General features: G+C 40.7%; 1 protein-coding gene across 1 annotated transcript; it reads left to right on the top strand.

Annotated features, from left to right (window-relative positions):
- The first annotated feature begins 1,671 nt into the window (after nt 1–1,671).
- Nucleotides 1,672–37,813, top strand: glrbb (glycine receptor, beta b). The gene is made up of 10 exons (XM_015950839.3): nt 1,672–2,076; nt 5,307–5,445; nt 10,734–10,840; nt 13,123–13,190; nt 25,063–25,289; nt 26,389–26,471; nt 26,781–26,921; nt 29,503–29,655; nt 32,883–33,175; nt 36,753–37,813. The coding sequence occupies exons 2-10, from the start codon at nt 5,324–5,326 to the stop codon at nt 37,044–37,046; spliced, it is 1,488 nt and encodes a 495-aa protein (XP_015806325.1). The 5' UTR covers nt 1,672–2,076; nt 5,307–5,323; the 3' UTR covers nt 37,047–37,813.
- The last annotated feature ends 23,135 nt before the right edge of the window (nt 37,814–60,948 follow it).

The following is a 60,948-nucleotide window of genomic DNA, read 5'->3' as shown; positions in this document are numbered from 1 at the left end:
CGTTTTTAATAAAAGACTTTAATTTCATCTTACCTACTCGTCGAGTCAGATTCCTGCATGTCTTGGGTTAAGCACGTACCACGAGACATGACATCTGCATGGAACTATGGACCAGACTTTTGTCCATAGGGTGTTGGAAGGGGCATGGGGATTTTTTAAACTTGACCATGTGCTGTGTCAAATGTGTTGAGTTTTTGTGGCAGGAAAATATCTGCTGTTTGTGGATGAGGTGGTTCTGTTAGCTTCTTCATACGACCAACAACTTAATGGTGGGAAGCAGCTTAGATGAGTATCAATACCTTCAAATCCAAGGCTATGGTTTTCTACTGGAAAAGGGTGGATTACCTGCTGGGCTCTGACTTGCTTAATAAGTGGAGGCTAAACTAGAAAGTGAAGATTTAAGTTACTGGTTAGTCTTTGTTCTAACCCACACTTTTGTCTTGAGCTTTGAGTACTGACCAAAATTACAAAATCAAGATGTAAGTTGGAATATTTTTTTCTCAGAATGGTTGGGCTCAGCCTTGACTGTGAATAGAAAAGAAGCCAGTTGAGGTGGTTTGAACATTTAGTAGGAATTTCTCCTGGAAGGCAGTTGGGGGAGGGTCTTTCGGACATGTCCTTCCTGCAGGAGGACCCCGAGGTTTATCCAGGACAAACAGGATGGGTCATTTTCATGGTCTTGATGCTTTTATTCAATACAACGCACACATGAGAATGTAACTAAGTAGTTTCCAGTGAAGCGACTTGAAAAATAGACCTTGTGTCTTAGTGGGACTTACCTGTAAAAATAAATGTTATTACAGAATGTATTAACACCTTTGGGTACAAATTTTAGTCCGACTTTGCTCAAATAAAGAAAACAAAGTCACAGCTGTGTTGGATTGTTCTATTTTATGCTATAACCCTTCCACTGTCCTAATGGGTGACCCTGCGAGGAAAGTTGACCATTGAGCAGGGTTGATGGTTTATCCCTTGAGGTCCACGTGGCAGGGGTGATGTGGAGCCTACTCCTCACCCCTGCCAAATGGACCTCAAGAGATAAACCATCAACCCTGCTCAATGGTCAACTTTCCTCACGGGGTCACAACCATTAGGACAGTGGGAGGTTTAATCTGATTTGGTTTGACATGGACTAATTGTCTTTACTGGTTATAAATGAACATCAAACCATGCTTGCATCAACATACCAGGTGAAACTGTTAGAAAACATACATGTTAAGTAGATCATTTACATTGTTTATTTCATGATGCAACAAAACACAAAACAAAACAAAAAACAAGAAGTTCCCTTGTATGCCTCACACACACCTAATTAAGATAAAATGTTACAAAGCAACAACAGAGAAGGCTGCTTCCTGTTTAAATTCAGAATTACTGCAACAGTCCTTATATGTTGCCTCCTTGTCTTTCTGTGAGCCTCTCTAGTGAATTATTTTAACCCCAAATCAGATGTTTGACTTGCACACCAATAACCTCTATTCTACTTTGGGATTTTCATGGAGATCTGATAGAGCTCAAATTATCCTGCATCCCTGGTTCTATTCAGTGGCTCTTTGTTATCCCCAGCATGAATAGAGACACTGCCATGAATGTTGATGCTTTAACTCTCATCACGTGCATGGCAGCATATCCTTTTTTTTTTTTTTTGGCGTCATGCCGTCTCAGCGGAGACCGTGGGTGCGCGCGAGGCGGGGAGCGGCTGTCCGTGGTGCTGATTGGAGTGATGCTCTCCTCTCCTGCTCCACGCTCTCTGCCGCTACTGCGCATGTTACATGACAGGTACACGCAAGCCTCCATCTTGGGCATCCCTAGCTCAGGCGAAAGGGCAGCGGCCATATACACACACTGATTTAAAAATAACAACAAGCAGGCGCGAAAACAACAACTAAATTGGCAAATTGCCGAGATGTAACTTTCTCCTCAAAGCCACCCATCACATCGCTTCACAGGAAGTGAGAGAAGAGAATGGAAATGAAAGACAGCGACTGGACTGGACGCATCTGATAACGATTTTTATTTTTGCACACTCAGCTGTTGTGGATCCAGCTTTGTGAGGAGCAGTGGTAACCCCAGACGGTGAGTAGACCTGCCTCGTGCTAAAGGGTTTTATCTTTATTTTTATTCGTTTTGCATGTTAATGGCATGAAGTGGGATCGCGTGCGTGCGCTCACATGTATCGGCAGCCTCTCCCTGCATCCCTCCGTCATGGTGGTTACCGTTTGCAGCTCTCACGATGCCCGTGAGGCTCCGGGCGAGTGTCAGCCTCTGTTACTTACTTTTCTCTTGTTGGAGAGAGACTCGAAGCGACGTGCAGCCACAGGTTGTGAGAGCTCTGGTTTGTGTCTTCATTTGTTTTGCATTTGTTGCATAATGTGCTCTGCACGTGATGAACAGCACAGGCAGGTGGTTAAGCATTCAGGTAAGAGTAGCAATTGATGCACTGAAGTATGGATCAGGGAAATTCTGTGATGCCATCTTATAAAAAGTAGACATTTTAAAACTAATTACCGTATCTGTTGTTAGGTATTCTGTTGCATTGGTGGTTAAAAATATGACTTATCTTATTATTCAACAATTTCCATTTTTCCCCTGAAAAAACTGTGTTTGTGAACTATGGAAGCTTAGGCCTTAAATCTGCACACCAGAGCTGGACATTGACCTAACTGCTTGGGGCAGGCCATATAAAGCAGTTTGAGTCACTATGACAACGTCTGCACTTTTAACATTGCCAGTAGTAAAACGCAGCAAGGACAATGCTCTTCCATCAGTGGTGCAATGCTGACCAAGCCAGAGCCAAGGTTTTGTTAGGGTCTCATCTCAGTTCACATATTGGTTTGCTGGTGTGTTTTTTAATTTTTATAAATATATCAGGTTGTTAAAGCACGTATAGACTAGTTTGATGATTATATACATATACAACTGCATAAAAATATCGCAAAAATGTGCTGAAATAAAATAAAAACATACATTAAAACCTGAAACAGCCCTTAGAGCACCAATATTAATTATTCCGCTTTCCATATTTCACAATTCACACAATCATCATGAAATTGGGTTGATGAAAGGTTCTCAAAACAAACTCACTTTTGTGTGTCCACTGACTCAAAGATTCTCCTTGAAGTGCGTGTAAGGAAGTCACTTTGCTAATGTTTAGTTTGTTGTAGTTCTTGTTTTTACAGCACAGGAAAAAAAGCTGTGGTTTTGATCCATCTTGGATGATATTTGGATAGACATGAGCTGTTTCAGGGACTGTTGGACTTGTCACACCGTCATTTATTGCAAATTATGACAGCTGATTATGACTCTCACATAGCGATAAAAGCCAGTAAAATGTTATTTGAAATTTACTGGTGTGGTCTGTGAGTTTTCCAATTCAACCAAAATCTCCCTCGCTGAATCCCAATTTAGCAAGAAAAAACAACAAAACAGTATTTTCACTAGTTTATCATTGTAGTAATATATATTTTTTTAAAGATAGAACTGCAAGCAAACTAAATAAGAAATTATCTTGTTTCATTATTTATGGAATATGAGCAACACACAAGCTAAATCCCAAACCCCAGATCCTGCTAGGTTCAGATGGTTTCCTGCTTAGACACTACTGATTTAAATGACTGTGTCATTAACAGGTTTCTGCAGAACCTGATGCCACACTGAGAAGGTAATTCAATCTTTCACATCAGGTGTGCTGGAACAGAGACTCCAGAGGTCCCTGGTTGGTGACCTCGAGGTTCAAGATATGATTTGTCATCTAATCAGAAGTCATTAATCAGCTCTGACTACACTGCCCCTTGATCAGTGAGAACATGTTTGTGGTCATTTTAGGATTTCATGAATGCATTAGGTTGTTTAATGTGATTGCAGAGTAGTGTCTTTTTTTCAGCCAGAAAAAAACAAGAATTGATTTTGAAGCAGCTGAAGTTGTCTTTTTGAAAACGACGCATACACACACACTTACGTACGCATGCACACAGTCCCACAAGAGATGGTTTGTGAGGAGTCACTTGGAGTTGCCAAGACGAATGTTGACTGTGTTCCAGTTTTTTCCATCTAATATTTTATAAGATGTGTGCTGCCAAGTAAAAAACCTGCTCTGATTTTGTGCAAGTTTATCTAATCGATACAGCAGTATTGTCTTAGCTTAGGCTCAACATTGAGACAAAATGCATTAAATTACGGTAAGCCTTGAACAAAAATTACCCAGAAGAAAAGTGATCAAAGTGCAATCTAGGAGTTGAAAGGGCCAAGACTGTGAGGAGGAGAGCAGTTGTCTCAGTCTAGACACAAAGCTGCCTCTATAATATACAGCTCTGCTGGTAGTGTGTGTGTCCAGGTGGAAGGGAGCTCTCCTAGCTCTACTGTCTGTCTCCGATGTCCCTATGCAATAAAAGTGCACCACATGGGGAACACACGCACTGGTTGCTGCAAGATGAATGGCCCCAACAAAAAAAAAAAAAAAAAGAAAAAAGAAAAAGAATGGTCTGTGTCTGTGTGCTTTTGTAAATGCATATTATTATTTCCATCAATGCACTTCCAATTTTACTACCACTTGGGCCAGCTCCCCCAGGGGAATCCTAAGACGTTCACTGGCTAGCCGAGAAAAATAATCTCTCCAGCGTGTCCTAAGTCTTCTTTTGGGTTGCCTTTTGGTTGGATGTGCCTGAAAAACCTCACCAGGGAGGCATCCAGGAGGCAGTGTAAAAGATGCCCGAGCCACCTCAACTGGCTCCTATCCATGTGGAGGATCAATGGATCTACTCCGAGCCCCTCCCAGATGATTGAGCATCTCACCTTATCTCTAAGGGAGAGCCCAGACACCCTGAGAAAACTCATTTTGTTAGCTTGTATCCGGGATCTCGTTCTTTTGGTCATTAGACAAAGCTCGTGACCATAGGTGAGGGTAGGAATGTAGACTGACCAATAAATTGAGAGCTTCACCTTCTGGCTCAGCTTTGACTGCACTTAACTGTTAACAATTATTCCACAAAAATTATAAATCTCACAATTTTTTATAGATTTAATGACAATAAAATAAATCTGATGATCCAAACAGAAAACATCCTTATCAACATTTTTCTCTCTAGGTTCTGGAAGCAGACTCAAATTGTTTCAAGTAATATTTATTTATTGAAGGCAGCCTCTGAGGGTGATATGTAACTGAAAAGTTCTAATATTATTAATGTCCAGATGCATTACTGAACACATTCACACTTGAACATGCTCTGTTGTATTTTAATGATTTTTAAATGTTTTGACACACATACAAACTTAAATAATCCTGTCGTTCATTGTTCTCTCTTTTCCAGGTTCCAGTCCCACCAGAATGGATAAGAAGAAGTTTGCCATATTTCTTCTGCTCCTGTGTCTGTACCTAGAAGGAGGATCTGCAAAAGAAAAAGGAACAAAGAAGGGAAAGAAAAAAGGGAAGCAGGTTTACTGTCCATCGTAAGTACAGAGCAAACAGTGTCATATTGTATGTTGCACACTTATACATTTAGAGTTATCAAAAACCAGACTTGCCCCACTGCAAAACTAAAAAGTAGCATCCATCTGTTCCAATCTTACCTCATTGCAGACATTTTGAAAAACATCCTGATATTTTCTTTGCAGTGGGAGGTCAGGCTGGGCTGTAGGGGAAGAATTACTAGAGGGAAGGGAAGATAGGAAGACCCTGAGTGTAAAACGTTTCCATCACCAAGATATGCAGCAAAAACACTTTAGCACAGGACATCAGGTCAAACAAGCATAGAGTAGTTTCTGTTTTATTTCCCTTGTCAAATGTTGGAAGTGTTTTCCTGCTTTTATTGTTCTCAAAATAACAACTTGATGTGTCCAGTATGGTTATAGATTACAATATCTACATAAAGTTTTGAAATATTCAGTTTTTTCTTGTTTTTTACAAACACACTTGCAAAATGTATGTGGAGTGGATTATGTGAAAATGAATAGCTTAAAGGCTGCATCACATGAGACATTGTTCCACCATGTCGCTGAATGCATTCTCTTCACAAGTTTTCACAAGAAGCTCAGCAAGATAATTTTTGGCATAGGGGACATATTCATACGATCATCATTAATTGACATTGACAGTGAGGCTGTCCGATGTTATCGACTTAATTTAGCTTTAAAGGGACTTTACGGACTTTTGAATTTTTATGCTCGCGATTGCCCCCTCAGGCCAAAAGTGTAACGTCAGCTTCAATAGTAGGCTCATGCACGAGGCGCGCATGCTTTACGTGCACACTCCTTAACGAAAATAACAGCAGAGACAGTCAGCACCCCCCCCCCCACCCCCCCACCCCCCGTGTGTGTGTGTGTGTGTGTGTGTGTGTGTGTGTGTGTGTGTGTGTGTGTGTGTGTGTGTGTGTGTGTGTATGTGTGTGTGTGGCCCGGAGGACAGAGGACAGGAGAACGCGCAGCTAATTAATTAAATAATTTGGTTCTGTACCTTTCTCTTCAGCACAGCTGACAAAGGTTTAAGAAGGGGCAGTCTCCCTGCATGCTAAGATCATTCCCTTCCCTTGCTTGAAGAATTGTTCCAAAATGAAATTTGAACCCACATCTTTTTTATCTGTGAATTCAATGCTGTTCGGCGAGTCTCAAATCAAAATTTGGGCATGTTACTGTAAAAAAAAATAGCATTAATGTAAAAATGAAACTATAAATAAACTATGTTCACATCCAGAATCGAACTCAGGTCTTCTGCATGGGAGTCAGACATCTTACAAGGTGAACTACACACCAGTAACATTCACAGCTTCTGTAACTTTTATATCCTTAATAACACCTGAAACTACGTCAAACCAAAGAACGGTTCAGAGCGAAAATGGCTATTTTGTTGCTAATTTGCAGGAAATATCTAGAAGAAAGTTCTACAGAAAGTAGCTAAGGGTCCTCAGAAATGTAGCTAGGTTTGTCACTAGGCGTTAGGAAAAGCGACAAAGTCGCTGAGTAGGTACTGCTGCTAAAGCTGCGGATAGCAAATGCTACGGGCGATGCCTGAGCGTGAACGCGCATGAAGCAGCCTGCTTGACCCGAGCAGTTTTCTCTTTTTCTGTGATTTTACAGAAAAACAGGCAGACACAGTAAAAATGCCAGGGCTCATTCTACAGGACAAGGGCATTGCAGGAGAATGTATGAAGAAGAAATTTATTATTTCTATACATGTTTTGGCTGTCAAACTTCCATAATGCCCCTTTAAAATTGTGAATTACCTGTACTGGTTTTTACTTGTTTAATGACAAAACTTTCACATACATTCACATATTATACAGACTTTTCAGCCAATTTTCTCGCTCGAAACATCAAAAATGACTGATCCAAGGTATAGTTTTGGTATATTTTTGTTTATTTGGCACAACTTGTGAAGAAGTATAATGTTCCCCTGTGTAGTGAGCATTTTTCAGGAGTATTTAAGAGTGAAAGTGCTGTTGGACATTAAATATGACACTTTTTCTATTGTGTAACTTAAACTGAAGTACTTTTTCATAATTTGCACAGATACTGTTTAAAGTTTATATATGATAGGGTATGTGTGATGTCACCTAATTCTTTATTTTAAAGGTGTAGTTCACTTGAAAAAATGTTTGTAAGTTATTATTTCTGATTACAATCAATCATGTAGGTTGAAAATGAAAATAGTCTCCTACACCTATCTCCTGCATTAGCTTCTGATATAAAATAGATGGTGAAACTCTAAGATTAGAAAAGCCTGACAGATACACGTCACACTGTCACAACATTCATGGACTCACCCACCTTGACCCACGACGGGGAAGGCTGTTGTTGGTTTAGCGTCCAGGAAACAGCAGAGAACGTCTCAGCTAGTGGAAGCTAACCGTTAGCATTAGTAACTCTCCCACAATGCAGAAGTCCTTCAGGCTTGAGTTATTTGTGGAGATAAAACATCCATGTTGTAAAGCAAACAGAGTCAGTGGTAGAGTCACATTGCTGTTAGCCAATCAGAGGAGAGGATTCCAAACGTCAGGAAATAAGACTCCAACTCCTGTCTGAAGCTCAGCTCTGATATGCCTCACTTCTAGATCCTGACACAGGCACACCAGTGCTTTTTTCCCCCAGAGCATGACTTACACTCCTACTAGAGACATCTGCAAATGATTTGATCACATGAGTAAACCGCATATTTACTGGGGGGTGGGCTCTGCATATGTTAGTGTCTGTTTATATCAGCATGACAAATTAAGAGTGAATCCATATCAGTCTCTCAGAAGTTGGTAAAAAGCCAGTGTCGAACATCCCTAATAGAAGGTATTAACATTTTAAATGAAAATTAATTTGATCGATTGAGTTTAACAATTTTCTTTCTGATTCTCAAATCTGAGATTGCTCCAAATGCAGTCTGCTGAAGACTCGTAAGATCTCCTCACTTCAAAATATCTGAACCATCTCTCCTTTACATTCAGATGAAGCGTGACTTTTAATAAATTATGTGTGTGATCCATACTATTTTCCAGGTTTTATTAACCTCTGAACAGATCATTCCACATGGATCAATAAGGTTCACCAGGAAGATATTGAGCAGTTGTGTCAAGAATGAAAGGAATAAGTTGCAGTCGGTTAAATGAAAGGAATGAGTACAGTCGATGTCTTCAAACAGGATAAACAATGCATGACATGCATTCCGCGGTTTTATTCACCAAAGAACACTTTTTCTTCCTTTAATGGTAACAACTTGCTCCACAGGGAAGCTCCTTGAAATGAGTAATAAGCTGTTTGATGTGGTCTGCGTATTGGCAACTGCACGCTGCATGCCATACTTCATGTTTAATACTGTGGATGTCTTTCTGGATCACGGAAACCATTTGGTTCCAGTTAAGCTCTTGGGCTTGAAATTTTAGAAAGGTTGGTTAAAACAAGGGGGAAGAAAAGGAAGATTTGTGGGTGGGAATTACATGTTTCACTTTGATCAGGAGAACTACGTATCCTACACACACTGCACATAGATCCTGTAGAACATGTTGCATCCTCCTGAATGCATATTAATATTTATATTATCGTAAAGTCATTTAGGAAGAATGGATTCTTCAGCAGGATAACTCATCACCACCCATGATGATGAAATTCTAATTTTCAGATGAAATTGTGTTTTTTAAGCAGTTAGACGTAAAAATACTAAATGGTTTATATCAAAACTAGACATATGATTAAAAACCTACTTTTCCTTGTGGTGATATTTACATAATACCTTTATTACACATTACTCATGCACACATACTATTAATCCTAAACAAATATCTTAGCACTCCCCTTAAGCTGGATGATTATTTAGTTTTCCTTAGATGTTCAGAGTTCTTTTTAACATTCAAGACTAGAAACTATGTTTAAAAATAAAATTGTTTGCATTTCTTTCTGTGTCCCTGTGTTTGCCCTATAAGATACACTCATAACTTGAAGAGGAAATACCTTGGTTTTACCTGAGGGCTGAGAACAGCTTAGCTCTTGAAGAGAACTTTACATAAATAACCATTAAATCAATGGTTAAAATTTTTAATTATGAATTAAACTTTTTCTTCTGTACGGTGCTTCTACATTTTTTCTGGAAACTGGAACTTATTAAAAATGGGCCTGGTCAGCTGGTCTTTCAACGCAATTGACAAAATTTTCTCAACGATGAGAACGAGAGAAGGGGCTCCTGGATGGCCCTCTGGGGCAGATCGAGTTGAAGAAGAAGAAGAAGAAAATATCATTTCTATAGCGCCTCTCAAGATAAAAATCACGAGGTGCTTCACAAAAACAAAAAACATAAAAATTGTAAAAATATAAAAAAGCATTTCGAAAATGTTTAAAAATATATTTAAAATGAGCAAGAATAAGCAATTGTGATTTAAAAGAAGAAATGTTAAGAAAGAGAGAGAGTGAATAGGAAAGAGGGAAATCAGTGGATCCTGAGGAAGGTGAAATAGGTGGGGAGAGCAGAATAAAGAGAGAGTGGTGAAGAAGGTCATATAAAAGCCAGCTTGAACAACTGAGTCTTCAGCTGCTTTTTGTAGGAGACCACTGAGTCCACTGATCTGCATATGTTAGTGTCTGTTTATATCATCAGCATGACAAATTAAGAGTGAATAAGAGTTGGGCATATCATGGACTCCTGGAAACATTGGAACCTGATATGCCTCTCTCAACTGTCTGTAGAGGATTCTGAAGACGGATGGATATTTGTGGTGTTGTCCCAGAGCACAGGGACACCAGGGAGACTGCAACAAGAAAAGCCCCTCCCCCCTGTGCAGTGTGTACAGGTGTCAGACGACACAAACCCCATCCTGAACATCTGATGACCTGTATAGTGTACACTGTGCAGAATTTTGTACTGAATTAATTGTAAATTGGGGTGTCTGGTCATTTTAAAAGTTTTTAAACAAGTTTGGATTTAACTTTAAAATAGAGTACTCATTTTTTTGCATGACTTTAGAACAGAAGAGAATAATTCTGAAGGCACAAACCTCAAAACATCTTCCTTCAGTCTCAGGGTTCATGGGATTATCTGGAAGCATCTCAGAATAGACGCACATGTCATTTCTGAACATTGTCTAACTCTCACTCTAACATTTGGTGGGTGGTCCAAATTGAAAAGCCCGTTGAGTCCCAAGTGGAAGTTCTCTCTGTTTACAGTTTAATTAAAGCATACACAAAGCAGGGTGCACCGTTCATCTGTGTTTTTCATCTGCCAGGAATTTGACCTGCTGAAGTTCCCTCCTTTGTCTTTTTGTTTGCAGACAGCTGTCATCTGAGGATCTGGCTCGAGTCCCTGCAAATTCAACCAGTAACATACTGAACAGGTTACTGATCAGCTATGATCCCAGAATACGGCCCAACTTCAAAGGTAAGTGTCTTCCTTTCTCTTCTTTGTCCACTTGTGTCTTGCTTTGATTTAGGTTTCTGCTGAGCTCTTAGCAAGCTAATTATAAATACGGACTTCTCCGAATAGAGTCAGATTTATCTGCACAATATAAACATAAAATGCACTTCCTGTTGTGAAAATGTAAGTCAGTTAAAGCTACAAGACTAACTGTTGTGGACATTTCTAGGCTAAAAACATAATTAAATGACTAATGATTTTACGAGGCCAATTTTTTTATACATAATATTTTTTAAACCCACTTCATAGTAAAAAAAAAAAAAAAAAAAAAAAAAAAAACTCTGCCCAAATCTAGGATTCAATAGCATTTCAATTAAATCTAAAATCAGTTTTTTTTAATCAGCCAACTAATTTGATGAATTTAATATTTTTGGTGATGCCAAAGACAGAAACATTACAAAAATAATGAAAATTTTAACTTAGAAACGCAGTAAATAATACAACTTACAAGGAGTTTTATGTTTAAGTGGTTGGGTCATGGTCTTGAAGGAAAATGTGTAAATTCTCAATTCACAATTTAGGCAATGTGTCTTAATTTAGTCTTAATTTCTCCACAATTTACCATCATTTTATTTTCAATTGTTTACTAATCCCTCCCAAACTTTACTTCTGTTTTTTGCTCTTTCTGATTGATGAAAACTGAAGGCTGAGAAGAGTTTCAGACAGGGTTTAGTAGGGATGTTTATTGGTGAAATTCTGACGATACGATATGTATTACAATTCAGGAGAGATGATACAATATATCACAATATATTGCAATACATTCAGTCAAATGATATTAGCGATTTTTTAGACTGAATTTATTGTAAAAATGTTTAAAAAAAACTGTCCAAACTGATACATAACATGTTAAACATGAGGTATCTGAACCATAATAGAGGGGTTTACATTTCAGCGGTGGAAACAAAACCCACTGCACACTGCTGCCAACTAGCGGTTGGCATTTGAATTGCACCAAAAGAAAAGAAAATACACAAATGTTTGCAAGAAAATTCTTCCAAAAATTATACACGGCTTTTGAATATTGATATATTGCAGGAAAAAATATCACAAGATATTGCGATACCGTTATTGTCATACATCCCTAGGGTTCAGACACCTTTGAGGTCTCAGAAACTCTTTTGAGAGGGAATCTGTCACACAAACGTTTTGTTCAAAATCTCAGCAGCAAAAAAGTAACACCTTGCTATTAACCAAGGAAATAATGATTTTTTGCAAAACTTTGAATTGTTTTTGGAATCTTTGCGGCGATTGTGTTTGCATTTTCATTTGAAGAGCAGACACCGATCCATCATGCTGCTGCCCTTCAAATGTTTCATGTCACAAAAAAACACATTAACATTAAAAACTAAAGAGAAACAAGAGTAAACTCATTTTAAATGAAGCTAAATTATATTTCTGTCAGTTTTGGTTAATTCTCCACTGAACAGGAAGAACTGAATATTATATCACACCAAAGGGAGTACACAGACACATCTATAAAAAAATATTAACAACGGTGAAAGTTGATCATTTTGTCACTCTGATCGATGGTTTTAACATTCATCAGGTGGTTCTGAAAATAGTTTCCATTCTCTGGGGCCTGGCTGCTGGATCTAAGGCCTGGGTCAGAGTGCCTGTGACGAGTCCAGCAGACAAACATCTGGTCCTGATTTCAGGGAGGGCTGAAAGCTCTGTGTTCATTAGCAATCATGTCACATTCTCCCATTTAATACCTAAACTCTGCCCTGTGCGTTGCTTTGCTGTCACTTATAAAATGGTGAGCAGTGCTTAAGAACTCCTCAGGGAATTACAGAACTGAAACTGATTCATTTACTTTATTTATTTGATGCAAATGAGCTATGAGCTGTGTGCAGCATCTACGTAGAATGCATTAATTTGAGGAATGACACAACAGAGTTTATTCAATGATGCCGGAGCATCCAATAAACACAAAATTAATTAAAATTAAACTAAGGAGTCTGATTTCCTCAAGAACTTTATATGTTTAAAAGTGAGGAGAGGTGTCAGCATTCTTCTTCTTCTTCTTTTCTTCTTCTTCTTCTTCTTCTTCTTCTTCTTCTTCTTCTTCTTCTTCTTCTTCTTCTTCTTCTTCTTCTTCTTCTTCTTCTTCTTCTTCTTTTCTTCTTCTTCTTCTTCTTCACTGGCACATTGCGACCAACACTGAAATTGCTTTAGCCTTGTTGAAAACCACCTGCAATGCAAAATTCAAAGCATTCAACCTTCTTTCCTTTACCTAAATGCAGGGATTCCTGTGGAGGACAGAGTGAATATTTTCATCAACAGCTTTGGCTCCATTCAAGAAACAACAATGGTGAGAATTTGGTTTGTTTGATCGTGCTGATTATTGATGTTTTTGTCAATCTGAATGAGGGGCTGAACATTGTTCTGGCTTTCAATCCTAAGAGTGAATGAATGAGTGTTTCCTTTAGGGTGTCAGAAGATTTAAAAATGATTCATAATGTGGACCCCTGCTTCCACGCCCCATTTATCTGAATGCTTAATTGCTGATAGAATATTGCAGCTTGAATGCTAACAACCAGTTTTAAATCAGCGACATTACAGAGCTGACTTTTGACCTTTCAGACAGCAACAAAGTGAGCTTTTCCAATTGTCAAAAGGCCTGATTGTTGCCCACATTTATTACTGTTATTTAAAGATGTTGATATAAATCCCATATGTATGCAATCACCAAGCTCCAGAACACGATACTTCTAATGCATACTGGCAACATCCACAGTTTGAATGGATTCAGGAACGGAGCCAGGAAACAAAGATGAAAAGACTGAGCAGATAGAGGTGATTAAACAGAAACAATACATGATGGTGTGGTGGGACTCAAGACAGTCAAGACAGCAAGACAAGGGGGCATAGGAAAAATATGTGAGAAGAAATGAGAAGGAAGATGTGTTAAGAAAAGGACAATAAAACACAAAGAGCCACGGTGAACTCCCAAATGTCTTCCCTCTTTCCCTCGAGTTCTGCAAAAACAGTTAATGTTAAGCTGTGAAACGATTCATGGAGGAGAAAGAACAGACAGATGGTCACTTCTTCACCTCAATTTATCTCTCTGTGTGGTGTCTGATCTCAGGAAACCCTCTTCCATCATTTACACCTTCCCCGGGCTAACACCCTGTACACATCCACAGTATTTAAAACATCCATTTTCACTTCATGTCATACATCTCTGTAGAAAATGACTAATTTGATGTTGTGAGATGAAATAAATTGCAGCCCTGGTTTTACAGCTTCCCAGCTTGAGTTTTTCTTGCTGATTACAACACGAAGTCGTGTTAAATCTCCCTGGAATCGAATGTTGCACTGGCAGCTTGATAGTTCGCCAGGAGGAAGATATATTTCCCTGTCTGGTTTTCAGAAAGGCAAAGGTGTGGGAATTGGCTTGTATCTCAGCCAGACGGAGGAGATCCAACAGTGGACGTGTGGGCTGTTGTTTCAGAACAAGGTCGAGTTGGACTTTTCTGAATGATCGCTAGTTTTCTGCTTCACAATTAAAAAGATTTCCACCAACAGTTAATGCAAATATTCTAATATGTATATACAATGAAACATCTGTTAGGAAATTTGGGTATCTTGATTTCTTTTTCTTTGACAGTTTCATTCTTTTATGATTCGACTGGCAAAAAGTTAAGCTGTCATTCTGTTTCTTGGACATTGTGTAATTTTTTCCATCTCATTCTATGTCCCATGCTGTATAGTCATAACTAATCCAGACTATTCAGGACATTTTAAATGTAATAATGATTATACATATTTCTGTTGCACAATTCTTGGCCAAATGAGCTGGCATGTTTGCATTTGACTAGTTAAGAAAGAATCAAACATCTACATAAATTTAGATTAGGATCACTGTGGGTTAGTTTTCTCCTCAGGGCGAGTCGTGATGTGATTGTATCTTTTGAGTTTAGAAAGAAGGGCAGAGCCTGAGTTTAATGCGTGACATGATCCAGTTTTACTATTTGCTTTTAAAAGGCATGAACTAACTGGATGTTTTTCAACTGATTAAAAATACATCAATGAAAAAATAACAAAACAGTAGATGGGCCACTTCTCAGTTTAGATTTTAGTCACACATTCAACTATTGGCTTAACAGTAAATATGACAATCCAATGACTTTCATTGACTTTAAGAAGATTTAATTATACTTTATCTTAAAAATCTCACTTTTTTTCCATAGGGGTGTAACGGAATTGAAGTGATGTAACTATCTAGAGTTGTATTTTAATACACTGTAAGTAGATCACTTTATTATAATCAGAAGAATAGGTTGTTTTTATCATCAGGGAGTTCATTTAAACACTCTGTATTGACTTTGAGACAAGAAAAGAGAGAGAGTTGGGATTGTTTGAGAATCTTTAATTTCTTAATTATAAATTCTTAAACAATCTACCAGGACTAACTCTGTGATGGATGAAAATGGATTTGGATGTTGTGTTGGTGCGTGTGTGTGTGTGTGTGTGTGTGGTTGGTTCAGACTCCTTAGGCTGACGTCATTGAATCTGGTCGTCTTTGTTATGACTAGATATCACGAGGCTTATAAAGTGATGACATGAGCCGCTATTTTGCCATGTACGTACCCAGTGGGGGGCCTCCCAGGTAGATCAGGAAATGCCAGGTCCAAGAACCTCGGATGTGTACTGGAGCTGTCGAAGCAGCGGTCGCAGCACGTCAAAGCCCGTCTGAAGGGTCGACCCCGGTACCAATCGGCAGCGTCAGCAGGTGCTCTTATTTTGAAAGGATGTCGTCTGGTTGTGAAACGACGAAAATCTCCAACTTCACAGTTCTTAGTTTAAAGAAGAAAACACATCTGGCCAGGCTGTGCTTTTCTTTAGGATGACGGTGAATAGAACTGAAGTCAAAATGGAACTGAGCTTAAAATGGCGTTGCCTTGTTTTATATCTCTGAATTGTTGATAAGTTTTAGTAAAGCGGATTGGATACTTTAAGTCAACAAGCCAGCTTCTCCTGCGGCAGCCGAAAGCTCTGATTGGTTGGAACAATGTGTCATGCGTTTCTATGGAGATGAGGATCAGTCTGTCTGTGCAATAGTCCTGTTTCCATTAAACACAAATCATGACATCTTTATTCCACAGATCATTCACTTGATTAATTATTGATCAACATATGTTTTGCTTAATTTTTTTAATCACAAATAAAGTACTTTGATTAAGTAAAAGTGTTCTTCTTCTCCTTCGGACTCTTCTCCTGGAATGGAAACAGTCTGAGGAACACCCGATCTTCGCGTTTTCAACACGGTTGTTACTGTGCACAGGGGCAGCTGTGTGGAGCTGAAAATAATGAACTTCGTAACCTTACATATCCCCCCTTTTCAAGGTCAATGTGGTCCTTCAAGAGACCACTTGGTCGTTGAACAAACCCAAGTTATGAAGAATCTTGACAACAGAACCGGATGTGATCCCAAGGGAACAGCCATCTGTGGTGAGGTACGAACCCCACACCGGAGAACAGTCTCGCATACTCCTCAGGGAGAACACAAGTCAGCAGGTTATTAATTATTCCCCATGGAAGCCACAAACGAAGCAACAGCAACTTTATATCCTCACGGGCAATAAAGCAAAGCAGGAGAAAATCTTGAACGTATCCACGAACAGGGTAGTATTCCAATTAAAAATCGATTGTTGTATCCGCAGGCAGGGTAATATTCCAAATAAAAATTGAACTATGAACAAGTACTTATCGTAATCCACAAAAAGGGAAGAGCAGCTGACAGTAATCCCAACGAATGAGGTGTCCCAGCAGCCATGCCGGAACCACAGTCGTCCAAGACCAACGAGCCGGAGAACCCCCCAGGAGTAGTCGATGCAGATGACGAGTCACGGATCCACCCCCAGGAAGCAGGATCCTCACAAGCTCAGCAGAGGAGAGAGCACAGTGTAGGCACTTCAATGTAGACACGACAAAAGTACATTTCATGTCATCAAAGAAATAAAAAATAATAAAAACCTAACTCTATGAGTGCCTTTTGTACTATGTGTTAGTTTTATATGTAATTACCCATTAAGTGAAGAAGTGGATGCAGCCCTGTCTGTGGTAGATGCAAAAAGGGATGATGTGAGAAGCAGAAAAATGAAAGAACCCTAACTGGTAGTGAAACCTCACTGGAAATACACACTGTCAGGACAGGGCCAAAATTGGTTATAGCCCCGTAGGATAAATCAAAGAATTGATAATCACAAACATAATATTCACTGTTAAAATCAACTGGTCAAAGGTACTATAAAAAAAAAGACAGAAATGTAAATCAGTACTAAAATGTAAATCAGTGGTTAGTAATCATGTTCATGTTAATGTACCCCTAAGGAATTGTGATTAGTAAAGATTAAAAAAAACAAAATTTTGGACAACAGTACTATGTGGCCTAACCCACTCTGTTACCTGGCCGTTTACCTGACTCCAGGAGCCCACAGCGCGTCCGTCTCAACACACCTTAAGTCTGCACGCGACGTATAACAGGAAAGACAACCATGTACGCTCACAAACAAACAAATTTGTGTAATCAGAGATAGAAATCTGTGGAACCAACGAGTCTGGTAACTGGGATCCTCCACCTTCTACGTCGCAGATGCCGGCAGAGGAGGAGGAGGAGGAGGATGAGGAGAGGAACTCACCGTCCCCGGCGCAGCTGCCTGGGCCGGCGGTCTATCGCGACGCGGTTCCAAGGACCGAGCCAGGCGTCCATTAACATCATCCAGCGAGGTTCCCATGAGTTTCAATGCGGCGGAGAACCGACAGTTTTTGAAAATGAACATAGCCCAAATTAAGCAGATGTTTACGCCTATAATGGATATCACCACAGAGTCAGCGGAGGACCAGGAGTAAGACACCGGTCGAAACCGAAGGTCGGGATCCGACGACAGCTCACGCAACACTTTGTTCACCACACCCACGCGAACCACGGTCGGACCTTCGAACTCCACCCGAACCACCGTCGCTGGAGAAAGAGCAAAAGAGATGTTATCATAGAAAGTGGAGGACTCCACTTCAGACCTATGCTCACCAGGATCCAAGTGATATAGAGAAACCTCACCCACGTGGACCGTAGCACCCCGGGGAACCTTTACCCACAAGGTCGCAGATGGTAGGTCCACTTTAGTAGATGCCGAACCTTCAAAGCAAACTTCAGCTTCAGTAGCAGGGGTATTGAGTAACCAACGGTCGCCAACGATAACAGCTTTACTGCTCATCACACGCGAACGCGGAGTCACTGTCATAGGGCATTTAGATGTATCAGACAACTCATCAACGCCACACACGACAACAGCCTCCCTATGTATAAAAGGCGTGCCTGGGCACATAAAGTGCAGACCACAGTTGAGAGAACACGCGCTCAAGTCCGGTACCAACCTGATGTGGGGCGCTCGGTCCTGATACGCAATGACCGGAGGCGTATGCAACTTGACATGAGAGTTGTGAACCCAGTTACCGACATTCACGACATCTTTCAACCTATAGATGTTCCGTGGAGAAACCACAGGTAAGTTGATGAGGAAGGCTAGCTCTCCCGCCTCTGGAATGACGGATAAGGGAATAGCACTGCCCAACGAGAAGCCTAGGTGAACCTGTAGCGTAATCGGGGCCTCAGAGGTCACCCTAGCAATTGCAGCCCGGACCATGTCTTGGGACACGAGGTAAGGAGGGATCCTCCCCATAAGGAGAAGGTCGATTGAGGCGCTCACGTCCCGACCATAGTCGGCCAAACAAGCCGTCAGCATCTGCGTATGACCATAATCAACCTCCACAAACGAACGCAACTCATTCACGGCGGCTTTTGTCTTACGCAAAATGTTACTGTGAGTGTTCAGCACCACCATAGTTTGTTTTTCAGACACGCCCAGCTGTACCAGGGCACGCCGTTGCTGCAGTACCTGTTTACGCAGTTTTGGGTATTCCCTGCCAAGCTCATCAACATGTCGATGAACCGTGTGAATCTCAACCGAGTTGACGGCGGAGAACGCGAAATTTAAGAGATTGCCAATAATATTTCCGATGGAGAAAAGTCCGTCCAGGAAACACTTTGGTCTTTTCCTGGTACCAGCAAGTTCACCGTTAGAAACTGTGAACTTTAGCGCTTGTTTTAGGATGTGACCGACATCGGCAACCGCATGCTGTGTCATCGTACGAGTCCAATGTTCACCCGTTTCCGACAGGTTGCCGAAGGCCGTCTTCATCTTATCAGTACATGCCATAGCGGGGTCGAATTGTACGAAGATCTTTTGCGAGTACAATCGATAGTCAGTCATCAGTAGACCTGGGCGGTCTCGGAGTGCGATCCCCGAAGAGGGCCCAGCGCTATACAGTCGCGTCAGTGGAGGCCGGTGATCGGTACCAACCGCAGGTGATAGCAGGCCAAAATACACGATCAACAGAACATAACTCACCAGAGCCGGGAATGGAAACCAGGGGCGTTTCAGGTTGTAGCCTCGTGTGGTCACGCGAGGGTCCGGCGCAGGTGGAGGTGCCGCAGGGCGAATGGTCGACGCGCAGGTGTAGTTGGAGATGTCCGAGTCAGGCAGCGCCGGTCCAGGACACCACGCCCCCACGCCCTCGGTAGGCGAAACACCAGCCTCCGGGCACAATGTCACCAGCGCCCGTCGCGCGTCGCTGTCACAGACGTCCACCACCCGTCGTGCACGGTCGGGGTCATCCCCTCCAAGGCTCTGGGCGTTGATGCGAGTGGCAACCCCACCCTCAACACCCCCTTTGGTAGGCGGATCCCCCACCGCAGGGCTGGCTGGCACGGGTGCTTTCTCATCGCAACCACTAACCCCCCTTTTGGTGGACAAGTCCCCCAACTCCGCGTGGAAAGGTCTCACCGTGACCACGCAAATACCCCGGACAGCATGGCCATCCTAGGCGACCGTCCGATCGACTGGTTTGACAACCCCGTCGTCGTCATCACCCTCGGAATCCACACCGAGGTGTTCAAGGGCCTCTAAAGGTACCGGACTGGTCAAAGTAGTCCGGAGCGTCCAATCACTCAAGTCAAATTCTGCCCCAATGTGATTTAACAGGTCACTCCCCAGCAGGAGTGGAAACGAGTCGACATCAGCAACCAACACCGGGTGTTGCACGGTCATGAACCCCACCGTGAGGTCGATGAGAGCCAAACCTTTAAAGGGGATCTCGACGCCAGTGATCGTTGGAACCGGCACCGTGCCGGGTGCGAACGCCAAGTCTTGACCCCTCGACTCCGCAGCCATGCGGACCTGCTCCCCAGCAGCCCGGGACATGACTGTGTTAGTTGAACCAGAGTCTATAAGAGCCTCACAGTCTCTCACCCCCGCCATAGTCACCAGAACGTGAGGTTTCCCTGAATCCCCCCGTCTGACGTTATCGCCAAGGACAATGTCCGAGTCGTCTAACCGACATTCGGAAACGATAGGCTGGTGTCGTTCGGTAGGCCAGGTCACCCGGCCTACGAGTGTCACCTCACGAGCGCTGATAGTATTAACCACCCCACGAGTCACCGACGCCGCAGGTGCCGGCGGATCACTCATCGTGGTGGGCCTCACGTCTACCGCCCTGGCCCCAGCCGCCGATTCACAGTGTGGTTTTCGAAACCCTTCTTGCTGTCGCACACATGACCGCCTTTGGTGTCGTGTCAGTCCGCATCTGGCGAAGGAGTTTCTTCACCATCCGACGCTCCTCTGCGGTGGCACCCTCAGACTCACGGTCCCGCCCTCTGGCGGGGCTGTGACTCCCGTGTGACGCATACGGGGAGCTCGCCCTCAGAGGCGTGCGACCCCCGTCCGGGTGAGGCGACGCCTTCCTGTAGGGCCTCGGAGAACCCCCCTTTTTCTCGAAAGAAACACGGCGGTTAACACGTCCCGGCCGCGGTGACTTAGGGGCCCCCCCGCGAGCAGGCGGTGGGGTCCGGGGTCTCTCCGGGTCCCGTCGCTTGTTGACTGATAGATATTGTTTGTCATCAGTATGCTGCCCCCCTTTTTCCGAGGTCCAGCTTTAAACCCTTTTGGCTTGCGATCCCTATACTCAGCACTCTCTAGTTGCAGCGCGTCTCTGTCTCCTAACGCCATAACTGATGGATTGTTTGATCCTTTCCCGGTTTTACCGAACCCCACGAAGGCGCAGCTCACCATGCGTCTGAGCTCTCTCATGGGCGTGGTGTCTGAATCCACCGTACCCATGTATGAGCTGTAGTGGACATGCTGATTTTCGAGGAATAAAGCCTTAAAACCTTTATCTTCCTCCATCCCATCCTTGCATTCCGTACCAAAGTACGCGTTGAATAGACGTTGATAATAGAACTGTGGGTCCTCAGCACGACCCTGTTTGACTGATAAGGCTAACTGTAAGCCAGGCCGTTGTGTGTTGTAGGTGAACTCTTGCTGAACCACCTGTTCTAGCTTTTCGTAGTCGTCCCCAATGTCGTTACGCTTGCGATCAATGAGCGAACCCACGCCATCGGAGCTCAGTCTTATCACAAAGATCCTGTCCTCCATGGACATTTCCCGGACACCGCCTAAAGTGGTGCCGGAGGTCGCTCAGGTACGCATCAACCGGGTACGATGTATCCGGCTTAGGGCTGAACTTCTTTATGCTCCGAGACATCCTGTAGATGTCCGGTTGAGGATAACCACGGTACATGTCGGGTGGAGGTGGTCCATATGGGCTAGGTGGCACCGGATGATGGCCCTGACTTCTGCCAACCCCATCGGATGCGCTCCCACCCGCCGGTGGAGCAGCATCCACAACGTGATGGGTCGGATGTGATGGTTGTGATGTCCGAGAGGTCGAAGGCCGTTCGTCTTTCAGAGCAGACGCTCCCGCCTGCATTGCTTTCATAAGCGCCATTTCTTTCTTCAGATTTGCTACCTCAGCTTTAAGCTTATTCACTTCCCGGTGTAGTTCCAAGTTCTCATTTACCACCATGTCCCGCTCCTGCGCCATCTGGGTCTTGGCACGTAAGGCCACATCCTTCTCAGCCTCCGCTACCATCAGCTGGTTGAGGATTGTTTCTCGTATACCTACCACCTTCTCCCACAAATGCGACAGCAGGACCAAGAAATCCACCAAGACTGTTGTGCGTTCTTTTGCTCCAAGTGCCTTACCTGATGTGGGAACACGGCCTACGGTAGTCTCAAGTAACTCTAGCAGGTCATCAGTGGATCACCCCCCCAGACCTTCCTCGTACTGGTGTTCTTTTAAAGTTGACTCTCCCACTACACTTTCCACGGCATAAATCACCTGGCGTCCTAGTGAGCCAGGGTTGGCTTCTGCTGCAGACATCTTCAATTAAAATGTCTATAGAAGAAGTATTGACAAGTAAAAGTGGTTAATGAATGAACTGTAGTTTAGTTTTATTTTATTTTCTTCTGTCAGGCCAAAACCGTTAAGTAATGCCAAAACGCCAATTGCCCTTGACCTGCCCAAAATGGCCGGTCGAGCTACGTGTCGGGCCACCTAAGATGGCGGAGTTGTGCGCATGCGCCGTCCGTCACTCGGTGTTTCCCCCTGTAGCAGAATCACGACTCTAAACACCGGAACGTTATTTAGAACCGCCGCTAACGTTACCTAAAAGTACTCCGTACCGGAAGGTTTAGCGGATTAAAGGACGCAGAATCGCTGCGTCGGAACGGCTTGAAAGCTTTGCGGGACGCGTTCCCGAGCTTCTCACCGAGAGTGGCTAGTTAGCTCTTCGGTTAATGCTAGCAAACGCCCTGGAGCGACCAGGGTCTTAAAATTGCCCGATCAACCAACGGGCATCTCGCTCAGTGGTTAAAAGGGTTTCAACAGCGTACGCAATCTGGATGCAGTATCGCTCTACGGTAATAACCCGACTTACAGCGTTTACCTAGCAAGTTAAGCTACGGTAGGTGCTAACGAGTATTCCGGCAAGGAACAGCGTGGATCAGGCGCTTATTGAACGGAAATAAATTTCCGACGGAGTCTTCCGTCTCCGATTACACAAATGGATACACACAGTGTCACAAACACCGCGACAAACAATAAACAGACGGTTCCAACGTATTAACAGGAGAAATGTTTACCCTCAACTGTAGGCCTCAAAATGGCAGTCAGCACACGTCAGCACTTAAGGTGTTTTGATGAAACAGCGCCTCCTGTCGGAGGGTGATGAATGTGCACCCCCCTTTCTGAGAAGCTGAATGAGGGAAATGCTCGCCTTTCTATTCTGAACTCACACACTGGACAAAATCCCAAAATATGTCTCAAAATCGGCACAAAGTGTAATAAACTGTGCAGATATCATGCTAGGCTCGCCATATGTGACGGAATTGAAGTGATGTAACTATCTAGAGTTGTATTTTAATACACTGTAAGTAGATCACTTTATTATAATCAGAAGAATAGGTTGTTTTTATCATCAGGGAGTTCATTTAAACACTCTGTATTGACTTTGAGACAAGAAAAGAGAGAGAGTTGGGATCGTTTGAGAATCGTTAATTTCTTAATTATAAATTCTTAAACAATCTACCAGGACTAACTCTGTGATGGATGAAAATGGATTTGGATGTTGTGTTGGTGCGTGTGTGTGTGTGTGTGTGGTTTATTCAGACTCCTTAGGCTGACGTCATTGAATCCGGTCGTCTTTGTTATGACTAGATATCACGAGGCTTATAAAGTGATGACATGAGCCGCTATTTTGCCGTGTACGTACCCAGTGGGGGGCCTCCCAGGTAGATCAGGAAATGCCAGGTCCAAGAACCTCGGATGTGTACTGGAGCTGTCGAAGCAGCGGTCGCAGCACGTCAAAGCCCATCTGAAGGGTCGACCCCTGTACCAATCGGCAGCGTCAGCAGGTGCTCTTATTTTGAAAGGATGTCATCTGGTTGTGAAACGACGAAAATCTCCAACTTCACAGTTCTTAGTTTAAAGAAGAAAACACATCTGGCCAGGCTGTGCTTTTCTTTAGGATGACGGTGAATAGAACTGAAGTCAAAATGGAACTGAGCTTAAAATGGCGTTGCCTTGTTTTATATCTCTGAATTGTTGATACGTTTTAGTAAAGCGGATTGGATACTTTAAGTCAACAAGCCAGATTCTCCTGCGGCAGCCGAAAGCTCTGATTGGTTGGAACAATGTGTCATGCGTTTCTATGGAGATGAGGATCAGTCTGTCTGTGCAATAGTCCTGTTTCCATTAAACACAAATCATGACATCTTTATTCCACAAATCATTCACTTGATTAATTATTGATCAACATATGTTTTGCTTAATTTTTTTAATCACAAATAAAGTACTTTGATTAAGTAAAAGCGTTCTTCTTCTCCTTCGGACTCTTCTCCTGGAATGTAAACAGTCTGAGGAACACCCGACCTTGGCGTTTTCAACACGGGTGTTACTGTGCACAGGGGCAGTTGTGTGGAGCTGAAAATAATGAACTTCATAACCTTACAGGGGTTTCAAACCGACACTATTGACTTTGTGGGCCAATCAGGGCCCTATATTCTTCTGGTGGGCAGGATGATGTGACGGAGTGGAACAAGATGGCGAGAGCTTGTTTAACATTTTACATCAGTTCTGGACTATCTGGACCTGGGCTTTACTAGCAGATTGATGTGTTTAAGTCTTTTATTTAGAAAAGGGATGTATTTTCACCTTCTTCAACAGCAGACTGCCTTGTTTACCTACAGCTGTTGCAGTGAGCACATCACGTTGTTCATTGTCCAGTAGCATGTGGAGATCGTTTGAAAGACAACACCCACCACATGACTGAGAGCCATCAATGGAGTGTTGCCAGACTAAATAACATATTAATATTTTAGTCTGGCTTGCCAGGCTAGGCATATACCAACATTTAATGATTACGTTCTGAAGGTTTCACTAAAATTCACCCTGGGATTTATGAGACATGAACCATCTACACACGCCTTCCATCTTCAGGGTGATTATAAAAGCATCAAACATTAAAGTTTGTTTTTGAATTACACATTTGCACACACAGCCAGAAATTGAGCAGCATTTTAACACATTTAATCTTTCTTTTCTCCCAAATATATATATTTTTTCTGTGGTATGGGATGTATATTGACCATTTGGAAAAGAAAATATATTCATGTACATAAATAGACTAACTTCTGCCTTTATGAACCCTTTTAGAAAAACTAATAGCCCATGTTAAAAGTGTTTACATCAAACATAACATAGTTTGTACTTTGGTCCAACAGGATTACAGAGTGAACATCTTCCTACGACAGCGCTGGAACGACCCCAGGCTGAAGCTGCCGCAGGACTTTAAATCAGATTCACTTACCGTTGATCCCAAAATGTTCAAATGTCTCTGGAAACCCGACCTGTTCTTTGCTAACGAGAAGAGCGCCAACTTCCATGATGTTACGCAGGAGAACATTCTCCTGTTCATCTTCCGTAATGGAGATGTTCTCATCAGCATGAGGTACTGATGGATTTATTTAATTACTGAGATTTTGATTTACTACAAACTAGATGTATTCATCACAATTGAAGCATCTTAAATGTTTGATCGATCACTAATTATTCTTATTATCTTGTTCATTCATTTATTGGTTTATTAATTTGGATTAATTTCTGCTTCATCAATCTTTTGTATCAACTTCAAAGGATAATTTTATAAATAGATATAAAAATAGTTGTAAAAATGTAAAATAGATATTATAATGTATCCTCAAATTCCACTATTTCCTTCTTTATTAAATATTTATATATATATATATATATATATTTCTTTGCTATGCAAACTAACATGTAACTCAATTCATGGTTGCAAGGGGCTCCAATGACAGCAGCATGTGTCTTATGTCTTATTAGAACAACTATAACATTGTGTTTTAAAATAATGACACTAAAAGAAAATAGTTCATAGGTCAGAAATGATCAATTCAGCAGTTCTGGTGCACTTTAAAGTTAAAGTTAAAGTCCCATTAGTTGTCACACACACAGGTGTGTGTGTGAAATTTGTTCTCTGCATTTGACCCATCCCCTGGGGGAGAGGTGAGCTGCAGACACAGCCGCGCTCGGGAACTATTTGGTGGTTTAACCCCCCAATCCAACCCCTTAATGCTGAGTGTCAAGCAGTGAGGCATTGGGTCCTATTTTTTCAAAGTCTTTGGTATGACCCGACCAGGAATCGGGGCGGACACTCTACCACTAGGCCACTGAGAAAGGTTTTTATTGTCTGGTTTTAAATTCAAAGGCAGTTTCCTCAAGTTAAAGAGAAAAATAATCTGAAATAATGCAATTCCTGTGATTACCAATCAGTTGTAGAGTTTTTATTTTTCACTTTTTTTATATTTTAATTTCATTTAATTTTAGTGTGCAGTGTTATAAGAAAGTCTTCTTTCCTTAGATTTTTTTGTCAATTCTTGAAGCTGCAAGTCAGAAAAATCACATATAATTAAACTGTGGATAACTTTGAACACAACTGTTTTAAGCAACCACGTTCTGTAACATGTTAACAATAAGAAAGTCACACATGAAGCCGTTTATTTTTTTGTGCTTTATTTATTTTCCTTCAGATTGTCCATCACACTTTCTTGCCCTCTGGATCTCACCTTGTTTCCAATGGACACACAGAGGTGTAAAATGCAACTTGAAAGCTGTAAGTTGTTTCTTTTAAAGAAGAAGCCATTATAATCTCCAATTATTAACTTGTTATTATGTACAGTAGTTTGGGTGTAAAAAGATAACTTACTGCTCACATCAAGCTGACTGTTTTAGAGCCTTGCAACTAATTATTGTTTGTTGTTTACTAAACCATTACCAGCTAATGCTAAATCAGGCTCACAAGATGCACAGTTTCTGGACTTTTCAAGTGTTCTGAAAATACATTGAACACTTTTTTTTTCTGTGTACGATGTGTTTTAATACAAATGTGACAGTCCTGTATTCTTTACACTTTTGTTTTTAGTTGGCTACACAACAGATGACCTGCAGTTCATGTGGCAGACAGGAGACCCTGTGCAAATGGACGCTATCGCTCTTCCACAGTTTGACATCAGACAAGAAGACATTGATTACGGAAACTGCACTAAGTTCTATGAAGGAACAGGTAACGTCAGTAACAACAGTCAGATGCATACATTGCCATTTGGACAAACACACACACGAAAGCATAAAGACAGTTAGAGCCTCACAAGTGAGGGTTCCTCTCCTAAACAAATGTGAACGGGCCTCTGAACTAAATGAAACTATTTATTTACAAAGATGAAACCTGAAGAGGATCCCTTGCCTATTAAGATGTCAGTTGCTTTAGCAGAAGGAAGTTTATTTACCAATTCAAAGGGTGTAAAATTTTAGAGGGCAAAATTAGGTTTAGTGGTACTAAGTTTCTGAGCTGTAGAAGTCATGTAGGCGGTGTGCTGTTTGGTCTTTTAGACAAGACATGTTTTCAGAAAGATTTACTCAATCTGCTTTACTTTACTTAGAGATTTTTGGCTTTGAAGAGCTAAGAACAGTATCTTTCCTTTGCCATTTCAACTGATCTGACAAGGCAGCTTATTATTTAAAGTGTTTTGAGAGTCGTAGTTCCCTTTACTCAGTTCAAATCTAAAATAGCTATGAAACAAATCTCCATCTGAAAGGAGATTGGCTGTAAACTAATAATGTTATTTGATATGTCAGATCTGCAAAAAGGTATCAAGATGACCAATGCTACAGTCTCCTACATTTTATGCCACTGGTATCAAGTAAATGCAGGAAAAGAAGCCATTACTGGTCATGCTCTATTAGTGTTATGAAGTGGTGTAGGAAATGGAATAAAGAGAGTGTACTAAGTGTTTCAGGCACAGTAACACATTCATTTAATTTCCCTTTAATTAAACGCAGATCCCTTTAAGGTTTAGCAAATGAGTTGGGTGCTTTTGCCATGCTAAAAGATTAATTAAAAAAATTAAAATAAATAATTACTGCATCATTATATTGGTTTTTGTATTCTTATTGAAGAAAGAAGAAACTGCCAAAGACTGCACAATGTTAACTAAACTAAAACCATTATTACAAATAAAAGAAAGAAAACAAACAAAAATCCTGGTTTAATGTCACATTTTCAGCCTTTATGGGTGCAAACTAACATTCGTGATGAATGAAAAATATTCTGTCAGCCTGCAGAACTGCTGTGATCTCACTGCTCTAATGCTTCAACAGCACACAGCTCATGAGTCAGGCTTTTAACTGGTTTCCATGGCTACCTGGCCAGACACAGAGATCATCTCTGTTCTAAACTGGTTTGAGCTTGCTTCATGACACAGGCAGCCCTTCTTTCCTAAATAAAAGCTTCAGAGATCTCAGGGTTCATTAAATATTGCCTCAGTCCATCCACTGGAGCATCCTGTTGAAACACAGCTCAGAGCAGCAACACTCCTTTAAAGATACATGCAAGGTTCATGGCTGTCTATTTAATACCTTTCATTTAGGGCGGTTGAAAATGTTACTTGAATTGGACTGCTACTTACCATACAATAAAGAAAGTATGGAGGTTTCTTTCCATAAATAATGTATATTAAAGCTCAGTTAAGGTTTTTAAGTCTCCTAGCCTGGCAAGCCATCCTATATATGTGGATTTATAGTTTGGCCACGGTTCATTGATGGCTCTCAGTTGTGGGGCGGGATCTACGGCTGTCTTTCAAACTGTGTCCACATGCAATTCGATAACAAACACATAAAATACTTAGCGCTATAGACATGGGTGGACTGGCCTATCTGGCATTCTGGCAGTGTCCCAGTGGGCCGCTTATTCAAGTGGGCTGCTTGCCCAGCTTGGGCCGACACTACTCCACAGTTGGTGATCTGCAGAACATTAGCTACATGGTAACCCGAAGCTAACAGAGATTTTGCAGGCATTTTTAGCAAGAAAAATGTGGAAGAGCGATAACGTAGGAGTTGTTTTACCACGTTAGCATGTAGCTAATGTCCCGCTGATCTCCGCCTGTGGAGAATGAGCTGATCTGGAAGGCCAGGGCTCCCGGTCGCAGCGGTCTGGCTCTGCTTGTAGTTTGAGTCCCAGTCCATATTAGATCTCGCATTCGGCCTAGAGCAACACCCCCCACCCCCACCGCTCTCCCAATGGGGAGGGCCGACTGAGGGCCGACGATTCATAGAAATGCCAGGGCTGAATTTTGGTCTCAGTCCAGCCCTGGCCATGGATGTAAGTCAACGGGTCAGTCCGCCATACATCGCTGAAGAAGAAGCAAATACATTCTTCTTCTAAATCTCTTTCCTCTATCTGCTCTTTTCTCTTTATTTTGTTGGTTTGGCTAGCTTCATTTTCCTTTGTCCTTGTGGTAAAAGAGGCAGATTAAATAAAAGATGTAACCTTGCAGCTACCATCTTTCTAATGATGACTGAATCTACAGGCTTCGGTTTCTTCATCCTTTTATGTTTCAGCTTCAAAGGCTTGGACCAAACACGTCCAAAATAGGTAGTTTCAGAGATATTCTGAAATCGCCATACAGCTGTGCTCGTAGAGGATTCTAAACAGAACCTTTTGCTTTGACCTCTATTATTTTGTTTCTTGTGTAGATTCTTCACCGTGCTCTAACTCGTCTAACTTGTAGATTATTTAAAAAAAGAATTACTATCTGTGATTAACATTGTCATCATGATATTTTAGGATTGTTTTCTTTCTCCCATAGGGTATTACACTTGTGTGGAGGTCATCTTTACCCTACGGCGACAAGTTGGCTTCTACATGATGGGTGTTTATGCCCCCACGCTGCTTATAGTAGTCCTTTCCTGGCTGTCCTTCTGGATCAACCCTGATGCGAGTGCTGCCAGAGTTCCTTTGGGTATGGATTATTTCAACAATTCCTCCATGTACCACTGATGTTTACTAGTATAGAAAATCTATTTTAAAAAATGACAATCTCTTCCATCTTGGAAGTAAAATGAAGTGAGTACTATAGTGAAGTAAACAGATCTAAGAGGATTTATGACATGAATGGAAAAAGACCAGAAAGAACAAAAACATTGTTTTTAAAAGTTAGATTTTCAGGATCACCGACATTGTTGCTTCAGTCATTTTCATTATGGCAGCATCAATCACTTTGACACCATGAATGATTTTGTCAGTGAGCCATGGTGCAGTGGTCAATATTTTTGGATATGTGATAAATCACAACACCTATCTGTAATGGACAGATGGGACCCTCTACACTGGAGTGATGCACTCATATAATGTAGGACGAAAAAAAAATACAAGGTGTGCCAGGAATTTAAAATATTCATTCATGTGTACAGTACACTGTTTTAGTTTTTCTGTTAAAAAATCAGTATAAAGGAATTGGGAATGTCCTTTTTAGCAAGTGGGTATCTGAAAAAAAATGACAAATTGCAGCAAAGGTCTCCCTTTCATTCACTGGTAATCTATAAAATTGCAGGTGTTTAGGCAACTGAGCAGAGATAGACACATAGCCACCACTGTTGTTCAAAAGCACTTTATAAATAATGTTGGAAATTGGTTCAGGTTTATGTTTAATAATAAAGTTGAGTCTTTCTCATCTGCAGATGTGCAAATACAAAAAAATAAAGGGAATTGTGATTTTCAACAAGACAGCAATAATTTGCACTGAATTGCTAGTTTCAATAAATTGTACTTGGTTTATTCTTGTGTTGTGAATTATCAGTATTCTATCTGCAGTTATTTTCTTTTTAGACAATCAGAAACACTGATGAGAGTTTCAAGCTAACAGCTACATACAGTGTGTGGAGTTTACGTGGCAGGATGATCAAGGTTGTCCACGATTACCATGAAGGCTTTAAAGACAATCTTATCAGATAATCCTACCTTTTGATGTGTGGTACGAGCACTCTAGGCCACTCTGATGACTGTCAGGACCACTCTGATCAAAAATCTGGGATTTTGAACACGTTGGATTCTTTTGGTCTAAATCCAAAGACAAATGAATGTGCCCCCTGACGTCTAGCCAGTCAAAAAGTGAGGGGATGGAAGCTTGCAGCACGCTCTTTCTCCACTATGTTTGCTTATTTTAAAGTCCAGTTTCAGAGATTTCCTGTCTGAGCAGGGAATGTCTGTCAGTGAAAGCAGGTCATGTGTAATGTGTAGTTTAGCTGTGATGCTGCACTCCACTTGTTGTATGACCAAAACCGGTATATTGATCATTTTGTTTTATTTGTTACTTGTGTCATGCTTCGGAAATCTGCCTACTGTTTAAAAATCCCTGCTCTGTGAACCGAGCTTTAGGAAAAGGCCCTTTCAGGAGTAAATGTACAACACTCGAAACGAACCTTCCCTGACAATTGAACTGAACATACATTTCTTATTTAGCCTTCATCTAAACAATAATGGCTATTATGTGTATTTATTTTCATAATGACTGCCAATTGCAGCAACTGTAAAACTTCATATGGACTTTTTGGTTAGTATTAAAGTGAAAACAGCATACCTTTGGGGGTAAAAAAAAAAGAGCATTTTGTGTGAGCCTCGTACATCACATAGGAAGAAGAGAAGAGTTCATTTGTGAAAACAAATGAAGCACAAAGGAGGCACATTAAGAAGAATTTGAAGCACCCATGCCATGTCTAAATAAAAAAAGCAACTTTAAAAGGATCTTTTTACACATTATATTCTAAATAACTGCTTAATTTGAACTAAAAAGTATCAGTGCAGACTAATTTCTAAAACACAGAATATTACACTAGTGTGAATTTTTCATGTCTATTAGTGCATATTTTACAGACATTTATACAAAAACATTCCTGCATTTTCTGCATTAAAGACATAACTGTGCAAACAGAAAAAAGGCCCGCCTCCACCTAATGCCCTCTCCTTCCATGCAACCAGTGTGTAATATGTCAGTGTCATCCACATACAGTATCATGCAGTTACCTCTGTGTGTGTGTGTGTGTGTGTGTGTGTGTGTGTGTGTGTGTGTGTGTGTGTGTGTGTGTGTGCACGTGCATGCAGGACTGCATGGATAAGATACTCCATTGCCATCCCATCTCCATCATCCACCACCTCCTTTTCACCTCAGTCGTCGCTCCAACTTACCAGCTCTTTCATTCCATCATCACTCCAAATCCTCCTGGAAGCCTCCTCTGACTTCCCTCTAAATGAGGTCAGCTCAGGTCAGTATGGTTTGTGTGTTTCAACATCGCTTATTGTCTCTTTAGGTGTGTGTTGAAGCATCTATGTGTTCATTTTGAGTGTTTGTGCATAAGGATTTATTTGTTAACTTTTTGTTTTTCATTTAGTGTTTGGCAAATGTGACCTTTGGCACAAATCAGAGAACCTTCATGCCGTTACATCTTAATTAAAAAGAACAAACAGCTATTTTTGTGTCCCCATCGTTTTTGTTTTTCCTAGAAAAGAAAGTGAATCTTTAAGAGAATCTTTGATTAGTAATCATTAAGTGTTAAAATCCTTTCTTAGAAGTGTGACCTTACTTAAGCATGCAGGCAAAAACTCTCACTTCAAAGGCGTTGCTATTTCTAGCAGGAAATATAACTGAAGGGCCTACAAACTGTGCTTCATTAGTGTTGAAATATTGTGGAATGAAGGTTCTTATTACTTTGTTTTCACCTTGGCCTGAAAGAATTATCTGTTTGTGCAGGAAAAAAATCTCTTAACTCCCAATCATGTAAGTTATTAAATATAAACACTATTTAATTTTTATTTCATTAGAGGCTTTTGGAGCTCTTTAAGAGTCAACCATGAATCAGGAGTCTAGTTATTTTCCTAAGAACAGTTTGTTAACATTTTACTACTGAAGGCCATGTATCTGTGTTTTGTACACTGGAGATAAAATAGATAATTTGCCCCTCACAGTGCAATTTCTATTGTTTATTTTATTATTTTTTGTTGAATTCCTTGGAATTTTTTTTATCAAATATTTATTTTTATAAGTCTTAAAAACAACAATGAAAATGGACAAATTTAGCCCAGATATTTGTTAGAAATGATTGTTAATATTTAAGCACTGAAGTATCAGAGTTATATCAAACGTCCATGCTCTTTCTGTATTGATGATGTTATATCATTTCTCCCTCCATACAGGAATCCTCTCAGTGCTCTCCCTGTCCTCCGAGTGCACCTCCTTAGCTTCAGAGCTGCCCAAAGTGTCCTACGTCAAAGCCATAGATATCTGGCTAATTGCTTGCCTGCTGTTTGGTTTTGCCTCTCTGGTGGAGTATGCCGTGGTTCAAGTAATGCTAAACAGCCCAAAGCACATTGAGGCAGAGAAGGCCAGGATAGCATCCAAGGAGAAGGCTGCAGGAAAAAGCCCCACTGCCCGGAACAACACCGTCAACGGGACTGGAGGGACCCCACTTCATGTCAGCACCCTGCATGTCAGTGAACTTGCTTTGAAAACTTGTGTGTGTGTGTGTGTGTGTGTGTGTGTGTGTTAGGTAACAGTAGTTTCCGCCATAATTGTTTTTGCGTTAAAGCGCATCACTTTCATCAGACTTTCATAGTTAGTAACATTTGTTCATTTTACTTAAAATTATAGTCATGATAGCAACAGCATCTACAATTCTTTAAAAGAAGTATTTTCTCCCATACATATTGCTTAAACATGAAATTAACTTTCAATATCTCTGAAAAATTCAATCTGAATACATGCAAATTAAAGTTTTCAAATGATTAATTTATTAGGGGTAAACCTCTATCCAAATGATGGTGTCGTAAAAAATATGATTGCCGTCATAAGTTTAAAAACTGGTTGTATCACCACTGCTAGCAACAAATACAGGGAAGTGTTTGTTCAGTCAGGAAATTTGGTTCTCAATAATAATAATAATAATAATAATAATAATAATAATGATAATAACAACAATAATAATAATAACAATAATAATACCCAGTAAGACCCAAACGCATAGTGAGAGTCTGCTGGGAACGCCTGGCAGAAGAACCTGTTAAGACGGTCTTCAACTCCCACCTCCGGCAGAACTTTGACCGCGTCCCGAGAGCAGTGGGGGGACATCGACTCCGAGTGGGCCTTGTTCCACTCTGCGATTGTTGAGGCGGCTGTTGCTAGCTGTGGTCACAAGGTGGCCGGTGCTAGTCGTGGTGGCAACCTCCGTACCCGCTGGTGGACACCCGAGGTTCAGGGAGCCGTCAGGCTGAAGAAGGAGGCCTACAGGGCGTGGCTGGTCTGTGGGTCTCCGGAGGCAGCGGATGGGTACCGGATAGCCAAGCGGGGTGCAGCAGTGGTATTTGCCGAGGCAAAATCTCGGGCGTGGGAGGAGTTTGGTGAGGCCATGGAGAAGCCATTAGCATTAGCAACTTTACATCCTCCAGGTTTGTGTCATTTGTGGAGATAAAACATCTGTGTTGCAAAGCAAATAGAATCAGTGGTAGAGTCGCGTTGCTGTTGTCCAATTTGAGGCAAGATGTCATTAGGTAAGACTCCAAATCCTGCCATGTTATGCCACTCTGCAGCGGCAGACTTGTCTGTGCTGGTCCAGGTGCTTCTGCACAAATATAAATGCAGATTTGAACAATATGTCTTTAAAATTAATATTTTGTGTAATGGAAACACAGATTTGCTTCAGCAGAGTCCACATCTGACACCTTTGTCCAGTTCATCAGGAATGCTTTGCTCTAATCATGTCCCTAATTGAGATCAATTTTCTCCTGAGTCTGTGTTTGTCCAAAGCCCATTTGGGTTCACCCCACTGAGGTGTAAATGGGTTTTATTGTCAAAACCAAATCAAATAATGAAGCTTGAAGGATCCTAATGACTTCACTGAGTGAGCATCCATAGTCTGATTAGAACATGCCCACCCAGCAGGCTGTTGGTGAAGTCGATGAAAGGAATTTTCCAGATGACCTCAGCCTAAACCTGCCATAAGATCGTGTGCTACAGAGCAGGCTGGGTGGTACTCAGAGGGGTCACATGACCCCCTCAGAAGAGAGAACACCCGTATTTGGCAACTCTGTTGAGAACATAGAAAGTCTAATTTTGTCTCCAGAAGTCTTTGTTCCTTTAAAAAAGCAGGAGGTGATTTATCACTTTGAATTCTGTCCAAACATCAGGTTTAAACAGCCCTTTTAGAGTTTTACTAAAGTCTTGTTCATTTAAAGACAAGAATTGTCCTAAGAATTCTAATTTAAATGTCTCTGCCTCTTTATACAAAATCCTACAATCACAATATTACATGCTCTCATATAACTTGAGTATTCACATTTAATCATGTAACGAAGCATTGAGATTTCTTTTTTCCACCAAATAATAAGAAAACAGGCAACATGCGAGGAGTCCCTACATAAGAATGTTTGTAATACCTGCAACTTGACTGATTAGAGACATTGTTGTCATTTTTAAAGGGGAGCAAGACAGCATATCATAGATCTGACTCATTTCTACAAAGCCAGGGTTATTATGTTACCCTTTAAGATAAATCCAGCAAGAGCCCAACACAGCACAACACATAATGTGTTGGATAGCTTGAACTGCAACAAATAATTGGCTACTAAATTCATAGTGAGTAGCAGGAAGTGCCATGCATAATATTTGGCCAATTCAAAGGACTCTCACTTCCTTTGATGGCCAAACCCCATTTAGATGAAGATGAATGAGATGTTAAAGTACAAGAAGGATGTTGTGAGCATTCTGATTATGGAAGACAAAGTCAGGAATGATGAAATCAAAATCAAATGAGAAAATGTGAGAATACTGAAATCATGATTTGTAAGTCATTCAAAGAATTGAACTTTAGTTTATAGAAAAACAGACTCTAAGTTTTCTTAAAATATTATTTCAACAGTAAATTTAAGCTAATCCAATATTCAAAATGCTCTGTCCACAAATGTATGCTTTACACAATGAACTTTGTATTAAAGATAACATTGCAAATTAGTATGGAATTCAGAAATTAGGTTGTGATGGTTGAGAATAACGGGCTGCAGAAAGCATTGTGCCAAAGCAGTGTGTTCGCTGTGAGTGTGTGTGCGCATGCCAAAGAAGCCCTGTCAGCGAAGGCTGGCACCATCTGTTGTGGTCCTATCTCCTTATAGCATCTATAGATTACATTTCTTCATGTCTGTTGAAGGCACAGCTGTGCTCAGAGAGGAATCCGAAGATAATAATTGTTGTTCCAACTCCACAAATCAGCATAAATAGTTATTTTCCATTTGCAAACAAATTATTTAGGATTTTTTTTTTTGCTAGAGTGTCATCTTTTGCTAGATTGAAGAGGCAGACTGCATGTACATTACCACAAACAATTCATCTTTTATGCCAAGAAAGACATTTGAAAGATTTTTGTTCCGATTTAATATGACAAATATATCAGATGTAGTCAGTAAATTGCAAAAGACAAAGTCTAAGGAAGAGTAGGGAAACATTAAACAGCTCTGCAGAAACTTCAAAGCCCAAACCTTGAATGTTAAACTCAGAAGCACACGTGAGAAAAGCTGCACTATAAGATGACAAACATTAAAACGGGTTGCAGGTGTGCAGGAGTTGGTGGGGCTCAGGTGACGAGCAGCGAGGAAAATATTAATTTCGACTTCTGAACAAGTAGAGTGGCAGATTGTGCTGAAGGAGCAGAGGTTAATGGCAGGCAGCCATGAGGAGAGAATGTGCAGAAGGAGTTAATCTCTAACTGCAGATGGGTTAACTCAACTGTGCACTAGCTTTAAAATGCCCCATTGGGTAACAGGGCAACACTTTTATTCAAGCACACAGTTTTGCTAGATTTATGTCTAACATAAGGCAGCTTGTATGGTAAATTTGAAATTAATTAAATTTTGATCACTGATAATTAGCTACAAAAAGTAATTTACTCAAGCATTTTTACATAACTTCAGTTTGACCTCAGAAGCTGCAATTCTTTGCTTATGAGTCTTAAGCAAACTTTGTTTTTCATAAAAAAAAATACAGCTCTATTGTAGTAATCTCCTCTTTCTGGTTCTCAGGTTGCTGAGACCCGCTGCAAGAAGGTCTGCACATCCAAATCAGACCTGAGGACCAATGACTTCAGCATTGTGGGCTCTCTCCCACGAGACTTTGAACTGTCAAACTTTGACTGCTATGGCAAGCCCATTGAGACCGGCGCTGGTTTTGGGAAATCCACGGTAAAGAACAAGAAACCACCTCCCCCAAAACCAGTCATCCCCTCGGCCGCCAAAAGAGTCGATCTGTACTCCAGAGCCCTCTTCCCGTTCTCTTTCCTCTTCTTTAATGTGATTTACTGGTCCATATACTTGTGATTATCCTGCGTTATTACCTCTCCTCTCCCATTATGTGAATTCCAACTGATCAGACTTTGGTTTTAAAGTTGGCGAAGAGGGATGTGACCTTTACAGTTTCTCCAGAGAAAAGAATTAAAATACTATGTGTTCTTCCTTCAATAAAAACAATCTATTTATATTTTAAAAAGAACTTTATTGATGTTCATATTTCCTAAAATATAATAAATCGTATCTTATGTTGAAATTATTTATCAAAAGTGGTTCTTAAGAGAGATGAACAGGATTGCTTTAAAAAATGTGAATGACTGAGATGTAAACAAATCCACAAAGATTTTATGTAAAGAGCAAAGCTATAGATGCACATATACTAAAAAAAAATCATATAGCTGTTATTATGTTTTTCATTTGCCCTGCTCAGTTGCTGTTTGATTTAAACTTTAAATCTTTAAGTGTTAGCTTCATTGCAAAGCTATACATTGTAATTGCCTAGCATGTTGAAAATACTGCATGTATTTAAAGATTTAAATGTACATAAAATATTTATGAAATACTACTGTTCTTATGCTTTGCTCTTGATGAGATAAGTGGATGAGTAAAAGTGTCCTCTTCCTGTCCGGATGGTTATGTAACACTGCCACTTCTCCCACCAGTATCGACATTTCCTACCTGTATCCTGTGCGTATGGGTCACCACTGAGCTGTGACCACGTATTTGTGATATTTACAAAGAAAATCAAAAATCAAATGACTTTTCACCATTTGATGTTAATAAAAACTAGACTCAGACACTTCAGAGTAGATGTCCTGTTTTATTGTGATAAAGTGAGTTTTATTTACGGTGCTTGTGATTCAGACTCAGTACCAAAGTTTCAGCTTCATGTTCAACTTGTTTCTTTTTGTTCTGTCCTGTATGTCGCCACGTGTCACAATAGTTACTTAACCTCTAACAGGCCGCAAAATCAGCCACCGCTTGTTCACATAAAGCTGCTTTAATGACCCTGTGATTATCATTAAGAGTCTTCAAATGTGAAACACATTTCTTGATCTCAGCATGATATTAAATTCATAACAAACAAAGCGATAAGTCAATGATCAATTAGTGATGAGAGCAAAGCTGCCGATAATGGGATTTCTTTATGTCTTATTTGTTGGTTTAAAGTGTGAAAACAAGGCTCATTGCTTCTGCTGTTGCTGCCATGGTTACAGACACTGCAGCGAGTTTTTGTCTGACACTCCAATAATCGCCCCACGACACGGAGTCGAAGCCAAACGACAGCAAGACTGAGTTAGAGAAAGCCTCTTCAGTCAAATATGAAGCACGAGTCATCAACGGAGGTATAAGTTCTGCAAATCATAACAAACAAATAACTTGGTGGGTATTTTTGGCTGATCTGAGCACTCATTTCAGCCCTTATTCAATCCTAAGTAACAGAGTTTGCATTGCAGTGCCGCCTAATGGCAATATTTATATTAGAATGAGGAGTAAAAAAAAAACATTCTCCTTGGAGATGATGCAAGTTCTGCAAAGATTGTCTACTGAAGTGGCACTAGATAGGTGGAGCTCTCCTTTATACCAAAATGCAAGTTTACAGAATAAATCTCACTGTCAAACCTGCATTTAAAGCAAATATGTGAAAACCATTTACAATGATGAGGTGTTACGTTTTAATTTGATATAAAACTGGCAAAACGCACAAACTAATGAGCCACAAGTGATGAAAAGAAACAATATTAAAATATTTAATGAATGAATCAGAAACAAATGGACAGTGGACGTCTCAAACGTAGTCCTTGTCACATGTGTGACTCATGCATCCATGCAAGAATCGGTTGTGCGTGTGTGTGTGCCTGCGCGCATGTGTGTTTGTGAGTGTGTAAGCTCCACCCACACACCCCCAGCACCCTGCTAGTACCACAGTGCAGTAACCTTTATCAAACAGGGTCCTTTCTAATCCAACAAGACTTCTCACCAGGCTTCCACCCCACCCACAAAGACAACCACAGTGGAGGCGATGATTAGCAGAGCCGCAGTGGGGGGAGGGTAGGTCACAGGACTTATTGGAGGCTCATTTATGGCGAACAAGGTCTCAGCACATCAGTGTTGTGCTTTTAGAGGAGAGGACAGAGTCTGTTGAGTGTTTGGAGAGACAGAAAATAACAGTGTTGTGTCTGGTGTTTGCATCAAACTGTTTATTAAAAATATCTTCAGCTCTGTTGGGTTGTTTTGCCTGGATCATGAAAGTTTAAATAATTGAACAGATTTAGTTTTGAGATCAAACATGTGGCATTGCATAAGTACAGTAAAAGTCCAAAGAGGTCCTTTAGTGAGAAACCATTTTTACTTATTATTTTTGAAACTGATTGGTCACTCTGAGTTTAATATGCAGAGTGAAAATAGTCTCCTACAACCGGTTCCTGCATTAGCTTCTGATAGAAGATAGGAGACACATTAGGATTTGAAAAGCTTGCTAGATCTATTTCACACTGTCACTTAGCATTCACGGACTCACCCATCTTGACTCACGACGTAAGGCTGTTGTTGGTAAGACAGAGCTCTGGGTCAACCAACCTGTGCAGCTGTCTGGCTTCTGTGCAATGCTGTAGTTGTGCTGGTCGCCTGTGGAGCTATAATACGGACCGCTGCAATCGGATCCGGGCGCCCTGGCTGCTTGCGTCAGCTCATGCTCTGCTCCTCCACCAAGGTCATATATAACTTTAGCGACATTAGCTACATGCTAAAAGTGAAGGTTTGCAGGTGTTTTTAGTGAGGAAAATCGTGGTTGAGTGACTTCAGTGAAGGCACTTCCAGCTGGGAGACAAGGGAAGCCGGGCGCCTGCCTCGCTGGGCTGTCTTCGAATGAATGGAGTGGAAGATTCACAGAAATGTGAGCGCAGGCCCCCGCTGTTAAAGGGAAAGACAGTACCAAAACCCGGCTAACCTCTCTTGTGCAAAGGCGACCTCGCAGAACTTTGACTGTGGCGGACCAGCGAAGCCCAAAAGCCTCCACTATCCTCGGTCAGCTTACCTTGCTCTAATTTCGTTACCCAGCAGCCACACCAACACGTTATATTTCAACACATCTTCGACTTAGCAGTGTTATGATAAATGCATGCAAATGCACAGAATTCCCCCCCATTCATCTAATAAAGTACAGATATACAAATTTACTACTCATCAGCGTAACCCAATGAAGACACAAATAGGTGTTGAAACGTTAGTCCTTTTTTGTGCTTGTACTTATTAAATATTTTTGTTACTTTGAGTGCTCCAGCCTTCTTTTTGCTTTTTTCCACGTTATTGTTCTTTGCTGTGGAGCACCAACTGGTGACTGGATTATGCTCAGAGGATCTCAGAAGTGAATACAAATGTATTTACTCTTAAAAGTGAAGCAGAGCCTTTTTGAATGATCTCTTAGTGCAGTCAATACCCACTTGCTTGCCCACTTTGTCCAAATGATTCCATGATAAACATCCAAACTCGAGTACACAGAGGACACAACTTAAGGTTAGAGTTAAAATGACTGAACATAAATTAACACGATTCCCAGGCTGAGGCCTACCCTGGAGCTAGATGCTAGCACTAGTCCTGATGTGGCTCTAATGCTCATGCTACCTGTCAGTCCAATTATTCGTAATTGAAACACGTAAACTAAAGATTTGCAAAATAATTCACCTCCTCGGAGTTGTAATGAATGTAAACTGGATCTAAAATGCTTCTTTGAACCAGGCTATAAACATGTTTATTTCTGCTGTGAATTTGCCATTTTTAACATGGGAGTCACTGAAGATTTGCTCACTTCCGGTGCCAGCCCCTAGCGGATGAGAGTGGAACTACAATTTTGGCACTTCCATGTAAGGTTGCAAGGATTAACTGGTTTGATTATTAACCACCGTGTGAAACTCTACGGCTAACTCACTGTAAAGACGTCTCCAACACTGCAAAAAAATAAAAATAATAACAACAATTAGCAGACCAAAGCGAAAGTGAAGCAACCAACGCAGCAGAACCAGCATCAACAACCACTGGGACTGTTCCGTTTCCACCGAGGAAGTGCTTCAAGTCTCCTGTGAGGGAATATTTTAGACTCCCAAAACTGCTAAAAGAGAATTTCAGAACGATATCTCGTACATCTGCAGACCTGGCACAAAATAAGTTGCAACACTCCCAACTTGTTATCATCTCTGAGATTATCTCGCAGACAGATTAGCTCCAACTGAGTCAGATTACGTTAGTGACTGAACAAATTTAACGGTATTAATAGAACAAGAGGTTAAATTGGAAAAAAGCTTAGTTCCAGTCAGACTGGAATAATCTGAAACACCCCCATGACAAGTGGACCTCATGACTGAAGTTGGTTTAATCCCAAGTAGATAGGCGACCAAGAGAAAAAAGTGAATAATGCTAATGTGAAATATCAAAGAGACAGAGAAGCTTATTGTGTGTGAAATCAGAGGAAACAGACTGGAAAATATGAATCATTTAACATTGAGTTACATTATTTTCTTATCAGTTGTAATAACAACGTAAATGTGCACAGCCATTTTTGTCTATTTTGAATATGGGGCTGAAGCTAATCCCAGTTAACAGGAAGAAAGTGAGGTGGGCAAACACCCAATTTATTGTGCAATTCACATCTAAAGTCAGTTTCAAGTAACCAACAGGCATGGCTCTGGACTATATGAAACTATTAAAAAAAAAACAATCCAATACGAAGTTTATCCAAAAGGAGATTTTACCTGGAGGAATTATTGTCCTTAAGTAGCATTCCAGCTGAGATACCAGCAAGCCTCATTAACTTAGCAGGTATATATGTGTAATATTTTAGTACCTTATGATAGAAGGAGGTCTAAATGAAAAAATAAATAAATAAATAGATAAATAATAAATAAATGAAACACCAACAAAAACCTGTTAGTGATGGGCAAAAAATAAATAAATAAATAAATAAATAAATAAATAAATAAAACCAACAAATTTAGCAGGAGAATGTTGCAGCAGAAGGTGTGCCTCGGGGAAGTAATTTGGCCAGATCGACCGAGGGGTGAATGGACAACAAAGGTTATGTACATTTGTTGGTGCATTGGTATGCAGCTGCAATGACTGTCAACAACCAAACGTTTATCAAAGGGCAGGGGCGTCGGACTGGGGGGGGAAAGGGTACCGTTTACCCAGGGCCCACTGCAGGGAGGGGCCCTGAGACAGCTTTGAATAAAAATGTTTTATTGTTGTTGTTTTTTCCCCCCAACTTACTTAATGTCTTAATAAACGTCTCTTTACCTGGATAAAGAGGTTAAGAAACAGAATTTCGCCTTAAAAATAATAACTGAATAATCTCTGAGGCATCTATCACCCCTTAAAAATGTGCAAAGTGGTTTAGTCCACACCAGCGGCCAGGGGCTGCACGGCCGCATGTACAGCTATGAGACATCGCAGATGCCGACAGCCAGAGCTGGACTGGCTGGAGGCAGGAGAGTCAGTTATGTCTTTTCCCAAGAAAGGGAAATCTGGCTTCCAGAAAAGAAAAGAAAAGAAGGAGAAGGAGAAAAAGTTAATTGAACAGAAGCAAGTATTGACTAGGTTCTTCAAGAAGGAAGGTGAGCAGCAGAACACAGTTTTAGCTGATATTAGCTAGCTCTCAGAAGCTGCATTCATGTTAGGTGTTCAGTGTTCATTTTTGGGAGCTTATGATAGACATTGTCCTCTAAAATATCATAAGCAATCTTAAAAAAAAGGTCCCCACCCTGGATTGTTAGGGGATTGGAAAGGGCTTGCCAGAAAAAGAAATCAATGTATCTGGATTTTCTAAAAAATCCAACAAAGGAAAAAGAAAAAAGGTATAAGGAATATAAAAACAAATTAACTACAATAATAAGGAAGCAAAAAAAAAAAAAAGGAATATTATGATCAGCTTTTCCTAAAACACAAAAATAATATTAAAGGTACATGGAACGTGTTAAATAAATTAATAAGAAATACAAAAGAAGCAGGTATAGATATTCACAATAAAAATGGAAAGAACATTGCAAATGAGTTTAATAAATATTTTGTGAATGTTGGCCCTAATCTAGCTAAAAAGCTGCCAGAAGTTGACATTAACCATGAAATAAATAAAAATAATAATACATTGTTTTTGAGCAGTGTAAGCCAAAGTGATGTGATCCAAGCGGTACATAGTTTCAAAAGTTAAAAGTCCTTAGATTTTCATGGGATGGATATGTCTCTCATCAAGGAGGTTATCCATTGCATTATTGAACCTTTTACTTATATTTGTAATAAATCCTTTTCAAGTGGCACAGTCCCTGAACAAATGAAAATAGCCAGAGTTATTCCTATTTATAAAAGTGGTGATAAATGATTAGCTTGTAACTATAGACATATCTCTTTACTGCCACAGTTTTCAAAGATACTTGAGAAACTTTTTGTAATTAGATTTGAAGCATTTACCAACAAGTTTGATCTTTTAAATGACCATCAGTATGGGTTTAGGAAGAATCGTTCAACCTCATTAGCAGTTATGGATTTGGTAGAGCAGATTGCAACAGCAGTGGATCAAAAACTTAATGTAGTGGCTGTCTTGATTGACTTGAGTAAGGCATTTGATACAATTGATCACACATACCTGCTCAAGAAATGTGAATACTATGGTCTTTGTGGTAAAACCAATCAATGGCTTGAAAGTTATTTAAGCAGTAGATTTCAATATGTTAATGTTAATGATATAGATTCACAGCTTGAAAGAGTAATATGTGGTGTACCGCAAGGCTCGGTGCTCGGACCGAAATTATTCAACCTATACCTGAACGACATCTTTTCTGTATCGTCTCGGTTAAAATTTATTATGTTTGCAGATGATACAAATTTCATTTGTATGGGAAAAGATATGAGTAAATTATTACAAGAGGTTGAAAACGAATTGGATTCAATTAAAAAATGGTTTGATTACAACAAGCTATCACTAAATGAAAATAAAACCAAATTTATGATATTTTCAGGGAAAAGGGACAATGACGGTGCTAAGCTGTATTTAAATGGAGTCCCAATTGAACAAGTACATGAAACTAAATTCCTAGGTGTGATTATTGATAGTAAACTCAGTTGGAAACCACACATTGAATATATCAAACGGCAAGTGTCTAAATCTATTGCTATACTTTATAAAACTAGTGATGTACTAAATAAAAAAGCCTTGTTTTTAATTTATAGCTCTTTAGTTATGCCTTATTTGTCTTACTGTGCAGAGGCTTGGGGAAATGCAGTAAAACATGTGTTGAGACTGTATTTAAATTACAAAAAAAGGCGATTAAAATAGTTAATAAATTGGGATACCTCGAACCAACCCATTATCTATTTATTCAAACTAAAACGCTAAAATTAGGAGATATTATTAAAGTAAAAATCTTAGAGATTCTTCATAAAGTAGTTAATGATAATATCCCAAATTGCATAAAAGTTTATTTCAAACCAAGAGATGATCATTATAATCTCAGAGGTGTATTTATGTTTGAATGTGTAAAAGCCAGAACTAATGTGAAATCAAGATGTGTTTCCATTCTTGGTGTGAAATTGTGGAATGAGTTAGATGATGATTTGAAGAAATGTACTTCTTTACTAAAGTTTAAAGCAGGTGTAAAGTGTCACATATTTACAGGGTATGAAAAGTAAGTATAGACATTAATGAATTTTCATTGTGGTTATTTATATTGGGGAAAATAAAAGAAATGTATATTGGTTATGTATCTTAGGTGGAAAATAGGGTAGGCTAAAATAAGCTTTGCTTCTGCCTATTCCTTTTTTGGTTTAAATTCAAATTGTTAATATTGTTTTGTTTGAAAAAAAATGTTTTATGTTAATGCTATAAACCAAAATAAAGACCGAAAGAAAGAAGAAAGAAAGTGTTAAACGCCTTTAGTTTCACCATCAAGATCAAATATAAATTAATTACTGTTATCAGTGATAACACTAATAAATTTATATATATATATATTAATCAGAATTATTATCGCGGGCGGCCGCCGCCAATTAATTCGCAGACCTTGCAGTAAAAACAGGTTCACTCTGTGTGGATATTTCAGCTCCTTCCCAGTCATGGACCAGGACAAACTTGGTATCGATGGATTAGCGGTAATCTCAGGAATGTGAAGCTGCCACTGTTTTTCCTATAGCATGATGACACTGGTGTTAGAGGATTGTTATTGACTTGGTTAGATATTTTAAGCCTATTTTAAATTTCTTTATATTTGATCTTGAAAACGGACAATCTTATAATTTGGCTGATAATGCAGGGATTATAAAATTTAGAGTACATTACATTCACAGAGAGAACCTGGTTTATTTCATGTCATATGTATTTAATATATCAATACATATCAGCAAAGCTTAACATCATGAACCATGACAGACATGACTGAAGAGCAGATGAAGATATCATGCCAGGCACTGATGAGAAAACATTACAAGGATCTCACAGCTGAATTGGAGAATGAGATGCTACACCTGAGAACAATATATGGTGCCACATTTCCACACATTCAGTCTCCTCTTGAGCTGCTTAGTGCCATACAGGATGCAATTACAGAGCATTTTTGGAGAAGTTTGTATTGGACTGAGAATATTTTGCACACTACCTGTGACTGTTGCTGGGGGTGAACGGGCTTTTAGCAAACTGAAACTGGTGAAAAATTATTTGAGATCAACAATGTCCCAGGATAGACTGAACAGCCTAGCTCTTCTTTCTATTGAAAGCCAATTAGCCAAAGGATTGGACTTTAAAGATCTCATAAGTGATTTTGCTAACATGAAGACCCGTCAGTGGGCATTTACTGGATAATAAATTCCAGGATTTTTGTTTGAACACATTGTTGGCAAATGAAAATAATTATATGTGAAGTCTGGGCTTTTCACTTTTATTATGCTGGCATTTGTATTTGCTCAATATAGAGGTTAAACTAAGATCATATTTATTGTCTTGTCTTATAGCATGACAAAAAATGTGTAAGAGAGATATTAAGTAATTGAGCATGGGGGCCCACCTAGAAGACTTGTACCTAGGGCCCAGAATTCGGTGCTACGCCCCTGTCAAAGGGTAACATAAAGGAGGAGAGTGAAATCAGCAGATTAAAAAATCTGCAGAGTGGCATAACCAGGGGCAGTTGTAGGGGGATCCAATGTGGGCTAGTACCACCCTGAAAGCAAGCATGCATTCCATTTTATTTTTATTCACTAATCTCTAATTCCTTATGGAATATATTCACATATATATATATATATATATATATATATATATATATATATGTATATGTATATATATATATTTGATTACTAACAACACTGATTTACATTCTGGTGTTTCTTCTTCTATATTCATTCATATATATACAGTGGGGCAAAAAAGTATTTAGTCAGCCACCGATTGTGCAAGTTCTCCCACTTAAAATGATGACAGAGGTCAGTAATTTTCATCATAGGTACACTTCAACTGTGAGAGACAGAATGTGAAAAAAAATCCATGAATTCACATGGCAGGATTTTTAAAGAATTTGTTTGTACATCAGGGTGGAAAATAAGTATTTGGTCGATAACAAAAATTCAACTCAATACTTTGTAGCATAACCTTTGTTGGCAATAACGGACGTCAAACGATTACTATAGGTCTTTACCAGGTTTGCACACACAGTAGCTGGTATTTTGGCCCATTCATCCATGCAGATCTTCTCGAGAGCAGTGATGTTTTGGGGCTGTCGCCGAGCAACACGGACTTTCAACTCCCTCCACAGATTTTCTATGTGGTTGAGGTCTGGAGACTGGCTAGGCCACTCCAGGACTTTCAAATGCTTCTTACAGAGCCACTCCTTTGTTGCCCGGGCGGTGTGTTTGGGATCATTGTCGTGTTGGAAGACCCAGCCACGTTTCATCTTCAAAGCTCTCACTGATGGAAGGAGGTTTTGGCTCAGAATCTCACAATACATGGCCCCATTCATTCTGTCCTTAACACGGATCAGTCGTCCTGTCTCCTTAGCAGAAAAACAGCCCCAAAGCATGATGTTCCCACCCCATGCTTCACAGTAGGTATGGTGTTCTTGGGATGCAACTCAGTATTCTTCTCCCTCCAAACACGACGAGTTGAGTTTACACCAAAATGTTCTACTTTGGTTTCATCTGACCATATGACATTCTCCCAATCCTCTGCTGTATCATCCATGTGCTCTCTGGCAAACTTCAGACGGGCCTGGACATGCACTGGCTTCAGCAGCGGAACACGTCTGGCACTGCAGGATTTGATTCCCTGCCGTTGTAGTGTTACTGATGGTGACCTTTGTTACTGTGGCCCCAGCTCTCTGCAGGTCATTCACCAGGTCCTCCCGTGTGGTTCTGGGATTCTTGCTCACCGTTCTCATGATCATTTTGACCCCACGGGATGAGATCTTGCGTGGAGCCCCAGATCGAGGGAGATTATCAGTGGTCTTGTATGTCTTCCATTTTCTGATAATTGCTCCCACAGTTGATTTTTTCACACCAAGCTGCTTGTCTATTGTAGATTCACTCTTCCCAGTCTGGTGCAGGTCTACAATTCTTTTCCTGGTGTCCTTCGAAAGCTCTTTGGTCTTGGTCATAGTGGAGTTTGGAGTCTGACTGTTTGAGGCTGTGGACAGGTGTCTTTTATACAGATAATGTGTTCAAACAGGTGCCATTAATGCAGGTAACGAGTGGAGGACAGAAAAGCTTCTTAAAGAAGACGTTACAGGTCTGTGAGAGCCAGAGATTTTCCTTGTTTGAATTGACCAAATACTTATTTTCCACCCTGATTTACAAATAAATTCTTTAAAAATCCTGCCATGTGAATTCATGGATTTTTTTCACATTCTGTCTCTCACAGTTGAAGTGTACCTATGATGAAAATTACTGACCTCTGTCATCATTTTAAGTGGGAGAACTTGCACAATCGGTGGCTGACTAAATACTTTTTTGCCCCACTGTATATATATATATATATATATATATATATATATATATATATATATATATATATATATATATATATATATATATATATATATATATATGTATATATATATATATATATATATATATACACACACACACATATATATATATATATATATATATATATATATATATATATATATATATACATTTTTGGATTATTTTACTTACAGCTGATTACTTTTTGAAATAACTTTCATGATTTCCTTCAATTTTAATTTAGCTATGGGCTACAGAATATTTTGTCCTTCCATTTTGATAACATTTTTGCTCAAAAGCTTTGACTTTCCCTACATATATTTTAGGGTTTTGTTTATTTTGTTCTTTTTGCAACACTTTTTCAGTACACATAGTTACTGCATCCATTTCTTTCATCTGATCTCTTCTCACATAATCTGCGTTCACATAGCACATACAGGTACATATAGCGCCAGGTTTCTTTTTATTTGTTGTTTTGCATCAGTCACCATCTGTGTGTCTACATTAAAGTTCCCTGTGTGTGTGCTCTCTCCTCTGCTGAGTTTCGCCAGATGTCCTCGCTTCCTGGGATAACATCTCTGCTTCCTCACCTGGTTCTGCTGCCTGCTGCACCTGGTTCCGGTTCGTCTGGTTCTGGATGTCCTTTGATTCCTGCCCATCTGCTTCCTGCCTTTGGATTCCTCTAAGTGAGATTACTATTACCTGTTTGGGATTACTACTTCCTGTTTGGATTACCATTGACTATTCTCCGGTGTGGGGGGTTGCTGTTCCTCACTCATGATGCTCCTTGCCTGGGAACTAACCTTTCCATCCTCTGCTGAGTCCTTAGGGCCTCTGGGATTATTCAACAACTCGTGGTTTCTGCCAGGTCCCCGTGTCCTTGAAAAGGGGGGATATGTAGCATCCAGAAATGGTCAGTTTTTCATTTACAGTTTGACCTCTTCAGTATCCGGTCATATGGAGACATATGTCTGCATCTGGTGCCTTTAATCTACAAGAAAGATTCTGCAATGCCTTAGCACACACAATAACATATTGTCAAAAAACTGTTGCTTTACCAAAGCCTCTCTTAAAGCTTCCCTCTTATCTCAGACTGCTGTCCTGCACAGAATAAAGGACTGAACCATTATAATAATGAATACTGGATGATGCAATGAAATATGCAAATAATCATATGATTGAATGAACAATAATGGTTGAATAATAATAATGTTTTGATTAATCTGTGCTTAAATTACTGAAGTTGAAATGAATATTATTATGTTATGATCAGTAAAGTTTGATTTAACAAGTGAATCATTATCTACATGACAAGCTCACACACACTCATACACATGACAAGATGACAAGGGTAAAGTAATCTCTTGACCCATTGTTTTCTGATCCACAAATCAGTGTCATTGTCTGTGTCTGCGTCTTCCCTCATGTGTTTCCTCATGCTCTCCATCCCTCTCTAGTTTCCCATTTTGTGTCTCATAAGCGCCTTCATGTGTCCTTTGTCCGCATCTCATTTATGTGTCTTCTGTTGTAGCTCCAGCCTTTTTTTCCCCAGCTCCCTCTTGGTTTTCTTCATGTCTCTTAGTCTCCCCACCTCAGTTTATATAGGTCATTTATTTGAGTGTGTGTGTGTGTGTGTGTGTGTGTGTGTGTGTGTGTGTGTGTGTGTGTGTGTGTGTGTGTGTGTGTGTGTGTGTGTGTGTGTGTGTGTGTGTGTGTGTGTGAAAGAGAGAGAGAGAGAGTCCTTCCCTCAGTCTTTAGGTTTAGTTTTGTGTTTTATAGTTTTAGGTTTATCTGCCCTCCTCTGGTTCTGTTCCCCATTTAGATAATTGTATTCACCTGCTTTCCCTCCAGCCCTCACACCATACACCTGCTGCCCGTTTCCCTAATTGCTCCTCTCTGTTTATAAAAGCCCTGTCTTGTCTCAGTGTTGTGTCGGTCCATTGTTGTTTGTCAGCGTTGTTTTGGTGCTCTGTGTGAGCTTTGTGTCTTGTCCCCAGACTTTGTGCTCTAGGTGAGCTTTAGTTCAAGTCTCTAGGTTTTTGTGCTCTATGCAAGCTTTTGTTCTCCTGATTCAGGATTTCGGATTTCTGGCTCCCTGCCTTTGGATTTATTTTTGTTTATCCTACAAAATAAAGGATTTTTTCTTTAAAACAACTCCTGCCTCGTGTCAACTGGGTAATCAGCATTTTGGGTCCTAACCATCCCCTCAACGTGACAATCAGAGCTCCTGTATCTGAGCAAGGTGTGGTTTCTGAGGTTTGCTTGGTAAAACCCTCTTAATATGGCAAGTTGTAATTTGCCATAAAATCATTACATGGGAATAATAAATCACGACCACGTCCCGAGTTATTCTGTCCGTTGAAGTTCATTGAGCTGAGTTGAGTTGGTTTCAGCTGATACTCCAGAGTGGCCAATCTGGAACCAGCCTCTTTGAAACATCTCTCTGACATACAGTCAAAATATGTTCGCACTCTACAAAGCTGACGCAGAAAGACTCCCTAAAGCTTTTTTCTGGAGTATTTCTCTTATCCAATGACACCATCTAGTGGCTGACAAGCATATCACACAAAACAATCTGTTGCTCTGTTTTTTAAGATGGCAGCTTCACGTTTCTGTTTATAAATGTGCTTCTGTAGCCGACAAACGGAGCTAAAACACATTGTTTTACGAGTATTATTCTCATGTCATGTTGTGTTCTCATTAGGGTTATCACGGTTTGAAAATTTGAAAACGGGACCAAAATTATCAGTTTTCGGTATTATCGGGGTATTTTTTCAAACGTGTTTCATTTTCAGACAACTAAATAAACCCTGTATATCAGAAAAATATTGTTCTCAGTTTGTGTCTAAATTTAGCCTAAAATTTGTTATTTTGTAATTATGTTGTTTATTTGTTTACATTTTCCCCTTTAGTCTCTAAAATACTAATATTTGCCCATAACTCCTTATTTTTTGTCAGTTTGATGTCAACATTTTAAAAATATTAGATCAGATGATACTCAGTACTCAAGTAACCTTCTAATCAGATACTTTTTTTACCCTTACTTGAGTAATAAACCTTATATCAGGAAAATATTGTCCTTGGTTTGTGTCATTCCACTGAGATTTGCAGATTTGGGAAAATGTCATCAGGCAGTAATCATTGTTACATCAGGGTTTCCCATACATAGGCGTAGCCGTGGCGGGCCGCCACGGCTGAAATCCCACCGCCACGCCTACAAGATCCCAAGTTTTTTTTATTTTTTTATTTTGTGCTGTTTCCCGAAGAAGCAGCGGGAACTACTATGTTGTCGCTTGTGATCACAGCCAGCAGGCAGCAAGGAGAAGCAGGCAGGGCAAGGTGAAGTTACAGCATAAGTTACTGAGTTTAAAATTAGAAAGGTAGCAGTGGATATAATGCATTTTGGTTTACATGTTTCAAAAGCATTAAGATAAACGAGTGTTGACAATCTTGACAGGGTTTCCTCCAGTGCTTACTAGGCCAGGTTTTCCTCCCCCCACCAGGCTAAGCATCACTATTCATGTAAAATTTATTTATTTTTTCATGTCTGACTTTAACCGCATCTAATACTGTATTACGGCGTGAGCGCAACAGCGACAGCTTAAGATCGATGTGTGAGCAGCTTGAGAGGTTGGGTGTTTTCATCTGAACCCGTAAAACCTCCAGCAGGCTACACTGCACTATTGACGTGTTAGCGAGCAGCGCTAACAACTTAGCAACGTGACATGTCTCGGAGAAAGCGTAAAAACATGTTGGGCACTTCTTCTGAAGCGGGGAAATAACACCTCTTCTTAAGCAGAGCACGATGTCGCCTCGGCTCGTTCACCCTCTGCCGAGCCGACCGAGCTCGATAACATTGACCCAGCACAGCCACTGGGTCGTTGGAGCTGCCCCGTGACTGCCTGATGGAAAACCAGCGGGTTTCATCAGACTCGTAAAGTTTCTTGTTTTTGCTGGGGACCCCCTGTATTTTACCGCTCCCTCCTGCAGTCTTCCTCTATTAAAATTGAAAATGATTCTGAAAATTCCGTGTATCAATAGAAAAAATCTCTGCCTCTGCCAACTGCAGTAAATTTAGTTTCCAAATAATAAATAAGAGGTGCATTCATCTGTGTATCTCCTTTGATCCGCATTAGTGATATTCCCAGCACCAGAACAGTGAAGCAAAGAAACAGATTCCTGAGTTTGTTAGTAATTTTATTTATTATGTGCATCTAACCTGTGTTATTTTTCTCAGAAATGAGATCAAATCAGTGCTTCTATGGGTTGTCTCCTCTCTGCACTAGAAATTTTTACTTTATTTAAAGACGTGTCATAATTTCTCCCCAAGGCCCCCTGGGTGAAGCGGAGAGGAGAGCAATCGGTTCATTTGCGGCAGGTGTGGTTCCTGTTGCGCGTCCCGGAGACTCCTCCCATTGGCGGAGCCGCTGCCATGTCCTTGCTGTGGAGATCTCCCGCAGGTGACCTAGGCATGTACAGGATGCCATGTGTCGACCATACGCTGCAGCTTGTTGTCCACACGATAAACAAGGAGGAAAGCATCAACAGAGTCTTGAACAAAGTCCGATCAATCATGAAACTTTTGCGCAAGTCATCAGTCGCAACACAGAAGATTTTGGATGAGTGCGGCCTAACTGTTGTGAATGACTGCCCCACATGCTGGTCAAGTACTTATGAAATGGTTGCACGTCTCCTCAAAGTTAAAGAATCTGTTTGTGAAGTAGCAAATGAGATGGGATGGGACTGTTTGCTCTCAAGTGAGTGGCAGAAGCTGAAGTCAATGCAAGAACTTTTGCAGCCTTTTGCTGAGCACACACAAACTCTTCAGAATGACACAATGTCTATGTCATTAATACTCCCTGCTCTCTTTGATTTACTCAGCCATCTGGCAGATGTGGAACAAAACACAAGTCGAGATGTTGCTGCTCTAGCACGTAAAATGGAAGGGAATGTGAACCAGTGTTTTGCTTGGGTACTTGATCCCTCAGATGACAAGTTTTCCCCACTTGTAGCAGCTGCTTGCTTTCTCAATCCTACTGTGTGTCAGACCCTCCTCAATGTGGCTGATGATAACATTCAGGAGCTGCTCAAGCAGGCAGAAGGGTATGTTGTTCGGTGCTCTCAGACACAGGAGAACCACTCTGATATGGAGGAACTGAATGGACCTGAACTGGCACCACCCCCCGCCGCCTCCTCTTCATCATCTGCCTCCTCCTCCTCCAGACAACCAGTCTTTAGGTTTCTCTCCAAATTCGGAGCAAAGCCTAAACCAAAGTTTAGGTAAGTTTACTGTGCCAAAGAAAACCAAGATAAGTAATCTAATCCCCCCAGTGTAGTGTTAGACAGCAGATAAGCCAGTATAAGAGCTCTCACAGTCCATCACTTGTATAACAGGAATGGAGTTTTGGCTTGGAAAATGTGACACATTTTATCACAGCCTGAAACCATTAGCATTAGATATATTGGCAATGCCAGCTTCTCAATCTTTTGCAGACAGAGTGTTCAGTATCACAGGTGACCTCACTAGAGGGAAACACAACCGAGCAAAGGTCACAATAGCACAAAGTGCTTTTCTCAAAATGAATCGCAGCAAATAAATATTCACACTGTTTGGTTGAGCCTGTGTTGTAACAAGTGAATATCTATAGACTCAGGGTTAACATGTTTAAATTTGCTGTTCTTGTAAATTCTTGTTGTGTAATTGCTAAAAAGAGCACCTTTGTAATTTCCAGTGTGCTTTTTGTTTTTTATTAAACACGTAAGTGTTAAACATGTGAAGTGTTTTTTTTAATTCAAATATTCTATGTTCTTAGCTGTGTGTGCTATATCTGATCAGTGGTAGTTAAGAGTTTGGACCCTGCGTATTAAATTACACTAGTATTTTCCGTGCTCTATACAAAAGTAGGAAATTACTTCATTTGGAAAAAATATATGCATTTTGTTGACAAAAATTGCTTATTTTTATCGACTAAAATTACTTGTTATTTTCATCGACTAAAATGGGACTAAAACTAAAATAAATCTAATGACTAAAATTGGACTAAGATTAAAATAAATTTTTAGCAAAAAGACTAAAATAAAATTAAAATTTCCTGTCAAAATTAACACTGTCCGCTACTACATTATCAGTACCCCTTCTATGTTTGATCTCCAAAGCGTATTCTTGCAAAAGCAAAGCCCACCTCATTAATCGCTGCTTCTGATTGAACATTTTGGCCAAGAATGACAATGGATTATGGTCTGTATATACTACCAACGGCACGGTAGTAGAACTTACAGATACCCGAAAATGTTGTAGAGCCATAATTAGTGCCAGCGTCTCCTTTTCGATAATCAAATACCGAGCTTGACAGGGAGAGAACTTCTTCGAGAAGTACGCTACCGGATGGTTAATACCCTTCTCGTCGGCCTGTAGAAGAACTGCACCAGCCCCCACTTGGCTGGCATCAACCTCCAAGGTGATTGGGTTGGTCAAATCTGGAGCCTTCAATACAGGTGCACTGGAGAGAAGAATTTTACAGGACGTAAAAGCTGTTTGAGCTTCTTCACTCCAAACAAAGAGGGACTTTGGACTTAACAGATTTGTAAGGGGATGTACCACTGTTGCGAAATTTGGACAAAAACAGCGATAGTAACTTACTATCCCCAGAAATGGTCTCAGCTCCCGTCTCGTCCTGGGCACCAGAAAGGCTGAAACTGCTAGCACTTTATCTTTAAGCAAACGAACAAATCCGTGTCCCACTTCCTTCCCCAGGTATGTAACTGTGGCCTTAACAAATTTGCATTTCGCAAGGTTAATAGTCAGATTTGCCTGTACCAAGTGCTTAAACAACTTAGTCAAAGTTTGAAGATGTTCATGCCATGACATTGTGTGAACAACTATGTCATCTAAATATGCACTGCAATTTCCTAAGCCAGCTATGACTGTATTTATCAGATGCTGGAACGTGGCAGGTGCATTCCTCATCCCGATTGGCATGACTTTGTACTCAAGAAATGCGTCCGGAGTAACAAAAGCAGAAATTTTCGACGCATTCTCTGTAAGAGGTACTTGCCAGTAACGTTTTAACAAATCCACTTTTGATACATACGTCGACATACCTACTCTAGCAACGCAGCCATCAACACATGGCAACGGGTACGAATCTGGCTCAGTGACGGCATTAATTTTTCTGTAATCCGTAATGAATCTGGTTGAACCATCAGGCTTCTTTTCTACCAAACAAGGAGATCACCATGGACTACAACTTGCTACCGCTAAACCATTTTGAACCAGGTAATCCGTTTCTTGTTTCATTAGTTGGAATTTTTCTGGACTCGCCCTGCAAGGGTGCTGATTTATAGGTTTGGAACTTGTCAGAATCACAACATGATGTAATCGTAATTGTAATCATTGGGACATCTGAAAACAAACTAAGATGTGCATTAATTAACACGGTCACATCTTCACGTTGCTGTTTTGTTAAATGTGATCATTTATCATCCAAATTCAACAACACTTCAGAATTTTTCAGGCGCGGGCTTACTGCATGTAAAGCTCGGAATCCTATTTCCTCCTGTGGATTGGACTTGGTGATGACACCAGCTGCGCAAACTGGAGCTCCAACCGGCAACTGATCCGTGGGGACCTGTGGAACATAAGTTTTTAATAGATTCCCTTGACAGATTTTTACAGCTTGTCGACAATTTGGTGTTTTGATCGCATAAGTGTTTTCATTGACTTTGTGGCTGATCTCAAATGGACCCTCAAAACATGTACTCAATGTGTCGCCAACAACAGGATTTAACATCAAGAATTTCTCACCTGGCAGGTAATCACACAGTTCAGCCTTTTGGTTGAAGTTGCTTTTCATCAACTTATGTGTGCTTTTCAAATGCTCACGTGCTATTTTCTTTGCAAATCGTAAGCGACTCCTGACGCACTTCACATACTCATTTACGCTCATTTTGACGGAACCTTGTGACTGCAAGAACTGCTCTAAGGCCTGTAATGGTCCCCAGGAGTGTGTCCGAAAACTGGTTGTGCTGGGCTGTAGCCCAGTGACTCCTGCGTAGTGTCTCTAGCCGCAAATAACAAGAAAGGCACACCTTTGTCCCACTGTTTAGATGTTGTATAACAATATTTCCTCAACACTGACTTAAATGTTTGGTGCCATCGTTCCAAGACTCCCTGTGATTCAGGATGGTACGAAGCAATGTTTTTGTGACCTGTTTAAAGAATTCAGATGTGAAGTTTGACCCTTGATCTGTTTGGATCACTCTTGGCAGACCAAAGAGTGAAAAGAAATTTGATAGAGCTCTGATTACACTCTTGGTAGTAATGGTAGCCAATGGTATTGCCTCTGGAAATCTGGTGGCACTGCACATTATGGTCAACAGGAACTTTTACCAGACTTTGTGCATGGCAATGGATCCACACAATCTACAACGACATAATCAAAAGGATTTCCTATCACAGGAATAGGTGACAGCGGCATTGGTTTGATGGGCTGATTCGGCTTTCCCACCATCTGACACGCATGACAGGCTCTGCAGAACTTAGCTATATCCTGTTTCATCCCCGGCCAAAAAAAATAATAATAATAATCTAGGATAGACAAGTAAGTTTTCTTAACTCCCAAATATCCTGATCATCTACTTTCATTTGCTAGGGCTATTATCTGTCATCGAAAACACTCTGGTATAACAATTTGGTGTACCACTCCCAATGGAGTTTTCCCCTACACTGGATTTTCCCAGCTTCTCATCAGTAGATAGTTTTCCAAAAAGAATGTTGTCAAGAATTTAACAGACAAATTCACTGCATCAAAACACATCTTTAATGTCTTGTCCTTTTTTATTTCAACTATTAATGTTGAAGGTGAAACCAAATGGTCCTGAGAATCAAAATCTAGATTTTCTTTTGAAACATCTTTAATGGTAATGTCTACTTCTGGTAGCTTGTGCATTCCTGAATTATAACTTGAATCAGAAAATAGATCAGAACGACCTTGCAATTTATCTACATCATGTTGTACAGCTGATCTGGTCACTACACATGATGGAACAATACCTCGTGGTGACATCACACAGGCAACTTTCTCTAGATGTTCAATGACCTGAGGCACGGGAACAATAGCCCCTCCTGCGATGTCATTTCCCAGCAGTAGATGAATCTCTGCAACAGGTAAAGTTTTACACACAGCCACTTTAAAGATACCTGACAAGTTCGCTGGTGATTTTCACTTCACAAAGTGGACATGACATTACTTCACCAGTCAAACCCTTCAACAACACAGACACTTCTGTATTTCTTGTTACATCAAAGGGGAGCACAGACTCCAGTACCAATGTCTGAGATGCTCCAGTATCTCTGAGGGTTTTTTTCGGCACGCTCTCACCATCTCCCATACTAATAGAGCCCTTTGAAATAAATGGTTCGAAAGATTTGTCAAGTATGTCAGGCTTTTTCTTAGCCTCTTCTGGTGTGACAAATGCTACCACATGGTCAGCTTTTCTGTCTTTTCTTTTCAAGATCAGCCAGTCTTTGACTATGTGACCCAGGTTGTGACAGTAAAAACACCTTGGTGAACTCGTTGCTATGTTTCTTTCAAATTGCCTAGGTTTTACAGCATTTGATCTGTCTCTGCCCCCTTTCTCCACTTTAACCCGGTGTGTGAGCACAAACTCATCAGCCAGAAGTGCTGCTGCTGACAGATTATTCACTTTCTGCTCATTCAAATACAACACCGTTTTTTCAGGAAGACATATTTTAAACTCCTCCAGCAAAACTAGCTCTCATAATTCAGTCAAGTTGAACACTTTTGAGGACTGCAGCCATTTATCAAACAGTTAACCCTTCTCTCTTGCAAATTCAACAAATGTTTGCTCCTCATCACATTTACGAAGAGATCTAAACTTCTGCTTATAAGTTTCTGGCACTAATTCATAGGCATGTAAAACTGCGTCTTTAACAGTATCATAATCCGCACAGTCAGAGACAGACAGAGTAGATATTAACTCCTGTGCTTTTCCAGATAACTTACATTGAAGTAGAAGAGGCCATACATTATGCGGCCAACTGAGTGTCATAACGATACACTCAAATGCGGCGAAGTAACTATCCACTTTGGTCTCCCGAAACGGCGGCATCAGCCCCATGCACTTCCCGACATCCAGTCTATCAGTTGCTGCCAGGGAGCCTCTTGATGCTGTATCAGCACCACGGACAGTTCTCTCTGCATGTATCTCCAGCTCCATTTGTTTTATCTTTATTCTCGTGCCAGCTTCCAGTTCGAGTTCCAGTTTGCGAAGCTCGAACTCCCGCCCTTGCTGTTTGTCCTCGGCCTCATATTTCAGGCGTGCGAGTCGCAACTGCAACCGGGCGTGATCAGGTGAAGCCGGTCTCGAACCATGGCGCGGTTTCCGGAGACCCTGGATCGAAACGAGGAAGAGTTACTGGGGGAGACTTGTGGACCTCACCCCGCTCTGGAGTCCTCATGTCCTCTGCTCCGTCCTCCGATTCACCACCCTCAGATGCACTCTTTGTCTCTTCACCTTCCGCATTGTCCATTTCCTGCTGTGAAGGCAAAACATCAATATCAGCCAAAGGGGAGAGGAGCTTTTTATTTTCCATAATGGAGACAATCTTTGCTCTGAGGTCAGTCTTCAGCATGTGCTGTGCACCGCCAAGACAAAAGTAGCCAGCTACTTCTAGTAATTGTTGCTTTCGACATTTATCCAGTTGTCTACGTGAAGGTGCCTCAAGACATTCATTCAAAGTAAATGTAGACATTGTCCCTCAAAAAAAAAAAAAGACAAAGGTGACCATACCACAAGCTTACCCCCCACCTCAACAGCAGCAGGCAAATACTGCATGCTCAATTTAATCCAGTGTGTAATTTAATCAAATTGCCCCCCTGGGTCGAGTTCTTACCTCACTACGCCGAGTAAAAAGGAAAAAAAAATCCTGGACGAGCCCCCATGTTACATAATTCAATCTGGAAAGGGGTAAGCTTCGCATGTTCCCCTCTCCCCTTAATAAGAGGCCAGTGGCAAAACACAATCGGTACTGACTAACCTTAAGCCCACACTGATAGAGAAAATGTGGTTTTGCGGACATTACTGCTTAAAATCATAGCTGCCTTACAAGTAAAACACCTGCTGCTTCATTAAAATGTGAGTGTCATCCTATGCCAGCTTTCCCGTCTTAACAGGGAGGACAACGACCTTCCTCAGACCACGCTGGTCTGTGTTATCAGTTATACTCCCATGAGATAACTCTGGTTACCTGATTATAACTCTGATGGTCTGACTGTCTGACCTTAACTCTGATTCTCCTCCATAGTTAATGGGCAACTCAGCGTCAGTTGAAAAAACGAGAGAGGGAATTAAAGCCCCTCACATCATCTCATCCCCTACCTTTCCAAAACGTACAGACTCTCGCACAACCTCGAGAACCTTGAGCCCCGGCTGAAGAAGAACTGATTGTTATACACAAGGGGAAGTTTTAAGCCCCGAGGGAGCAGCCGCAGCTCCCAGGGAGAGTGGACATCACGGGACCGCTCCCAGACATGCACTTGTTGGAATTGTGGCAGACTGGGCCACATCTCACGTATCTGCCCCTGTAAACCACATGGCCATGGTGGGGGACGAGTGAACCAAGGAGGTTATAATAGAGGTAAAGGCTCCAAAAGACCAGAACTCCGACCTAGCCATGTGCATGTCAATCCCCAGCCTGATCACTCCTGTTTCAGCCAGGATCCAAGAGACACAGCCAGACCAAAACAAGAGATATCCCAAACAAACGGTTACAACTGAGCTAGTAAGTTCTTATCAATTGAGGCCTGAAGGTTAAAGCTACAAAATAACGATGAAAAATATAATTTGAACTGGTTCTCCAAATTGTGATTTATTTGTTTTGCTATCGAGCACTGCTGTTGATTGCTTTCTCTTCATCTGAGTCTCTCCATGTGGGTTTCTGAAAATCCAACCATTTTCTTTCTGTCTTGTTCATGGTGCATGCTATTCACTGAGGTGCACGTGTAGAAAATTATTTTGAAAACTGTTAAATCTTGCTCAACAATACTTGTTGTGATTTGTTTTATTTATACAAAAATGAATGAGAATAATTAGTGAAAGGGCTGCTAAACCCAATGATTTTGATGTACCCGATCTGATTGAAATCCCCTTATCTAGACTTTGATTCTTGGGATGAAATCATCAGGATTGAGATTACCATCCGTAATAGCCTTCACCTAAGACCCATTTTTCATGGGAGACCCTACCAGGGGCACAAAGTGCCCCAGACAACATAGCTCCTTAGATCATTAGGGCACTCAAACTCCTCCACCATGATAAGGTGATGGTTCAAGAAGGAGTTTATATAGAATCATTACACCTAATTGATCAATTAATTTAACCCCAAATTTCACATTGTAAACCCTTACACTTGATCGCATTCCCAAATGGTCTCCTGTGCCCCACAAGCACAGCAGCCATCAGGATGTCTCCCCACCAAAACCAAACCGGCAGGGAAATGTTCGTCTTCTTTCTTCTCTGGCTCTTAGTGGTTGCAGACACTTTTTTTCCTCCTCTCCTCCATATCTTATCCTCAAGGCCTTTGTCTGTCTCTGTGTGCTGGGTGCACAGCTCATTCTGCATTTTTCTGGAAACTGGAAACTGAAATGCATTTAAAATGGTTGGTCTCTCAACGCGATTGATCAAATTTTTTCAACGATGAGAAGGGGAGAAGGGGCTCCTGGATGTCCTGCCGATACAGAGCCAGTTGGACACGTCACGGACTCCTGGAAACAGTGGAACTTGATTTGTTTATCTCAGCTGTCTGTGGAGGACTCTGAAGACGTGTGGATATTCGTGGTGTTGGTGTCAGGTTTCCTGCTCATTGGCCTTGGAGGCTACCTGGCTTACCGGAAAATTAACGAGCTGTTGAGGAATATTG

The sequence above is a fragment of the Nothobranchius furzeri genome, chromosome 1 (genome assembly GCF_043380555.1).
Source record: "Nothobranchius furzeri strain GRZ-AD chromosome 1, NfurGRZ-RIMD1, whole genome shotgun sequence".
Classification (NCBI taxonomy): domain Eukaryota; kingdom Metazoa; phylum Chordata; class Actinopteri; order Cyprinodontiformes; family Nothobranchiidae; genus Nothobranchius; species Nothobranchius furzeri.
This window is presented reverse-complemented; position numbering and strand designations above follow the sequence as displayed.

What these genes read in the sequence shown, in the direction of transcription:
- glrbb (XM_015950839.3), top strand. Translation starts at nt 5,324, where the DNA reads ATGGATAAGAAGAAGTTTGCCATATTTCTTCTGCTCCTGTGTCTGTAC. An exon ending in AATACGGCCCAACTTCAAAG is followed by an intron (nt 10,841 to 13,122) that starts GTAAGTGTCTTC and finishes ACCTAAATGCAG; the next exon opens with GGATTCCTGTGGAGGACAGA. An exon ending in CCATTCAAGAAACAACAATG is followed by an intron (nt 13,191 to 25,062) that starts GTGAGAATTTGG and finishes TTGGTCCAACAG; the next exon opens with GATTACAGAGTGAACATCTT.